The 70735-nt window shown below is 37.1% G+C and overlaps 1 protein-coding gene across 1 annotated transcript; it reads left to right on the top strand.

Moving 5' to 3' along the window:
* Positions 1–30179: 30179 nt before the first annotated feature.
* Positions 30180–56898, top strand: Mios (meiosis regulator for oocyte development). The gene is made up of 11 exons (XM_042695957.1): positions 30180–30348; positions 36404–37737; positions 38013–38111; positions 42228–42482; positions 44589–44758; positions 47423–47488; positions 48560–48718; positions 51037–51189; positions 52844–53048; positions 55311–55440; positions 56407–56898. Exons 2-11 carry the CDS (start codon positions 36444–36446, stop codon positions 56501–56503), a joined length of 2628 nt encoding a protein of 875 aa, XP_042551891.1. The 5' UTR covers positions 30180–30348; positions 36404–36443; the 3' UTR covers positions 56504–56898.
* The last annotated feature ends 13837 nt before the right edge of the window (positions 56899–70735 follow it).

Below are 70735 nucleotides of genomic sequence, written 5' to 3' on the forward strand. Positions count from 1 at the left end.
CATGTAATCCATAAACAGAGAGCTGAAGGAAGTCAGGGAGGCCACAAGGGGAATGCTGAATGGAACCCAACAGAAGGAATGGGAGTCCAAGGAAACCATAATCAATCAACTAAGTGATTTGAGAATAAACACTGAACACCAAATTAAGGAAGTAAAGAAGTTCATACAAGATCTAAAACAAAGCTCTAACAAATAATTGAAGCCATCAAAGCTGACCAACTAGGAGGAAAAGAAATACAAAACAAAGTAGAAAGTCTTGATAGTAGGTTAGACAATGCAGAAGATCAAATTTTGAGGATTGAAGACAGCCTAGATATTATAGAGAAAGAACATACAACCATCCAAGACAAATCCAAGAAATATGATAGATCTATTCAACACTTGGAAGACACCATCAGAAGCCCTAATCTGAGGATAATGGGTGTAGAGGAGCACCTAGAAACAGAAGTTAATGGTCTAGGAAATTTGTTTAACAGGATCATAGCAGAGAACTTCCCAAACATGCAAAAAGATAGGCCTATTCAGATACAAGAAGCTTTTAGAACCCCAAACAGACCAGACCAGAATAGGACATCCCACCATCACATTATAATCCACACAGGATCAATTCAGACCAAGGAAAAGATCCTTAAAGCTGTCAAGGAGAAAAGATCAATCACCTATAAAGGGAAACCAATTAGAATCACCTCAGATTTCTCAGCAGAGACAATCAAAGCAAGAAGAACCTGGAATGATGTATGCCATGCCCTAAAATCAAACAACTATCAACCAAGAATACTGTACCCAGCTAAACTCTCCTTCATAACTGAAGGCCAAATAAAAACCTTCCATAGCAAAGAAAAATTGAAACAATATATCTCAACCAAACCAGCCCTACAAAAGATTCTTAAAGATGTCCTACACATAGAAAACCAACAAGACCACAATAAAGACCAAGAAACTGCACCCAAACTGAGAATCCAAGAACCATAGGAAGAACCCAGTTGCCACAGCCCCCAAGAAGGTGGATAAAATGGCAGGAACTCCCAAATACCTCTCAGTCCTATCTCTCAACATTAACGGACTTAACTCTCCAATTAAGCTACATAGACTGTCTAGTTGGATTAAAAAGCAAGATCCTTCTATCTGCTGCCTTCAGGAGTCACATCTTGCCCAAAAAAACAAACACATTTTGAAAGTGAAAGGCTCAAACAAAATCTACCAAGCAAAAGGCCCCCATAAACAGGCAGGAGTTGCAATCCTAATATCAGATAAAATAGACTTCAAATTAAAATTCGTGAGAAGAGATAAAGAAGGTCACTACATACAATTAACGGATCTCTCCTTCAGGAGGATATTACAATTCTAAATATCTATTCACCAAACAACGGACCACCCAAATTTATCCAAGAAACACTACTTTCCCTCAAATCCCACATAGATCCAAAGACATTAATTGTTGGGGACTTTAACACACCACTCTCCCCACTAGATAGATCAACTCGGCAAAAACTCAACAGAGAAACCGCAGATCTAAACAACTGCATAGATCAACTAGATTTAACAGACATCTACCAAATATTTCACCCAGCAGCATCAGAATACACGTTTTTCTCAGCAGCACATGGAACATTTTCCAAAATAGACAAAGCAAACTTGTCTAAATTCAGAAACATTGAAGTTATACCTTGCATTCTCTCTGACCACAAGGGAATAAAATTAGAACTCAACACCAAAAGCCACCAAAGAAAATCCTGTAACACATGGAGCCTGAACAACACACTGCTGAATCACGAGTGGGTCATGGAAGAGATTAGAAAGGAAATTCAAATGTTCAGCTCCTCTGGGACACAGCAAAGGCAGTACTCAGGGGCAAGTTTATAGCTCTGAGTTCCTACATCAACAAATGGGAGAGATCTGAAACCAACAATTTAATAAGAACATCTGAGCCTCCTTGAAATAGAGCAGCAAGATAAACCCCAATCCAGTAGATGGAAAGAAATAATTAAAATTAAATAAGAATTAAATGAATTAGAATCCAAAAAAAAAAAAACCAAACATAGAAAGAATCAACAAAACAAAGAGTTTGGGCTGGAATGCAGCTCAGTGGCAAAGCGCTTGCCTAGCAAGTGCAACGTCCTGGGTTCAATCCCCAGTACCAAAAAAAAAAAAAAAACAAAGAGTTAGTTCTTCAAAAAAATTAACAAAATTGACAGACCCTTAGCAAATCTTATCAGAAAAAGAAGAGAACACACCCAAATAAATTAACTCAGAGATGAGAATGGAAACATCACCACGGAAACAACCAAGATTCAGAACATTATAATCTTTATGCTAATAAGTTTGAGACAAGGGCAGAAATGGACCTCTTCCTAGCAAATATTGACATGCCAAAACTAAACCAAGATGAGTTAAACAATCTTAACAGGCCCATATCAAGCATTGAAATAGAAACAGCAATAAGAGACCTCCCAGCTAAGAAAAGTCCAGGACCAGATGGCTTTACAGCAGAATTTTACAAGGCCTTCAAAGCAGAGCTCACACCAATTCTCCTCCAACTCTTCAATGAAATTGAAAGAGAAAGCTCACTACCGAACACATTCTATGAAGCCATCATAACCCTCATCCCAAAACCAGGCAGGGACTCATCAAAGAAAGAGAACTATAGACCCATTTCTTTGATGAACATTGATGATAAACTTCTCAACAAAATTCTGGCCAATCAACTTCAACAATTCATCCAAAAAATCATACATCACAATCAAGCAGGATTCATTTCAGGGATGCAAAGCTGGTTCAATATACACATATCAATTAACATAATTCATCACATCAACAAGAGCAAGGATAAGAACCACATGGTTATCTCAATAGATGCTGAAAAATAATTTGATAAGATCCAACACCCTTTATTATGAAGGTTCTGGAAAAATTAGGAATCCATGGAACATTCCTCAATACAATAAAGGCTGTATATGACAAACCTACAGCCAGCATTATACTTAATAGTGAAAAAATAAAGCCATTTTCTCTTAACCCAGGAACAAGACAAGGATGTCCACTCTCTCCACTTCTCTTCAATCTAGTATTAGAATGCCTAGCTACAGCAATAAGACAAGATGCCAACATAAAGGGGATCCATATAGGGAAAGAAGAAGTAAAACTCTCCCTCTTTGCAGATGACATGATCTTGTATTTAAAGAATTCCATAGACTCCACTCCCAAATTACTCAAGCTGATTCAAAACTTTGGCAAAGTAGCAGGGTATAAGATTAACCCTCAAAAATCAATGGCTTTTCTGTATGACAACAATGAGAAAAGTGTGGCTGAAATTAGGAAAGCAACTCCATTCGTAATAGCCCCACAAAGAATAAAATACCTAGAAATTAACTTAACCAAAGAAGTGAAGGACCTCTATGATGAAAACTTTAAAAACTTGCAAAAAGGAAATCAAAACAGAACTTAGAAAGTGGCAAAACCTCCCATGCTCCTGGATTGAAAAGATCAACATCGTGAAAATGTCAATATTTCCCAAGGATATCTACAAATTCAATGCCATACCTATCAATATTCCAACCTCATTCTTCAAGAAAATAGAAGAGGCAATCCAAAAATTCATATGGAACATAAAAGACCCCGAATAGCAAAAACGATCCTTAACAGAAAGAACAGTGATGGAGGAATATCAATACCAAATTTCAAACTCTACTATAAAGCCATAGTAATCAAAAAGGCTTGGTACTGGCACAAGAAGAGACCTCAGGACCAATGGAATAGAATTGAAAACCCAGAAAGGAACCCACAGTCCTGTAACCACCTAATCTTTGATAAGGGAGCTAAAAAAAATAGAATGGAAGAAAGACAGCCTCTTCAGTAAATGGTGCTGGCAAAATTGGTTAACTACTTGTAGAAAACTAAGGCTAGATCCTTATATATTACCCTGCACCAGAATCAACTCCAAACAGATCAAAGACCTTGGAGTCAAAGCAGACACCCTGAAAACATTACAGGATAGAATAGGAGAAACCCTAGGTCTCCTTGACACAGGCCGAAATTTTCTTTTCTTTTTTTTCTTTTCTTTTCTTTTTTTTTTTGGTCGGTTGTGGGGTTTGAACTCTGGGCCTGAGCACTGTCCCTGTGCTCTTCAGCTCAAGGCAGCATCTACCGCTTGAGCCACAGCACTACTTCCGGTTTTCTAGCGGTTTATTGGAGATAAGAGTCTCACGAACTTTCCTGCCCAGGCTGGCTTTAAACTGCAATCCTCAGATCTCAGCCTCCTGAGTAGCTAGGATTATAGGCGTGAGCCACCGGCGCCCAGCCCGAAATTTTCTTAATAGAGACCCAGAAACACAACAAATCAAAGAAAGGTTGGACAAATGGGATTGCATGAAATTGCAGAGCTTCTGCATGGCAAAGGACATAGCTAGCAAGATCAATTAGAAAGCCCACTAGCCATACAACAAACAAGGGTTTCATATCTAAAATATACCTGGAACTCAAAAAATAAAATCCCCCTACAACAAATCTTCAAGGAAACAACTGCCCAATAAATAAGTGGGCTAAAGACTTAAAGAGAAACTTCTCTGAAGAGGAAAGAAGGATAGCCAATAGACACATGAAGAAATGCTCAACCTCCCTAGCCATAAAAGAAATGCAAATCAAAACAACATTGAGATACCACCTCACCCCAGTTAGAATGGCTATAATCAAGAACTCTAATAACAACAGATGCTGGAGGGGATGTGGACAGAAGGGAACCTTACTACATTGTTGGTGAGAGTGTAAACTTGTTTAACCACTTTGGAAATAGTATAGAGTTTCCTCAAAAGACTCCACATAGAGCTTCCCTATGACCCTGCAATCCCACTTTTGGGCATTTACCCAAATGTTCACAAACAAGACTACACTAAAGCTACCAGTACGACTATGTTTATTGCAACCTTATTTACTATAGCTAAGATATGGAACCAACCCAGATGCCCCTCAGTAGATGAATGGATCAAGAAAATGTGGTATATATACACAATGGAATTCTATGCCTCCATCAGAAAGAATGACATTGCCCCATTTGTTAGGAAATGGAAAGACTTGGAAAAAATTATATTAAGTGAAGTAAGCCAGGCCCAAAGAAACATAGGTCCCATGGTTTCCCTTATTTGCAATATCTAGTATATATATGAGTCAAGCAGAAAAGGTCAGATAAGCTGATGTTAGGGAAATGAACCCTAAGATATGTATTCAATGTTTTTTTTTCTTTCATGCAATTGTTTCTAACATATTTATAAGATTATTTCTTTGTTGCTTTGTATGTCCCTCCCCCACTGTATAACCCCTATTTTCACTGTATCTGATGTTATAATTTGTGGAGGGGAAAGGAAAAAACAAATCGTTTAAATAGGGATACAGGTGTGGATCCATTGCAACAATGAGATTTACAAGTCGTTATGTGTAAAAACGAACTTTACAACTTTGGTAGGGGAGGGGAAGAGGGTTGGGGGGTGGGGGGAGGATGGGATGGGAAGGGGAAACAAAGGAGGAGGCTACAATGCTTGATAAGAAATGTACTCATTATCTTGCTCATGTAAATGTAACCCCTCTGTACAGTATTTTCACAATAATAAAAAAAAATTCGAAAAAAAAATGGCACAAGGTGCCTAACAGGATTTGGCCTACCCAGTATTCCAATGTGCTTATTTGTTCACAATTAGTTTTGGTAACTTGCTTTCTGTTATTTGAAAGGCCTACCAATCTCCACCACTCCTTATAGTTAGTAGAGGACCCTTTGCAATCTGATGTAATTGCACCCTAGGCCACCGCAGCACCCTATTATTGGAAACAGTGGATTCACAGGGCTCATCTCTCCTCAGAACACAGCCAGGGCTCTTCCTGCAGTTCCATTTTCAGTTTGGTACTAAGGATAGAGCTTCTTGGGCACTTGCATGCTTATGATGCTAATTATTTCATCAAGTATTAAAATGTTCTTAAGAGCCACTATATGGCCCTTCTGTGTGGGAGAGGCTGAGGTGGCCTCTGAGCCACTGCTTCATTCTGAGAACCATCTATGCTTTGTTGCTAAGGTAACAAGGGCATTCAGGGCAGAATAGGAGCTACTTTACATGTGGAAAGTATTAATGACAGAAATGATTTGTGAACACAGCCAGAGGCACATTTTTCCTTGATTTAACATATGCTATTTTCCTCCCTGTTTTGTTGTTTGGCCACCTTTTCTAAAAGTGGGGGAGCTTTTGATATAAGCTTAGAGAAAGACAGAAAATGATTGTAGGTCACGAGAGAGCTTTCATAATTCCAAAAACACACACAGACTCCATCCAGAAACTAGCACAAACCTTAGCAAATGTTACAAGCCTAAAGTTTCTGTTTTAAAGTCTCACAAGCAATATGCACAACTAGCATTACATTTTCTTCTGTTCAAGTGATGCCTTCTTTTTCTTCCTTTCATAAAGACATTGTAACTAAGTAGAAATGCATTTTTCAACAGATTGTTCATCCCAGCCAGAATATATCAGAAGGGAATACACATGCAACTTCATACTATCCAGAAGAAATGCAATTATATCAGGTCAAATATTCAGGAAATTCAGTAATTTTTTTTAAAAAACAAACAGCAAAAGGTGATTAAGAGCATATTTCTCAACGATGTGTTTACCTATAATCTCAGCTACTCCTGTGTACCTAGTGTGATAGGTGTGAGTCACTGGTGCTGACCTAAGTTGTAAATATTTTTATTAAAAAGTGTTGGAACAGGAGGCATGGCTCAGGTGGTCGAGTGCCAGCCAATGAGCAAAAGCATCAGATACCAAGTCCAAATCCTGGTCTTGGGCGAAAACAAAGTTTTTAAAAATATTCTTGGCAAACTAATGAAATTGCCAACTATGTTTGGACAAATGATTCCTTTTATGACTATTCTGTGAAAGTCACACATATGTCAGAAAAAAAAATTATAACTAAACATACTGTTCCCCGAAAAAGATACCTGGTTTGTGATTTATTAACAACTAATATACATTTTTGGAATTAAAAGCCAAATTTTATTGTATCAGATCGGTGGGGTTTTTTATTTGTTGCCAGTCCTGGGGCCTGTCCCTGAGATTCTTTTCCTCAAGGTTAGCACCTACCACTTGAGCCACAGGGCCACTTCTGGCTTTTTCTGTTTATGTGGTACTGAGGAATCACAGCCAGAGCTTCACGCATGCTAGGCAAGCACTCTACCACTAAGCCACATTCCCAGTCTTTGTTTTTTAAACCTAAGTCACAAATCCATCTTACACAAAGAAAAGTGCCCCCATGATGGCTGCTTTTTCCGAATCTGTCTTCCTCCAGCCATTACCCATGCCTACCACCACCACCAAAGCAGCCTCCACTACTCTGGCCAGCACCCCCACCCATTCCCACTGCCCTCTGAGCCCAGGGTTCTGCTTCGTCCTCAGCCTCTGCCTCATCCTGCCCCAGGCAGCATTTGACTTCACCCTTATTCCATCCTTACATTTGTGATCCTTCCCACCTTTAGGTCTCAAGCTTTCTGCAATTCACTAACTTCTGCAACTCACCATCCCTGGCCCCATGACCTCTGATTTTAAGCCACTGGTTCACAAACATGAACATTATTGTCTTCAGTGACTAACAAATTGCAGAAATATGCACATACTATCAAAATATATGGTATTTTCATTTCTTGCTGAAGGATTTTAACCTATAGCCAAAACAATTTCATGAAAACCTTTACTCGGTATTCAAGGTATTTAACAGGGCCATTACTTTCCCACCAGAGAGAATTAATCAAAGGCAAGGACTGGAAAAGACACTTTCCCCAGATGCAGTTTAAGTATACTCCCACTGAGAAGCCCATTCTATTTTAATTTGCCCATTAAAAGTGGCCTGGGAAATCTCAGATTGTCATTATCCCATTAAAAATACATACTTGTCACTCCCTTTTTTTCTCTCTGGAAAATTAACACTCAAGTAACCTAACTGCTGCCTACAAATTAAATTTAACATCACCTTTTAAAGATTAGCTTTATCTAAGGTCATCTTCTGCAGTTAATAATTGCTACAACTTCCACAGGACTCCATCAGTGGGTCAGGATCTTTTATGAGATATTTATCTTATCTGTGGAAATTGCTAAGCATTGAGAAGAGTTCAAAAGAGACTATAAGGAAGTTCCTTTTGGTAAGTCAGTGCCAATTTTCATCAGAAAAGGTATTCTTATAACCAGGTCTTCTGACCAGTTTATGGTATTGTTTGGTTCCTATTCCACCCTCCCAATCTATCTTACCTGATTATCTCTAGAATAGCATTATAAGCCCAGTACTGAAGATTGATATGTTCGATTTCTGTTGGGATAACATTGTATATTGCATTCCTAATAAACTATATATTGAGATGTCATTAAACATAAAAACAGAGTAATTTGAATTTGATTACCTGGCACTGCTTTTCAATTTCTAGTAAGCCATTAAATTACTTCCATTTTTTCAAAGGCATTTCCTCAAGGAACTCCTTGACTCCTGCCTCATGAAAACAAACATGATCATTTTGCATTAGGGCAATATACCTGGCTTGTCTTTGACCAAAGGGAAAGATTTAGCTCATCGCCTTGGAATCCCTTTAGGTCTAGATTATACAGGACTATATTAATCCAGTTCCACATAGGTGATACTGTCTTGGAAGTCTTAGATAAATTATAATCTTCAATAGGCATTTGAAATGATGAAATTAACTCTTCACACACATACATACCCACTGTAATGTTAGAAGAGAAAAGTCCATAGATAGAAAAATTGATTCAAAATACATTCTGAAATCCATTGAATATGTCTCTGTGGGTTATTTGTTTTTGAGATAAGGTCTTGTTAGGTCATCAAATCTGGCACTGAACTTATGATCCTCCTGTCTCATCCTCTACAGTGCTGGGATTACAGGCATGTATCACCATATGTGGGATATAGCTAACTTAAATAAATGAGTTAAAGAACCATTCCATATTATAAAGCATCAACAACTTGTAATGGTGGAAAAATGTAAATATTTTGTAATTTAGATAAAATGTACAACTTTTCCAATTATGATTTGGTGGCCAAGTAAAAATAGTTGTAGTCTGCTCTTAGATATTTTGACTTTCTCTACCAAAACTCAATTACTTTACCATACCCTTAGATACACATTAAATGCACTTGACTGTTGCAGCTACTTCAAAGAGACTGAATGCATTAATCAAAACATTAGGAAATCGTTTCCAAATTTTGTTGCACACTAGAATCATCTGAAGATCTTTCAAAATTTGATGCCTGCCTCTAAACTCTACACATTCTGATTTTATTGGGAGAGGATAATAAAAATAAGTGAGGGAAAAAAATAAGTGAAGAGAGGGATTTTTTTTTACAAGTTCCCTGGGTGATTCTAACCCACACTTAGACTTGGTTTGAGCTTCCTTACCTGAAGCTCTCTGGGTCCCTTTGGGCCATGTGACCTTAAGGATCTGTGTGGAATAAAATTAATGAAAAATCTCCCCAAGTATCCATCTCCTAAATGCAGTGCTTCAGTTGCAAAGAAATAAGATACGCTCTGAGTAATAGACAGTCCTCTGGTTATCCAAATATCAGCACCAATAAATTGAAATGATCTAATTAATATGATACCTCAGGATCAAACTTTAATAGACTGTAAAAATCCAATTTTACATGTCAGTCTTTGGCCTCTATGTTGACATTTGGCTTAGATTAAAGGAATTACTTCATAAAATTTCTTAGGCAGCAGAATACTTGGTGGAATATTATTTCCTTCCAACAGGTAATGTTATTAAATTAATTATGTAGTGAGTTTAAATAACACCTACATCACTCTTTTGCCCATCTTCAAAACAGGAAACTTGGCAAAACACTTTGCACACTTCTAATATAACATTTCAATATGGTCTATAACTTGAAAACCCTTTAAAATGTATTTTATATGAGTATGATACAGTCTGCTTTTATTTTCTTAAATTACCTTTATATTTTCTAGATAATAGTCAAGAATAGGGACCTTCTATAATTTCTTACTCATTTCCGAAGTTTAGATATTAAAATAGTTCCTGTCATAATAATAATATTATAGGAACAGCCTTGTGTATAAACTTTGTCCAATTCTACTTCATTCCAAGAAAAGCTTCCTACAAGAAGATAATCACAGCAGAGATCATAAACACACTGAAGTTTCTCTACCATGTCCCCTTTTTCTCTCCGTATACAAAAAGAGAGAAACTTCCTCAACAAATATCTGTTGTCCATTCCTATTGCCTGAGTATGATACAATGCATGTTCATCCTATGGAACATCCATTAAGTCTGAGAATGATATGTTACTTCAGTGTTTGCTATTGATAAGTGAAATAGTATTTTAACATCTTACCTGATTGCTAGTATGTTTGGATATTTTTCACACTCATTGGCCATTTGTAGTTCCTCCTTAACGTTCTACATAGTTTTCATGTAAATTTGGGAGAACTCTATGTCAAGGACACCATATTTCATTAACCATTAGACCTACATTTTTCACATTTTTTGTATCTCTGATATTAAAGTCTTACAAACAATCATGCATTGATTATTGGCAAAAATATTATTATTTTGACACAGAAAATAAGGTGGTATTTAATGATAAAATTAATGAACAGATTTTTTTTTTTGCCTGTCCTAGGCCTTGAACTCTTGGCCTAGGCACTGTCCCTGAGTTTCTTTTTGCTAAGACTAGTGCTCTACCACTTGAGCCACAATGCCACTTCCCAGCCTTTTCTGTTTATGTGGTACTGAGGAATCAAACTCAGGGCTTCATGTATGTTAGGCGAGCACTCTACCACTAAGCCACTTTCTCAGCCCTAATGATAAGATTTAATGATAAGATTTCACCTTAGTCAATGAAATAATGTTCAATTACTTGTAAGTCATTTTTACCTCACAGCATCTTCACAGATATTGTTTGGCAAAGTACTTAGTTCTATAAGTGAATGTCATTACCTTATCTTCTTTAAACCATCTGCCTCATCATTTTCTCTTCTTATCTTCCTCCCAGTTAAAATAGAAATATTTTTAAAGTTTCTATGTTAGGGTGACCCCCACCCTTCATTTTATATTTATATATATTACTTTCATTATTATTTTATATAACAGAGCTAAAAGTATACTTAGGAATGAGGGAATATGAGTTTATAAAAATAATAAAGGAAAATAAATTAAGTACTTAAATACATGATGTATCTAAAATTCTGGTCTATCTATTTATTGTTGGCAACTTAACCTTGTCCCCTATATACCCACAAATTCTCCAATTTAAAGAAAAAAGAATGAAAGAAAAATATGATATGATATAAACAGAGCTAGCATAAGTATTAAGGTTCATCTTTTTACTTACAAGGTATAACAAAAACACATTTATATGATCTTGGAAAACAAAATAATATTAATGTAAGCTACTTCACATCTTTTTGCACCTGGGGAATGTGCACTTACAAAAGAGAAGACAAGAACCTACATTTCCTTATTACATTCTACTTTCAGTTCCAATCATTTTCTTTAAATCCAGTTTCTTACTCTCTGGTCCCAATATGAAAGAGAAAATGTACACTGAAAGTTATTGCAGAAATGATGACCTATAATAGTCCTTTCAAAACTGTTGTATTGACTTTTAAACTATGAACTGTTGCTGCTGAGAATTTCTCACAGTAACTGTTAGAAAAATTGATTCTGGAAATGAGCTGAGATAATGGCCTGTAGAATATCCATAAATATCTCTGTCCATCATGTTCCTCCTTTCAAATTTGGTCTAGAATACATAGCATTAAGAAAATGAATGGCTCTTCCATCAACCTAATGAGGCAATGACCTTTAAGTTATTGTCTTTTATCTCATGCTAAATGAGGGGCCAACACCTCTGCTGTCCTCTGAGTCACTGTGGGAATCCTGCATGGTCCTCTTTGTTGTGTCAGTGCCCATTAGCCATTTAAGTAATACAATATTGAATGTTAATTGGACTGGGAAAATACCAGCTCCAGGCACAGCAAGTCTTTTCCAAATGAAATAACATATTTTTTCTGACAATTATATTTTTCAAGTATGAAAATGGAATTGCTGACATATTTAAAGCAAGTTGGTAAAATCAATGAGATAAACAAGTGAATGCTGCACTTATGTGTGAGCCAGATTACAAAATTTTGTCTTACATTTGACATTTTTACAAAGGATAACTTTATGAAACAAATAATACTTTCTCACAATGAGTGGTCCCTGAGGAATAGAAAATAAAAGTAGAGTTAGTGAAATATGGTAACACTACAATTTAATTCAGTTCAGAAATAGTCACATAAGGCATTTAATTTTTAGTAATATGCTTAAAATTGAAATCCACATTACAGTTGAGATTCTCTATTAAAACTACACATTTATAGTGCCTGGATTTCTAAAATCAGAACCTCTAGGATGCCCCCACCCATCACAATATAAACCGTATTTAAAATTCTGTCATCAGGGCTGAGAAGGTGGTTCAGTGATTAAAGCGCTTGCCTTGCATGCCTGAGGCCCTGGGTTCGATTCCTTAGCACCACATAAGCAAAAAGAAATAAGCCGGAAGTGGCACTGTGGCTCAAGTGGTAGAGCGCTAGCCTTGAGCTGAAGAGCTGAGGGACAGTGCTCAGGCCCAGAGTTCAGGCCCCATGACCGGACCCCCCAAAAAAAAAATTCTGCCATTATTTTATTTTAAAAGAGTTAAGATTTTATTTTGGAAAGAACCAATACAGCATTACAGACATACAGATATACAGAAGTATATTCTTTCTTTTCCCCTTGTTTCCTGAGATTCTGGTTAATTTGTTTGTTTGCTATATCATGGTTATTTTGTTGTTGTTGTTTTTGTTGCTGCCGTTTTTTGTTTTTGTTTTTGTCTTTTTTTGCATTCTCTTAACTTTTTCAGAGCATTTTGTGGTGGTGGTGGTGGTCCCTGAGCTTTTATGCTCAAGTTTAGCATTCTACCACTTTGAGCCACGGTGCCATTGCCAGTTTTCTAGTGGTTAATCGGAGATGAGTCTTATGGACTTTCCTTCCCCCTGCTTGCTTTGAACTTCAATCCTCAGATCTCAGCTTTCTGAGTAGCTAGAATTACAGGGGTGAGCCACCAGTGCCAGGCTTTGATGGTTTTTAATTATTCATATTTAAAATACTGAAAACTGCACTCATCAGTCTTCCAAAATTGTTTCTGACTCTATTTCTAGTAATGGAATCATACATGCCTTTCAAATCCCATAGTCAACATTTTCTAATCTTTTTCATTTCCTCTCTCCTTTATTTACCATTATATTCTTTTGAATCTGAACTGTTTCAAATTTTCCAACAGTTTTCTACTGTATTTGGTTTGAAATCTTCTTTTCTGATTCTGGCTTACAAGACCTTAGATCTCGTTTTTTCCAGTCTCTATTGTCTTGTCTCCCTCACTCTTCATTAATACCTAACATTCTTTCTACTTCTTACAACAATCAAATTGGTTTGCCTCCTGGTATATATTTCTGTCCTTCTGCCTAGAACACCTTTATTACTTTGTATTTATACTTTTATAATACTTCTTAGTTATCCAAATTATCTTTCTGTTTGTCTATTTCTTGTCCCCCTCACTGGACCACTTCCTGAGATAGAGACTGTCTGCCTTGCTCATTCCTATATTCCAGCACATAGCATGTGCTCAATAATGATTTATTGGTGTATAAGTTCATCATCATAGACCACTAATTCAGTGCCTTGATGGATTCTCACAATGTTTTCCCTTTTTCTATTTTGCCCCATCTGTAGCCCAATGTTGTTCAATATAATGTGAACTACATATAGAAAATTAAATGCTTTAACAACTATTTAAAACTTAGGTAAAATTAATTTAAATAATATATTTTGTTTATCCCAATAGATTAAAACCACTATCATTTAAATATATAATATCAAATTATCAATGGAATAACTTTTTGTAAGTTCTCAAAATCCAATGTGTATTTTACTCCTACAGTTCACCTCATTTTAGACTAGTTATGTGTCCTGTGCTCAATATGGCTGGTAATATCATACTGGGAAGAACAGATCTAACTAGTGACCTTGTTGCCTCCTATGTCAGAAAAAGACTTGCATCTAAGTACTCTTTCTTTCTCCTTGTACCCACTTGAAATTCTTTTTTTTTAGAGCCTTTTTCAATTAGTCTTCCTAATACACAGTTTTTTGGTCACATACCTCATCTAAAATTTCAGGGCTTCCCATCACTCAGCAAAACCTAGACCTTATAGCCAGCATTAGACACCCGGTCTGCCTCCAATCTATCCTTTAAATATCCTATTTTACCATCCCCATTCAGGACCTTCCAGGTTGTACCCCATGCCATCTTTCCATCTACAGTGCCTGTCTTTTCCTCTTTCTACTCCAGCCTGTCATCCTCAGTATGATTGGTCCAAGTAGTTGAGTGCCTGCCTTGCAAGTACAAGGCCTTGAATTAAATCCCTAATACAAAAGAAAAGAAAAGAAGGAAGGAAGGAAGGAAGGAAGGAAGGAAGGAAGGAAGGAAAGAAGGAAGGAAGGAAGGAAAGAAGGAAGGAAGGGAAGGGAGGGAGGGAGGGAGGGAAGGAAGGAAGGGAGGAAGGAAGGAAGGAAGGAAGAGAGAGAGAGAGAAAGAAAGAAAAAAAAGAAAGAAAGAAAAAGAAAGAAAGAAAGAAAGGAAGGAAGGAAGAAAGAAATTTATCTCAGTGACAAAAGTTACATAGCTCCTGGGTTTGACCCAAACAAAAGGGGAGGGGCAGGGGAAGAGAAAGGAAAAGAAAAGAAGTGTAAGGGGAAAACGAAGATACCCACCTGGTTCAGGACTCTTCAGTAAACCCATGATGATATTTTGTGGCAAGTCTATCTAACCAATTGTTACTGGCCTTTGCCATGGTTTTCTGGTTGTCATTACAGGGCATTCTTTCATAACAAGAATGAAAAAGAGTTTTAGGTCAACCCACAAGCATCAGGGAGCAATGCTGAGCTCTATCTTTTACTAGGCTAACTGGCCAGTACCAGCAAAGCCTCCCAAAACAGAGGAGCCTCATCAGTACCTGGTTTCAGATATATGCTTAAAATAAAGGAAGCCATGTCAAAGTAAGCAAACACTATACCATTTGGTTGCCACTGGATTTCAAAAATCACCTCTAAAATCATATGAAGTAGTTCCAAGTTTTCTCATTTTTTTCTAACCTACAGTAGATAAAGTGGCTTAAAAATCAGCTGGTTAGGGCTGGGAAGGTGGCTCAGTGGTAGAGTGCTTGCCTTGCATACCTGAGGCCCTAGGTTCAATTCTTCAGCACCACATAAGCAAAAAGAAAAAAAAAGCCAGAAGTGACACTGTGGCTCAAGTGGTAGAGCGCTAGCCTTGAGCTGAAGAGCTGAGGGACAGCGCGCAGGCCCAGAGTTCAGGCCCCACGACCAGACCCCCCCCCACAAAAAATCAGCTGGTTACTTCAAAACACAGCGGCTCATTTCTTAAAAAGAAAAAGAAATCTAAGTATGTTTACACATTATAACCTTATCTTCTAATGTAAAATATAATACTGATTTGATATTTTTAAAAAGCTTTTAAAGGAATTCATACTAATCAAAGCATGTGGTACTTACCTAATTCTCAAATAAGCTATCCTAGGTGGGAAAAAAGAATGAAACTAACTCAATTAATGGTTCTGCTTCCAGCTTCTTATTAGTCTTAATTATTCCCAATAGGATATGCAATTTCCAAGAACAGCAATTCAGCCTTTTTAACCTTGTAAAAGCAATAAAGCCTACCAGCCAACCACCCAAGGAGCGCTCTCAGGCATGTAATAATAGGAGACATGAAGGGCACTAACATTAAAAATTACTGTTTTCTAGGAACTTTATCCTATTGCAGTCCCATTTTGTATCTTTTTTCCTTGATCAGCTCTATATCACCATACTTTAGCTGCACTGCTACAGTCTTCATCAGCCATAAAAAGAAAGTTCTCACTTTTGCTTACAAAGACTGAAACAAATACAAAATTATACATTTTCTCTCTTTCTTTCTTCTTCTAGTTTCTTTTTTTTTTGTCAGTCATTGGGCTTGAACTAAAAGCCTGGGCATTGTCTCTGAGCTTTTTAGATTAAGGTTAGCACTCTACCACTTTGAACTACAGCTCCACTTCTGGTTTTCTGATGGTTAATTGGAGATAGGAGTCTCACAGGAGAACACTAGAAGAGGTTCTGTGTTTCAAAATGGTAGAGCGATAGCCTTGAGTAAAAAAGCTCAGGGACAGCACCCAGGCCCTGAGTGTAAGCCCCAAGACTGGAAAACAAACTCTGACTTTTTTTACTTTATGTTTTTGTTTATGTGGTATGGAGGGCCTCATGCATGCTAGGCCAGCATGGTAAGCACATTCACAGCCCTTCATCAATCATTGTCATCACATTTTATAATTCTTTGAGATTTTATGCACTTCACTATCTTTGGTGTTTGCTTCTGTGGAGTTGTTGAGTTTTGAAGGAGTCATGTAGCTTTGTTTATTCATATTTATTGAGTTTCTGCATTCGGATTTGCATATCTGAAACCAAATCATTGGTTGGAAATTTTGATCACCTGTAATATTTCAGCTGAACTTTTCTCAATGTTCAAACTGAGCAGTGGTGATGGAGGGGCTACTCTCACCACAGTTTTTGATGTAGGGTGGTTCAGTAGCTAAGTACCCTTATGCTTGAGTCACTTGGCTTGATCTACAGCCTGGTTCAGATGAAGGAAAACTAGCTGGAATCTCTCATACAAGTGTTAGTTGTCCACTTGCAGGCTTCTTTCACTCCCCTTCTTTGTGTACTGGGAATCGCCACAAGGGGCTTTACAGCCTAAAGCTAACTAGGATCCAACTTGCTCTACAAGTTCTCCTCAATTTGTGTTCGCAGGGAAAGGAAGCATTCAAATTTTAGAGCATCCTCCAAATGAAAATTACGTGTTTTGGAGGGCTTGAGAACTGGGTTCTCAGTCCAGTCTAGCAGCAACCACATGCCACGTGCTTTTACATAAGACACAGCAGTTCATCTCCCAGAGGTGACTAGGCTGTGGAAATCATATTGCTGTATAAGAACTCAATCACGAGAAAGGTCAAATTGGGAGTCTTTATTGGTGAGCCAGTGACTGCAAGTGGACTTTTGTCATAAAGACCTGCAGCCCCTCAAATACACCATGAGAGTAGGAGAGGAAAGAAAACCAATACCAACAAGCCAGATCTACTGAAGTGGAGACAGCTGAAGTGGGACAGCATGGTAACTGGAGGAGAGCCAGGAGACACAGACAGGAGTTAGTGCAGGCCTAACTAGGAATTCAGGAATGCCCATCACCTGGGGATGGAACTTCCCTGCTTCTACCAAGAAGACAAGATGGCACCACTTAAACACAATTCCCTATCATCAGCCAGGTGGCTAAGATGGTGCTGGTTAGACCCAGTATCCTTTTGGGTTTGTTTTTTTTTTTAACTCACCTGACAGCCAACATGTTGAGTAGGTAGGACCTAGAAGGCAGACACAGGCTCAGTGCTTCATTGACCCGCAGGTGAGGAGGCTTCCTCCTGCCCATCAAGAAAAGGGCTTTAACCACTAATGCCCAAAGCTCCCTAGGTTTAACGTTGTAGCGGGCACTACTCAGACTTTTTTTCTCTGCATGATCAGTTCTCATGACTGTCTCCCATCCAGACACTGTGGCAGGGTATCTCAAAATCTCCCTGAGTCTTGCTTGCTTCTTATTTTCAAGCCCCAGTGTAACAGTTTCAATAAGCCTCCTCTTAAACAGCTTGGTACTGGCACAATAACAGACCTCAGGACCAATAGAATAGAATTGAAAACCCAGAAATGAACCTACAGACCTATAGCCATCTAATCTTCAATAAGGAAGCTAAAAAAAAATAGAATGGAAGAAAGGCAGCCTCTTCAGTAAATGGTGCTGGCAAAATTGATTAATTACTTGTAGAAAACTAAAACTAGATCCTTATATATCTTATATATCACCCTGCAGCAGAATCAACTCCAAATGGATCAAAGACAATGGATTAAAGCAGACACTCTGAAAACATTACAGGATGGAATAGGAGAAACCCTAGGTCTCCTTGACACAGGCTGAAATTTTCTTTTTTTCTTTTTTCTTTTTTTTTTGCAGGTCATGGGGCCTGAACTCTGGGTCTGGGAGCTGTCCCTCAGCTCTTCAGCTCAAGGCTAGCGCTCTACCACTGGAGCCACAGCACCACTTCCAGCTTTTTCTGTTTATGTGGTGCTGAGGAATCGAACCCAGGGCCTCATGCTTGCAAGGCATGCACTCTACCGCTAAGCTACCTTCCCAGCCCCTGAAATTTTCTTTTCTTTTTTTTTATTTTTATTTTTTTTTGGGGGGTCCAGTTGTGGGGCCTGGGTGCTGTCCCTCAGCTCTTCAGCTCAAGGCTAGCGCTCTACCACTTCAGCCACAGCGCCACTTCCGGCTTTTTTCTTTTTGCTTATGTGGTGTTGGGGAATCGAACCCAGGGCCTCATGCATTGCAAGGCAAGCGCTTTACCACTGAGCCACCTTCCCAGCCCTGAAATTTTCTTAATAGAGACCCAGAAACACAACAAATCAAAGAAAGTTTGGACAAATGGGATTACATGAAATTGCAGAGCTTCTGATGGCAAAGGACATAGCTAGCAAGATCAATAGAAAGCCCACGGATTGGGAGAAGATCTTCACTAGCCATACAACTTTCTAGTTAATTGGAGATGGACTCCCAGGTTGGCTTTGAACCACAATCCTTAAAGTGTCAGCCTCCTAGGTAACTAGGATTATAGACAGGAGACAGTGGCACCTGCCTTATTTTTATTTCTGACACAGGGTCCTGCTAATGTTGCCTGGATTGGCCTCTAACTAATAATTCTCCTGCCTCTGCTTCCCAAGTAACTATAATTACAATAGTACATTACTACACCCAATTTGAAAAAACTTTTAATAATTTAAATTATACAAATAAAAAGTAGTTATTATAATCATCTTCATTTTGACATCCAGATCTATAAATTCTGAAGCTAATCATATACAATTGTATGTACTATTAGTAATTTTACCTATTTATATATTTTCCACCAAAATATATACTAATTGACTAAATTCAGAAATACAATTACTGATGTGGAAGAAATAGCTATATTGTCAATAGAATTCACAAACTTTATAGACCATGATAATGACAATTTGCCTCATGAAGGTTAGAATGTGTTTGTGACTTTAACTAAGTATCACCATCTCACAATTCTGTGAAATTAATGTAATCACTTAATCACAATAATATATATATAAAGAAATATCAATATTAACACAAATCAGTCAGAACTGATCATGAATCCTGAGAGATTGTTGTTTGTAAGAAGATATTTGGGCACCACCTTGTGGAACTTTGTAGAAAGACATGGTGTGAATCAGTTTAACTAATACCAGAAACATTAAATTTATTAATTACCTAGGATGTTGAAGAGGCTTAATATAAGTTACTTTCTACCAATGTTTCTGGATACTGAAATGAGGGGAGGAAAAATATTTTATATGTAAATAAAGAAAATATCTAAAATTAATACCTAATGAAATCTAAAACTCAGTTAATAACTTAGTTCCTATTATAGGTGAGGCCTTAATCAGGGAAAAATTTATATATATATATATATATATATATATATATATTTACTTCAATCCCATAATGGTAAACTTTACAAAAATAAGTTTGCAAACTGTAAATCACAGGTAGTTTGTAAAAATAGATAATTCATAAACTTAGTAAATAATAAATGATTATGTGAAAAATAAATAAATAAATAATAAATGAATCAAAGTATATGAACAAATACTAGTACCATCTAACCAATGCACTAGATATGACTAATCATAGAGAAAGTTCATCAAAGACATGACTTAAGCTCTAAATCTAAGTTTAAGTCCTGGACTCTAGCTAGGACTGTGTGTGTGTGTGTGTGTGTGTGTGTGTGTGTGCATGTATGTGCTGGTTCTGGGGCTTGAACCCTGGGCCTGTGCCTAGGTTCTGTTCCTGAGCTTTTATGTTCTAGGTTTGTGCTCTACCACTTGAGTCACAACTCCATTTCCAGCATTTCATGATTAATTGGAGGTAATATGGACTTTTCTAACTGGGCTGGCTTCAAACCATGGCCCTCAGATTTCAGCCTTCTGAGTAGGTAAGATTACAGGCATTAGCCACCAGCACCCAGCATCTTTATACTACTTTTTATCTTTTTCTCTTACACATTTATACATTTTTTATTGTAAAAATACTGTATAGAGGGGTTACAGTTACATGAGCAAGGTAATGAGTACATTTCCTATCAAGCATTGTTGCCTCCTCCTTAGTTTTTCCCCTACCATCCCTTCCCTCCCACCTCCACAACTACACTCCCCCAATTTTTTTGTATCCCTGTCTTTCCTTACCCTAAGCCCTCCATAATCCATCCTGGGTACCAACTACATCTGACAAAAGCACAACTTTAATCAACTACTTTCCAAACTTAGAGCTTTGAAGGAATTATTCTGTAGCCATTATACTGTATGCAGAAGACATTGTTCTTCCCATGTTAGTGACAGAGTCCATCTCCAACAGTCACAGAATCTTGTTAAAATTCATGTTTTAATGGTCTGAGATGCTGTATGCGGATCCCAGGAAAAACCAGATGTGTGAATTAACTATTAACCAAATTGGTCAGCACATTCTCCCTGCCCAGCTCTCAGTTCTGCTTTCTTGTGTTGTCTTAGTTAACAATAGATTTCCTCCAAATGGGAAGGCATTTATCCATTGATAGACCCACATACACATCACTCCAGTGGTCACCCTAATTGAGGTAAGACTATCTTCCTTGCTATCTATAGTAGTAAAGTCCCAAGTTCATGTGTTCCTCCATGACCCATATGAATGGCATCTTCTTATTGGCCAGGTGTGGATCACTGTCCATCATCTATATTAGCGGTAGAGCGGATAATCACTTCATTAGAACTATCCACAATAGGGCAAGTGTCCAGAAAAAAAAGAAGGGGTCTTTGCAGCCAAAAACATTATTGACATTACTATAGATATCTCCATTATCTATAAAAAATGCCAACAAATTGTTATGAGACAAATCTGCTTACTGGCTGTTTTGTAGATAAAGGTTTCTACGATTTACCTCGGCACACTTATTATTCGTGGTTGCATTCTAACCAAGTCAAGTAGCTGAAAATACAGACCAAATAGTCCCCAAAGTATAAAATATTTTTAATCTGTACTTTTACAAAAAAAAAGATTTCACAATTTCTAATCTGTGGGGACCCTAGAGTCACACGGAAACTTTGATTGCATGAAGTATTGAAATATGGATACTGAATGTAAGTGACTTGGATGCCATTTTGGCATCTTGCTATTAATTGTAGATGGGGACTTTCCAAACTCTAGAGGTTATAGAGGGCATTCTTTGGACTGTAAAAATTGTCATGGGCTCCAGGAAACTTCCGCTTCCTCTAGATAATTGGGGTCCTCATTTATCACTTTGTTAATCAAGTATCCCCACCTTGTCATTTTGTCTATGTATAATCATTTTATTAAGAATAAGTATATTCACTTTGCCTTTGTATAACCACTTTATTAGGAATAAGTACTCTCATTTAGCTTGTTTTATGTTTTATGACACTTTTGTTAAGATTGTTAAGATTTGGTCTCCACCTCAAGCACGTGTCCTTGTCTTTAAAAACTATGCTAGCTTTCTGTTCTGGCTGCTGGTCTTTGAGACAGGAGTCTACCATGTAGTTGCCGGCTTATTAATAAATACTTCAAATTCTACCTTTTGAATTGTGGCATCTCTGAATCCCGATAATTGAGAGTACCATACAACAGTATGAGTGGATGATATGTGTAAAGAATGCTTTTGCCAGCAAAAAAACAACTGGGTTTGTGTTTGGCTTATCCCTTCCTGATTTCCTTTTACTTGCCTCTTGAGATGTGCCTTTTGATATGTGACATGTATGGTCTGACCCATTAAATGGAGGATATTTGAGAGTTTAATGGAGTCTATTTTTTTACTCTTTTGTGCTTTCATGGAAATATGAATACACCTTGGCATAATGAATATTGTTGCATAAGTAATTCTTTTTCTACAGTCTGTCCACTGGACAGAACTGACAAATGGTGCCCCTTGTGAGGAAACCAGGGAATTACAGGGGCAGAATTGGCTTGTGGAATTGTGAGAGTCCAGACTACAACTAATCATTGCTAGGTAAGGGACAGCAGTACCTGCTTGAGATCACTGCTGATGTGCTTAGCTTCAGTGAAGAATTTCTTTCTTCAAAAATTGAAAAAGGGCCTTCCCATGAACAAAAAAGTCTATTCAAGAACAGTAAAGTGAATTTAAAGACTGCAGAATTATAAGGTTTAAAAAACACAGGTAATTTCTCTGCTTTGATGCATCCAAGAGTCTCTTGGGACTCTTCTCAATACACTTGTTTTGGGTATATTTACAAAGAAGTAAATAAAATATTCCCTTAATTGGCATGTTAAAAATATTGATTAGAATTTTAACTATTAACCATTAAATAAAATGTTTCAGTATTCTTTTGTTTTGATTTGGTTTTTTGTCGGTCATGGGACTTGAACTCTGGGCCCGAACGCCTGCCCTCAGCTCTTCAGCTCAAGGCAAGCGCTCTACCACTTGAGCTACAGCACCCCTTCCGGTTTTCTGAGTGGTTTATTGGAGATAAGAGTCTCATGGACTTTCCTTCCTGGGCTGGCTTTGAACCACGATCCTCAGATCTCAGCCTCCTTACTAGCTAGGATTACAAGCATGAGCCACCGGCTCAGTATTCTTTTTTTGACATTTATTTAAAAAGAATCTAAGCAGCTTTCTGTAGAAATTATTTTTTAAATCCATTGTACGAATGTCTTTCATATAATAATATTGTTAATAGGTTGAGCATTTTGTTCAATATCTGTGAATGTTCCTCATAAGATCCAGCATTAATTCCTGTACCACCACATGTTAGAAAAGTTCCTCTTTCCTACAGGCATCGAGGGCTCACACCTATAATCCTCAGGAGGCTGAGATCTGAGAATCAAGATTCGAAGCAAACCAGGGTAGGAAAATCTGTGAAACTTTTATCTCAAATCAACCACCAAGAGCCATAAATGAAGCCTTGACTCACGTAGTAGAGCTCAAGTCTTGAACAAAAAATCTCAGAGAGCTGGGTGCTGGTAGCTCATGCCTGTAATTCTAGCTACTCAGGAGGCTGAGATCTGGGGATTGTGGTTCAAAGCCAGCCTGGACAGGAAAATCTGTGATACTCTTTATCTCCAATTAACCACTGGAAACCTAGAAGTGGTGCTGTACCTCAAAGTGGTAGAGTGATAGTCTTGAGCAAAAGAGTTCAGGGACAGCACCCAGGCCCCAAGTTCAAGCAAGACTGAAAAACAAAAACAAAAAACTTAGAGACAGTGCACAGGTCCTGGGTTCAAGCCCCAGGACTCACACACACAAAAATAACTTTTAAGAGCCAAAGTGGTAGAGCATCAGCCATGAGCAAATCATGAAGTGACAGCATGAGGTCCTGAGTTCAAACCCCACCATTACTGTCCCCCCTCAAATCAAAACATCATTTAAGCACAGTAGAATTAGCCCAAATTGCTATTCCTTTTTATAGTACCTGAACCAGTGGTTACAAAGCACAGTGCTGGAGCCAAATTGTGTAGGTGAATATCCTCATTACACTATTTAAGGGATGGGTCATCAATGTCTATCAATGTGTAACTCAATGAACCTGCATAACTAGCACAACTCAAATAATTCTGTGCCTCTTCTTTCATGTGTAAAGTGGGAAAAGAGTGTCATCCACATAGCCTTAATGAAGATGTGATGGCTTTGTGATGCAACTCGTGATCATCTCTCAGCAAACAGTTCTCTCAGCAAAATGTTCCTTCCATTTCTGGTAGTTCTGGCAGCAAACAGCCCTCAGCGGCCAGCCTTGTGGGGATCTGCCTTGTTTGAAGAAACTGCCTCTCCCAAAAATCACTCCTCTTCCATAGTGTAGTTCACATCCAATGAAACATCTACACCAATGGAGTGCTTTAACAACCTCAGTTCTGACCTCAATGCAGAACTCTGAAGGCCCAGGTCCGTCCCAGTTTTCCTTGGATCCATTAGGCCTTTGTCAGTGTTGCATCACTGCTCAGTTCTCTCTGCCTAATCTAATTCCTCCTTTTTTTCATCCATCATCAATGAGCTCAGGAATATTCCCCAAGGGATATCCTCCATTCTAATTTCCTTCTTGAAATTCAGTTTCCAGGAAATCCAATTTAAGACAATATCTCAAATGAGTCTACATGGTAAATACCTGGCATGTGATAGAGCCATATAACTGTTTGCTAAATAAATAAACAATCCAATGGGGGAATAGAATAGAAATGCAAGCTGAAGAAAAAATAGAGTTTTCTCTAATTAAGTAATATTTCACTCACAAAAATGTTTTAATGATAATGCAAACCCCTAACTATGTTATCTTAATTTCTTGGGTGTATTTGAAGTATGAAGTTAACTTTTATTTATAATATAAATATTTAAAATGTATTAGATGGTAACTACATAATGCTATGTCATTACTCTATCACTGAGGCTCATTCTTACCAAGCCCAAGGTACTTTTTAAACTATAGTAATACAGCCGGGCACTGGTGGCTCATACCTGTAAATCCTAGCTACTAAGGAGGTTGAGATATGAGAATCACAGTTCATAGCCAGCTTGGGAAGGCAAGTCCATGAGACTCTTATCTCCAACTAGCTGCCACCAAAGAGACAAAAGTATAGCTGTGGTTCAAGCAGTAGAGGGCTAGCCTGGAGCAAAAAACCCTCAGGGACAGTGCCCAGGCCCCAAGTTCAAGTCCCAGGATCAGCGTGTATCTGTGCACACGCGAGCATGTGCACACACCCAATATATATATGCATATATATTCAAATATGTTTATACTTTATATTAAATATTTATTATATACTTTTATTATTTATTATGTATTTTATGTTATATATTACATATATATACTTTTTCAAATATTTTTCATCCTCAAACTTTATAATTTATCTGTGTCACATGTTTTCAGTCTCAATATCAGCTTAATAACTACTCAGCAGCCTCCATATTTAAGTAAATATTCTTGTCAGGTACAGACTGGTTTTATGCATGTGAGCATAAAGAGTGGAAGGAACCACAGGCTCCATTGACTATTCCAGTGTAACTAAATTGCTATTGGAAACAACAGTAAATAAGGAAAATAGTTACTCTTTTATTGCCAACCTTTTGCTTTGAAACAATAAAATCCCACCTTGGACCACAATAAAAATAAAATTTAAACACCTTGTTAAGAACACAAAAGTTGGTGGGGGGGAGATGGGATGGGACGGTAAGGGGAAACAAAGGAGGAGGTAACAATGCTTGATAAGAAATGCACTCATTACCTTGTCCATGTAATTGTAACCCCTCTGTACAGTATTTTCACAATTAAAAAAAAGAACACAAAAGTTTAAAATAAATGATAAAACTGAGCTACAGCAATTCATAAGATCCTTTATAGAATGCATCTTTAATAAAGTCACCTAGAGTAAACTCTGACCAGATTGGTAAATTCTCTAAGACAGCTTAATCTTTCCAACAAATACTAGCTACTCTCCTGTTCAGTAAGTATTTTTTTAATACATTAGCTACAAAAGTGAATCCAAAGTTGTATACTAAAATGTTGCTGTCCAAAAGGAATATAGTTGAGTTCATTTGCTAAAAAGGAGTCCGTTTCAAAGAACAAAACTGTCACATATTCAAAGTAGAAGGTGTGATGTGTAAGGAACCAGTAGAAACAGGAGATGAATACACTTGGATGGAGCTTGAGTAGAAAAAAGGGGAAAAGGTGACATAATCTTAAAACATACTGTTTTAAGAATTAGTCATTTTTGATTGAATATATACAATGTGCTTTGCACCATTTTGGGCTCCAGTAGATTAAACCGGAATAAAGCAGATTAACGCTCCTGGATATCGCAGGGCACTGGCGGCTCATGCCTGTAATCCTACCAACTCAGGGGGCTGAGATTTTAGAATCACAGTTCAAAGTCAGCCCAGACAGGGAAGCCCTTGAGACTTACCTCCCATTAACCACCAGAAAACTGGAAGTGGAACAGTAGACCAAAGTGATAGAGCATTAGCCTTGAGCAAAAGAGCTCAGAAACAGTGGCAAGCCCTGAGTTCAAGACCCATGATTGACCAAAACAATCCAAACAAACAAACAAAACCCAATAAAACATCTGTATGGGGAAGTCCAAACAATATTTTTTAAAGAACAAAATGAATTTCTTTGTGTGTAGTAGATGAAAAGTTGGCTTTGATTCACGGGAGATGGTGCCTCAGCCTCCTAAAATTATGGAATAGTTTTGCCTTCCCTAACACACAGCTCCCACTTTTAATCTGTATTTCTCTTTTTGCCATTTGCCAGATAACTGAAAGAGAAAAAAAAAAAAAAAAAACAAGTGGATAGCAAGAAGTTTCCCTTTCGGAAAGTCCTATCTGTAAAAACGACATCTCACTAATGATATGGGCTTGCAACTCAAAGGTCACGACAAATGCACATATGTGTTCTGTTCCAACCAATTGTGGCAGACTATTTTAAGGGAAGTCAGTGATAACAGAACAATAAAATGACCAAGAGTTGTGGGTGGTTTTTCAGGGAGACTCCTTTCCTTATGGCTCCCATCTCTACACTAACGATATAGAAGCAGGTGAAGAAAGTATTTTCAAGGAGAAGTTAGTCAAAAGTGTCAAGCTGCAAGGAAGAAGGCTGCTGCTTTACTCAGCAGCATGGAAGTCACAGATGGCTTTTTTGAGAAAAGTCTCTTTACTATCAAAGTAGTTTGCTTTCTTTCTTTTCTTTTCTTTTTTTCCTTTCTTTATCCTTTTTTTTTTTTTTTTTTGTCAGTCGTGGGCTTGAACTCTGGGTCTGCGCACTGTCCCTGCGCTCTTCAGCTAGAGGCAAGCGCTCTACTACAGGAACCACGGCGCCAGTTCTGGTTTTCTAGCGGTTAATTGGAGAGCCTGCCTGCTCTCTGTGCTTGCTTGCCAGATATTTGGCTGATGGTACACCCTTCTGCAGGAGTAAATTTTGCCTTGCCAAGTTCCTTGCCAGTTGATGTACTTATGCCTACGTGACACCCCCAACATCTCAAACCAGCTCTAACACCTTTGACAAATGGCACTGGCCATAAAAGACTGAGTAGAGTGAATTCCACACAGGAATAGGATCAGAGAGAGCAAGTATGTATGGTCTCTTGAGTAGAACGTGGAAGTGCCTTGAGCATGTAGGATAATGAGGCAGTAGAAATGGAAATGTTAAAATTACATGGGAGCCGGGCGCTGGTGGCTCACGCCTGTAATCCTAGCTACTCAGGAGGCTGAGATCTGAGGATCGCAGTTCAAAGCCAGCCCAGGCAGGAAAGTCTGTGAAACTCTTATTTCCAATAAACACTCAGAAAACCGGAAGTGGCATTGTGGCTCAAGCGGTAGAGTGCTCGCCTAGAGCTGAAGAGCTGAGAGACAGCGCCCAGGCTCAGAGTTCAAGCCCTACGACCTACAGACAAAAAACAAAAACAAACAAAAAATACATGGGAAAAGTCGGGGGCCAGTGGCTCCCTTCTGTAATCCTAGCTATGCAGGACGCTGAGATCTGAGGGTCATGGAAATAGGAAATAGTAGGAGTCTGTGGGCATTCCTTCCTAATAGTTTTAATTTCGTACTTAAGTATGCAAAATGACTTCCTAAGCTTCAAGAATGATTTCCTCAGCTACATATGGCAAAAATGAATAAGGCAACATAGGTGTTTTGTTGTAATGGGGAGTTAGGACCAAGGCCAAAACCACTGAGGAGATTGGCAAGATAGTGTTGAAGTGATGAATCCTGTGGTATCTCCCCTCAGTCATTCACTACTTGCTTAAGTCCTCAGTCTTCCAAAGACAGGAATGATGAGGCAGCACTTTCTCTACAACAGCACTTCTCACTCTTTTACCAAAACAATCTTCCTGAAAGATCATCAGGATTGACCTCAGTATGTTGTTTATATCCATTACCGCCACAAGCCAACAAAAATCCTGTTTGTCACTCATTTGTTCAATTACCATGCTCTGTTCCTATCATATTCTAAATTACTCTTTTCCTTTCATAGCATTGATAATTTGAGTTTCCATCATTTCTCATTCAAATATTATGTTTTTCCAACTTTCTGTGGAGTATCTTGTTGAGACTACTTTCTTGGTTAAAATTCTACAATGACTTGATCATTGATTTCAGGAACAAGTCCATCCTAATTCACTAGACTGTTTCCTCCTGCCTTTCTAATACAGCATGTTAATCTCTCCCCACTTCTGCTCATCCAGACAATAGGCCCCAATATACTAAAATCTGTAACTGTTTAAGTTCTTTATATAAAACAGTATGATATTTATTTACAAGATTATTCACAAATGAAAACATCTCTAGATTACTTAATACTTAATCAAGGCATATACTGTGTTAAGAAGCATTAGACTTTATTGTTTAGGGTAGATATAATGACAAAAATACATATACAGTTTTTAAATATATTTTGAATCTGTGGCTGGTTGGATTTATAGATGCAGAGCTAAAGAAAAAATGTCAGCCGTGATATAATAAAATGTATGTATATATGTGTGGTCTCTTTACATCTTTTATATCATTGAACTCACTCTTTTTGTTACTTGATGATAAAATGCCTACTGTGATAAGATTTTTCCACTTAATATTTTCCACTTAATATTTTCAGACATTGGTTGATGGAAGGGTGGAGAGTGAACCAAAAATGGAAAACGACATGTAAGTGCAGAAGCACTATTGTAGCTACTGGATGCGCATTGTTATACTCACCTTCTTGACCCAACACTGGCTTTTTCTTAACTATAGAAGTCCCTTCTCTCCCATCCTGCTGTCCTGTGCCCTTTCTCGCTAATTCCACATTCAAGGTTCTTGTTTCAGTGTAGTGGTTCTCAAAGAAGCCAGACTCTTGTGTAGTACTGGATTAACTTTAAAAAAACCACCACAGCCGGGTGCCGGTGGCTCACACCTGTAATTAGCTACTCAGGAGGTTAAGATCTGAGGATTGTGGCTCAAAGTCAGTCTGGGCAGAAAAGTCTGTGAGACTCTTTTCTCCAGTAAACTACTCAGAAAAAGCCCAAAGTGGTGCTGTGGCTCAAGTAGTAGAGGCTAACCTGAGCACAGAGACTCAGGGACAGCACCCAGGTCTGAGTTCAAGCCCCAGTACCAGCAAAAAAAAACAAAACAAAACAACAAACCACCACAACAACAACAGCCATCGTCACTCCATGGGTTTCCCAGAGGGACCATGTCTCTTTTCCTTACTCCTCCTTGCCTTTCTCCAACATGGTGCTGGGGACAGTGTTAGCCGAGTAAGAACAGCACCACGCATGTGGTATTCAGGTAAGGGGTAGGTTTATTCAGTAGACCTGCTGGAACCAGGACAGGTTGGCCCTCCACGACGCTGAGAAAGGCCTGGGGGAGAGCAGGGAAAAAGAGCTGGGTAAGAGAGAGAGCTGGGAAAGAGGGAGAAAAGAGCTAGAAAAGAGAGCGTCTGGGCCTGGGCTAGAGTATGGGCGGAGAAAGGTGTGGCCACATCAAATTCAGATGTGACCTCTTCCAGGTGTGCCAGTTGCCTAGGTAATACAGGTACTGGGTGGAGACTTTGCTGTGAGGAGGGTGGAGTCTGCTGACTATCCAGGAGCGGACCTTACATTAAGTATTCCAGTCTTGTTTGTAGAATGATTGCAAATCCCAGATTTTCAACCACATCGGCCACAAGTTTCAATACAAATTAAAAACAATCATCTACACTAGAGTGTGTGCGTTAAGATCTTGAAGACCAAATGCAGGCACTTAGAGGCAACCCAAGACCCCAGGTTCCCAAATAGCCAATCCAGTGGGCAGGCTCGATGGGCGTGGCTTGGAAGGCGGCGGGACAGAGGGCGTGACCTGAGACGTGTACGGGAGGCGGGGCTTACGGCGCAGCGGCCCCGCCCAGGAGCGGGCGGCTCCGGGGTGAGGGCCGGGCGGAGCTCTGGGCCTCCCCAGGCGGGCCCAGGCGCTGTGCTGTGGTCTCGGCCTCGGCCGGTGGCCCTGGTCACGGACCACGCCGCCGCGGCCGCCATCTTGCCCGCGTCCCAGCTCCGCGGCGGGAGGGGCATTGCTTCCTGGCCGGAAGCGGCTGCGCGGCGGCCGCGCCGCCACCTCAGGTCAGTGACCATGACTCGGCCACGTCTCGGTGGAAACAGTGGTGGCGCCTCCGTGAGGGGATCCGGGAGATCGCGGGGAGAGAGGCGCGCGCGGCGGCGGCGGGCCCGGGGCGTCCTCCCAGCCTCGCGTGCTCCGCGCCGAGGGATGAGGAACTCAGGGCGGCGGCCCGGCCTGGCCGGGAAGAAGCCTGCGGGCTGCCGGCGCCGCGCGGGGACCTCCTCCCGGGGATCTCCTCCCGGACGCCCCAGGCCGGGCCGGGCCTGGCAGGACTGCAGCCTCGCCGCGTCCCTGCCCCGGACGGGAGGCGCAGCCAGGCGCCGCGCGCGTGGTTCCCGGCGTTCCCGGTTCTGCTCGTCCTACTCGATGCTCCTTCAGGGCCTGTCACCGGGAGAGCTCGGTTGTTAGGGGTAATGAACGTTCCATAAGAGGACGAATGAAGCTTCTTCGCTTTGCCGAAACTGCTTGGCAAAAGAGTGCTTGTGTGGGGCTGGTGAGTTTACTGTAAGGAGAACTTGGCTGTGTACAGGGCGTCTTGAAGGTGGTGACATTTCTGGAGGCAGGTGACTCTCTGTGCTTTTTTATTATAGTGTTTTGGGCTGTCCAGTAACCACGTGGGGTGAAGGTGGGCGGTAAGTGAAATGTACACACCGGATTTCCCAGACCGCGCGTGCGCGCGCGCGCACACACACACACACACACACACACACACACACGTAAAATTTCTTAGTAATTTTGAATGGATTATATATTAATATTTTGATAGGTTGAGGGAAATGTATGTTTAATTCCATTTACTTCTACAATTTCAACATGACAGCAAGAGAATTTTAAATCAGATAGCTCACACTATAGTTCTGTCCGTGCTGTTACACATGCAGGGGTGACAGGGTTCACTTGGCTTGCTTTTGCTGATAAGCCATTAAAGGTTGTGAGCAGTTGTTAAACTTGAAGGTGAGAATCCAAATATAAACTGTAATTATTGCACTTCCTCCACAACCGACTTTTTAGTGTCTAAAGCATTTGGAACCAGGAAAAAGGGGTAGTGATACTAATGTCTGTGTGAAGAAAAGAGTTAATTTCATTTTATTGTCAAAACTTTGAGCAGGAAATGAGATAGATTCTTACTTGTATGGTCTTGGTGTGTGAAGGGACTTACTCTAGGGATCTAAGCTTGTGAGTGAGTGATTTCAGAGTTCTGTTCTCTCTTCACTAGATTTCTGTATCTAGTTAGTTGTGTGTGTTCATGGACAAAAACCCATCTATATTGTGTATTACATTTCCTTAGAAAATACATATAGACGCAGACTAACTTTGTAATGTGCATCATATGCAGAGGCATGAGACCCACTACCTTGAAATTTATAATAGTAAAAAATATGCATTTTCAGCTTGTACTGGGCTTGCATAGTAGCTAATCTAGGATTAGAAGTTGACAGACCTTTCATAAGAACCAAAATATCTGGTCTTTGCTGTAGTCCCATTTTTTTTTTTTTTTTAAGAAAAATCGTTGTTGTTGTTGTTGTTGTTGGTTCTGGGGCCTGAACTCTGGGCCTGGGTGCTGCCCGTCAGCTCTTCAGTTCAAGGGCTAGCACTCTACCACTTGAACCACAGTGCCATTTCTGGCTTTTTCTATTTATGTGGTGCTGAAGAATCGGACCCAGGGCCTCATGCATGCAAGACAAGCACTCCACCACTGAGCCACCTTCCCAGCCCTTTAGTCCCATAGTGAATGCAGATTTGTTCCTTTCTAATTTTCAAGTTCAGTGATACTGTGTGAGTTTCTGTAATATGATTTTTATGCATAGTAACAAATATTTTAAGGGCATTGGTAGCATCAGAGAAATACTGATGATTCTTTGTTGAAAGTCAGGTAATCAAATGATTTGCAAAGCTATATTAATTTTGAGCTGGGCTTTTTGTGTGTGAGTGGAATCTATAGTTTTCTTACTGTAGACCATTTGTATAAAGGGTGGAGTTGAGAGATGGAAGCCTAGACTCAAAAATGTTTATTTTAGCCAGGTGCTGGAGGCTCACACTTGTAATCCCAGCTACTCAGGAGGCTGAGATCTGAGGATCATGATTTGAAGCTAGCCTGGGCAGGAAAGTCTGTGAAACTCTTTATCTCCAATGAACTACTCAAAGCCAGAAGTGCTATTGTGGCTCAAGTAGTTGAGCACTTGCCCAACCAAGCAAAAGAATCTCAGGGACAGTGCCCAGGCCCAGAGTTCAAGCCTCAGGACCAGCAAATAAAAATAATTATTATTATTATAATAATAACTGAAGTGGGGCTGGGAAGGTGGCTCAGTATGCAGAGCGCTTGCCTTGCATGCATGAGGCCCTGGGTTCCATTCCTCAGCACCACATAAGCAAAAAGAAAAAAGCCGGAAGTGGCACTGTGGCTCAAGTGGTAGAGCACTAGCCTTGAGCTGAAGAGCTGAGGGACAGCGTCCAGGCCCAGAGTTCAGTCCTCACGACCGGACCCACCCACCCCCCACCCCCCAAAAAAAAAAAAAATAACTGTAGTGTTTATTTCAGCATTTATCTCTTAGTGAGATAAATGGGCATATCATGGGATTATCTCCAAATAAGAGGTTTTCTATTATGTGTATCTCTTTTACATTCCTAAATTTTCAAGCATTCTTAAATTTTGACTGTACATCATTACTTTAATGCAAGGATTACCAGATCAGGGACTTCACCTGCTCCTGTGTACTGCTGTGTTCCAGCATGTAGAGCAGTGATTAGAACACAGAAGGTGATCAATAAACAGATACAGAATAAACAAAGGGCAATGTTTTAGAGAAGTCCTCTTTGTGGCTCTTTTCCATCATTGGCACCAGTTATTTTGGTTCTAATAATTAAATCAGTGGAAGGATGAGGGAATTTGTAATACTTGGAAAGGGAGTTATGAGAAGCATTAGAGGAACCACTTAAGGCTGGTGTTGTATCATTTGATTTGCACCACAACTTTGATTTGAACCAAAACTTTGTTTTGGTTTGTTGGAGTCTCTTGGATTTGTTTGCCTGGGCTGGCTTTGAACCTCGATCCTCAATCTCAGTCCCCTAAGTAGTTAAGATTACAGACGTGAGCCAGTGGCGCCCAACTGTTTGTTCATTTTGAATCTAAGTTACCACCGCTTGCTAGACATTAGAAACAGAAGTTTAAATATTTGTAGCTAGCCTTTAATTTTAAAACATGAGAATAAGGCATATGACTCAAGTAGTAGAACCCTTGCCCGGCATGTACAATGAATGCCCTGGTGTAGTCCCAGTGCCATGAAAAGAAAGGAAGAAAGGGAGAAAAGCATTTTCAATTATACCAGTTTTAGTTTATTCTTAAAGTGCTAGAATATTTAGCTTTTCAAAATCCCATGTCAACACTTATTCAAAATTTATAGAATTGAAAACCAAGAGTCTCTAATGTTCAGTGAATTCATTTTTCCAAAAGGGTATTATGTGTGTACTGCTGGTCATACTAGGATGATTTTAGATAAAACACAATTCAGCATTTTTTGATAATTATATATTTGTTTTCTTAAATGTTAGAAAAGATATAAGTACACAATACCCATGATTTATGGACATCATAATTAAAGTTAATTTTCAGATTTAAAGAATGTATCCCTTTAAAGAAAGACATAAAAATTCAAGTGGTACCTGAATGACTGAGATTATTTAGGAAATACTAATTCAGTCCAGCTCATTTATTCTATAGATGAGAAGACCTTGCATAACCAGTAGCAGAGTGAGGAATTCAGATTTACTCAGTACATTACACTATTTATGCAATTATTCAAGATATTTTTGTTAACATTGAAGAAGAGGGCTGGGAATGTGGCTTAGTGGTAGAGTGCTTGCCTGGCATGCGTGAAGCCATGGGTTTGATTCCTCAGTACCACATAAAAAGAAAAAGCTGAAAGTGGCAATGTGGCTCAAGTATTAGAGCTCAGGGACAGATCTTGGGCCCTGAGTTCATGCCCTAGGAACAGTTCACCTCCAAAAAAAAAAAAATGGAAGAAACCTGTGTTAATTTCTTTTTGTACTCTAAATTTGTATTGTCCATATACTGGCTACATGTGGCTATTTATATTAAGATGAGTTAGAAGTAAATAAAGTTTAAAATTTGAGCCAGTCATACTTATAATGTTCAGTAGCCACATGTGGCTGAGAATTCCCATATTAACACAGATATGTGTTATTCTGTCATAGAAGAAAGTTCTGTTGGGCAATGCTGCTCTGACTATTGCTTGGGAACCTGATTCATAATGTTTTTTTTTCTCTTCTTCAAAGGAATGGTAATTATAAATTTACTTACGTCATTGATGTTATTATAATCCACGAGGTTAAGTTGAAGGTATTAATAATGGTACAATTAAGATAATTGATCATGGGAAATAAAACCAGGATGGGGTTCTCAGATTCATATTAGTTCATTTTGTTAGAGGAAGTAGTTGCTCTCTTTTCTCCTTTTTTTTATTTATTATTTTATTTTATTTTTTTGTGAACACACTGTACAGAGGGGTTACAATTACATGGGCAGGATAATGCATACATTTCTTATCAAGCATTGCAGCCTCCTCCTTTGTTTAACCTTCACATCCCTTCCCAGCCTCCACCCCCACCCAATCCTCCCCGCCTCCCTCCTCTCCCCCACCAACATTGTAGAGCTCGTTTTCGACATGACAACTTGCACTTCTCATTGTTGCAACAGGTCCACCTGTATCCTTAAACGACTTGTTTTTCCCCATCTCCTCTACAAGTTATACTGACATCAAATATAGTGAAAGCGGGGGTTATACTGTGGGGGAGGGACATACAAAGCAACAAATGAATAATCTTATAAATGCGTTAGAAACAAATGCATGAAAGAAAAAAACATTAAAATACATATCTAAGGGTTCCTTTTCCTAACATCACATTATCTGACCTTTTCCGCTTGACTCATACATATACTAGATATTGCAAATAAGGGAAACCATGGGACCTATGTTTCTTTGGGCCTGGCTTACTTCACTTACTATAATTTTTTCCAAGTTTTTCCATTTCCTAACAAATGGGGCAATGTCATTCTTTCTGATGGGAGGCATAGAATTCCATTGTGTATATATACCACATTTTCTTGTTGCATTCATCTACTGAGGGGCATCTGGGCTGGTTCCATATCTTAGCTATGGTAAATAATGCTGCAATAAACATAGTTGTGCTGGTAGCTTTAGTGTGGTCTTGTTTGTAAACATTAGGGTAAATGCCCAAAAGTGGGATTGCTGGGTCATAGGGGAGCTCTATGTGGAGTCTTTTGAGGAACCTCCATACTGCTTTCCAAAGTGGTTGAACAAGTTTACATTCCCACCAACAATGAAGTAAGGTTCCCTTCTGTCCACATCCCCTCCAGCATCTGTTGTTGTTAGAGTTCTTGATTTTTGCCATTCCAACTGGAGTGAGGTGGTATCTCAATGTTGTTTTGATTTGCATTTCTTTTATGGCTAGGGATGTTGAGCATTTCTTCATGTGTCTATTGGCCATCCTTCTTTCTTCTTCAGAGAAGTTTCTCTTTAAGTCTTTAGCCCACTTATTTATTGGGCAGTTGTTTCTTTGAGGATTTGTTGTTATTATAATCCCCGAGGTTAAGTTGAAGGTATTAATAATGGTACAATTAAGATAATTGATCATGGGAAATAAAACCAGGATGGGGTTCTCAGATTCATATTAGTTCGTTTTGTTAGAGGAAGTAGTTGCTCTCTTTTCTCCTTTTTTTTTTAATCAGTAAATATCATCTTGAATTCATGCGTGATGGAGAGAAGAAATTCAAACATACTTTATTTTTTAAAATAAGTTTTTTATTGTGAAAATACCATACAGAGGGATTACAGTTACATGAGCAAGGGGATGAGTACAGTTCTTATCCAGCATTGTTGCCTCCTCCTTTGTTTTTCCCCTTTCAAACATACTTTAAAAACAGTGTTTGTACAGAGCATTTCTTGATTTCTAAGTATTTTATTCAATGTAATCATGTTTTATTAAATTTTAAACTTTTCTGTTTTTAAACACTTGCAGTGAATGGACCAGACTGGACTCTCTGAGCACATTAATAAACATGAGTGGTACCAAACCTGACATTTTGTGGGCACCGCACCAGGTTGATAGATTTGTTGTATGTGACTCAGAATTGAGCCTTTATCATGTGGAATCTACTGTGAATTCAGAACTCAAAGCTGGATCTTTGCGTTTATCTGAAGACTCTGCAGCTACATTATTATCAATAAATTCAGATACACCTTATATGAAATGCGTTGCATGGTATCTCAATTATGATCCGGAATGTCTCTTAGCAGTTGGACAAGCAAATGGTCGAGTTGTACTTACAAGTCTTGGTCAAGATCATAATTCAAAGTTCAAAGATTTAATAGGAAAAGAATTTGTTCCAAAACATGCACGGCAATGCAATACCCTTGCATGGAATCCACTGGACAGTAACTGGCTTGCTGCAGGTCTAGATAAACACAGAGCTGACTTTTCAGTGCTAATATGGGATATTTGCAGCAAATACACTCCTGATATTGTTCCCATGGAGAAAGTGAGGCTTTCAGCAGGTGAGACTGAAACATCATTATTAGTAACAAAACCTCTTTATGAATTAGGACAGAATGATGCTTGTCTTTCTCTCTGTTGGCTTCCACGAGACCAGAAACTTCTGCTTGCTGGTATGCATCGTAACCTAGCCATATTTGATCTTCGGAATACTAGCCAAAAGATGTTTGTAAATACAAAAGCTGTTCAGGGGGTGACAGTAGACCCATACTTTCATGATCGTGTTGCTTCCTTCTATGAAGGCCAGGTTGCAATATGGGATCTTAGAAAATTTGAGAAGCCAGTTTTGACTTTGACTGAGCAACCAAAGCCCTTAACCAAAGTAGCATGGTGTCCAACTAGGACTGGTCTGCTTGCCACTTTAACAAGGGATAGCAATATTATTCGGTTATATGATATGCAGCATACACCCACTCCCATTGGGGATGAAACTGAGCCTACAATAATTGAAAGAAGTGTGCAACCTTGTGACAATTACATTGCTTCCTTTGCATGGCACCCAACGAGTCAAAATCGAATGATAGTTGTAACTCCTAACCGAACAATGTCTGACTTCACTGTTTTTGAAAGGATATCTCTTGCCTGGAGCCCAATTACATCATTAATGTGGGCTTGTGGTCGTCATTTGTATGAATGTGCAGAAGAAGAAAATGACAATTCTTTAGAAAAAGATATAGCAACAAAAATGCGCCTCCGGGCTTTATCAAGGTATGGACTTGATACAGAGCAGGTGTGGAGAAACTACATTTTGGCTGGAAATGAAGATCCACAGCTCAAGTCACTCTGGTATACTCTGCACTATATCCTTTGTGGCTTGAATATTCTGAGATAAACTAGATAGAAATATCCTTGTGTTTGCTGAAAGGCCAGATTTTACATATACTGAATATAGGTTACATAATACTAAAATTATGACGTAAAATTGTTCAGAACTTGAAAAACTGCTTTGTAGATTGTATAGGAGGAAAAATGTGTACCTTATTGGATACCTGTTATCAATAAGCTCCTAGTCAGAGTAAATTTAACTTTGTAAGATTTTATTATGCATCAGTGTATTTCCTATACACTTAAATACTTATGAAACAGTATACAGAAGACATGGATCAAAAATCTCCAGGAAACAAAGGATCATTGGTTTACGCAGGAATTAAATCAATAGTAAAGTCATCTTTGGGTAAGAAAATCCATTCTATTTTTTCAAGTATGTTTGTAATTTTCATACTAATATTGTGTCCTTCATTTGGTTGAAATTATGACAGTTATTTCAGAATTATGAATATAAAAACCCTTTGTCTTTTTTTGGTTTCTGGTCAGATATTTTAGGGAATTGTCCATTTATATGCTTAATTTCCTTTTTGGAAAGGTCTTATGCAAGATGATTTGTATGCTGCTGATTGTTACTTTGGATTTTATCATTGCATTTTTGCTCTCATAAATTATGTCAGGCATGGTGGTATGCCTATAATCCCAGCTACTTGGAAGGTAGAGAGTTCCAGTTGTGGTTTGAAGCCATGCTAGGCCAAAAGTCTGTGAGAACCTATCTCAGCAAACAAGCTGGGCATAGTGGTGCGTATCTGTAATTCTAGCTTAACTGGAGGCATAGGTAAGAGGATTGAGGTCTGAGGCTGACCTGAGCAAACACACAGGACCCTATCTAAAGATTTCCTGAGAACAAAAAGGGATGGGAGTATAACTCAAATGGTAAAATAGCTTGCCTAGGAAGTTCAAGCCCTCATGCCATCCAAACAAAATACCAAAAAACCTATAGAAACCTAAATTACAGAGCCAGGAATAAGGGTGTATTCCTGTAACCCCAGCTAGTTGGGAGATAGAGATTGTATTGCATTTCAAGGCCAGTCAAGCAAAAGTTAAACCCTATCTTTTATTTTTTAAATTGATATTTAGTTGAATTTTTCTTTTTTTCCTATTTTTTATTGTGAAGGTGATATACAGAGGTGATATACAGTTATATAAGTAAAGTAATAAGCACATTTCTTGTCAAATTTGTTACCCCTTCCCTCATTTTTCTCCTACTTTCCCTTCCATCCAACGCTCCTCCCCAAGTTGTACAGATCATTCCAACATACTGTCTTGTGTATATTGTTGTTGCATTGGTTCCCCCTTGTCCTTTGTCTCACCATTCTGTTGTTCCTCTTCCCTTCCCTAATTCAAATAAATGTATATACAATACCAGGGTATCAAAATCAAATACAGTGACAACAGGGGATATACCATAGGGAGAAGAACATACAAAAAAAAAAACAAAAAAATCATAGTATATTAAAAACAACAACAACCAAGAAAAACCCCTTGTGTCCATGTCTTGGAGTTCATGTTACTTAGCATCATTTTATATGGTCATATGTACATAGCTATTGAGCTATTCTACTCATTTGCTAAGATTATCCTAGACACACACTAATTATTGCAAATAAGGGAAACCATGGGACCTATGTTTCTTTGGGTCTGCCTTACTTCGCTTAATAAGATATTTATTCCAAGTCTTTCCATTTCCTTACAAGTGGGGTGGTTGGTGTCATTCTTTCTGATGGAAGCATGGAATTCCATTATATATATATATATATATATATATGTATATATATATATATATATACATTATATATATATCACATTTTCTTGATCTATTCATCTACTGAGGGACATCTGGGTTTGTTCCATATCTTAGCTATGTAAACCCTATCTTAAAAAGTTCGCATATGATTAAAAGTCATACTTTAATGATATATTTAAAACCACAGTAACATTGTGTTTCTTCATTTATAGCCATAGCATAGTCATTGAACTATGAAATGATCTCTGAGCAACCAAAATAAAATTCTTTAAAGTGATAATAGTTTAAAAATAAGTGATTGCGTATTTAGTTTAAAAGTAAGTGATTGTATATTTAGGATACACAGGATTGTGGGTTCAATTCATAACTCTAAAAATTGGGTTGTAAATGTAGTTCAGTATAGAGAGCATACCCTGGGTTCAATTACACACACACACAGAGGTAATTTCAATTTCCAGAATTTTATAAATAACTCATATTGAAACTTTTCCAGAAAGCAATCAGATACAATTTAAAATATGTATTAATATGAAGCCAGGCACTGGTGGCTTATGCCTATTATCCTAGCTACTCAGGAGGCTGAGACCTGGGGATTGTAGTTTGAAGCTAGATGGGGCAGGAAAGTTTTTGAAACTTATCTCCAGTTAACCACCTGGAAGTAGAGATGTGGCTCAAGTAATAGAATACTAGCCTTGAATGAAAAAGCTCAGAGATAGCACCTGGGCCCTAAGTTCAAAAGCCAGGACTGGCACAAAAAAAATTTAAAAAAAAACACTAACATGAATAATTTTAGGTTTATGACAACCTGTCATCAACATAATCAAAAAATATTTGTAAGTATGATTTAGATACAGTGAGAGTTTAGGCTTAAGCCATGAACTATATTCTTTTCAAGTATATAGACTAAGTAAATTTTTTAAAATGTATGTTTGTGTAGTCTTATGTGAAATTCTTAGTTTTGTTTATGTATAACCCTGTGTTACCTTCTGCAGCCTGTCTGAAGCTAGTCAATTTTGGACATTGTATTAGATTACAGTAGCATCATTTGCATGGGTGAGAAATCTGGTCACAGCCCAGTTGGGCCCTATGCTCAGAGTCTAACAAGACTAATAAAGATGTTTTCTAAGCTGTATTTCTTTTCAGACCTGAGTATGTTTTCATATGAATTTGGTTGATGGCAGAATTCAACAACCATAGATAGATAAAGTTTGTAGGAATGAGATCTTGAACACAAATTTGGCTTAAAATAATGTAGTGCACATCTCTATATTAACCATAGGGAAAGAGGAGAAAGGACATGATACTTAGGATGAATGAGTTGGGTGACCAGAGGCTAAATGGCTGAAGATTTCTTGCAGTTTCAGGAGTAAGACAGCCATTTTTGTTTGTTTGTTCTATGGCCAGGTGATATCCTAATCTCCTTCGTGGCTGTTCCAAGTTTCTTGTCAAAGGGCCTTCTCAGAGACTGTGTCACCAACATGGTAGCTTCTACTTCTTCAGGTCTCCTTCACAGAGATCTCCTGTTACTTCTCTTACTTTTAGATCCTCTTAAAGTCAAGCCTATTCACAATAATCTCCCACTAATTCAAAGTTAGATAAGTACTCTGAGTTACATCTGCAAAATTATTTCACTCGTGCTGTATTTTATGGTGTAGAAGTAAGTCACAGGTTTTCCCTGGTATAAAGAGACAAGGTTTATACAGAGGTACAGTTACCAAGAAGTATAAATCATGGAGACTTACTTGCATTTCTGCCTGTAACTATCAAATTGAGTTAAGAATGATACAAACCTATTTAGGGCTTAGGTTGTGGCTCAAGTGGTAGAGCACCTGGCTAGCAAACATGAGGCTCTGAGTTTAAATCCCAATACTGACCAAAAAAACCTTACTTACAAAGTTTGCAAAGAACATAGTTAACTTATTATCTTTTCACTTTAGTAATTACCTTAAACTTTCAAAGTACATTGAGGCCTGTGATCCCATTTTTTCATGTGTTTGTACTGTCTTGTAGCATTTAACAATATGGTCAACAGAGATGGTCCATCTTTCTCCTATTGTATGACTGCACAGATATAGAAGAGAAGATAGAGAAAGGTGAAAGAAGTCAAGACCATTTCTGGATCTTGGGCAGTAAAGATTCATTGTAAACACAACAGTCATAAGAAGCCAGGCATGGTAATGCACATGTATAATCCCAACACTCAGGGGAAAGCAACAGGGAAGATTGGGTTTAGTGAGTTGCAAAGTACATCATCATGCAGGGCACCTTGTCTGTTTTGTTTGCAAGGAATCTCTTCAGCTTAATATTCAGTAGAAGTTCCCTTGACCTCTTCCTTCTCTTGTTTCAGTGAGCAAAGAGATTACTGAAAGTAAATTAATGAATAAAATATGGGACTGTAAGTTAAAAGCAATATGTAGGAAATAGAGGAAATGAGTTGTGAGTTAGGTAAGGTAGTAGATACATGTATTTATATTAGAATGTCAGGGAAGCTTCTCTGAAGCAGGGATTCAGTCCATCTGAGCATTCACTCTGATTCTCTTAGCTGTTTGCTAACCCAGTTATTTTATGTAGAAACACGTAAAATTTTATTTGTGGCATATGCCATTTTTATGCTATCATAAAATTGTGGTCATGAAGTTTAATATTTTAAATATATTGGTGAAATATGTCCATGTAAAACTGAAAATAAATGAAACAGAAAATGTTTTCTCTTTTTAGGAATGGTGGAAAGCAGCAGACATAATTGGAGTGGGTTGGATAAGCAAGCTGATATTCAGAATTTAAATGAAGAGAGAATCTTAGCTTTGCAGCTTTGTGGGTGGATAAAGAAAGGAACGGATGTAGATGTGGGGCCATTTTTGAACTCTCTTGTACAAGAAGGGGAATGGGAGAGAGCCGCTGCTGTGGCATTGTTCAACTTGGATATCCGACGAGCAATCCAAATCCTGAATGAAGGGGCATCTTCAGAAAAAGGTATTAGGTTATGTTCTAAGAATTGGCAATATGTAGAATCCTTTAAAGACACTGATCATTTTCACATATCTGTTTCATCAGTTAATATTTTTATATGTTTTTGTTAAAACCAGAATAGTACTATATCACAGCAAATGTTAGCCTATTGCTTTTATTCATATACAAATTTAGGTCTATAAAACTAAAGATGTAAATGTCATTTTAATAATATGAGAAGTTTTCTAATTTTGTAATGTTTTTCTTTTTTAGGCAGTTAATATATGCTAAAAAATACTTAAAGATTTAGGATTACCTTAGTTTGTAAGTGCTTTTTTGACACACATTTAGATGTTTTCAGTGTTTTCTTTCTCTATTTCGTGGTTGTTGACTGACTCTTAGAAAACTAAGTGACACTTCTAAATTTAGATCAATAAATTAAAGGTATGTAAAAACATACTTTGGTCTGCAGAGATGCTATTGCTTGAATCTAGTAATAGAAACATATTCCATGTAATATTTTTCTTAAAATAAATGTGATTTTTTTTCCTTTCCTTTTTTTTTTTGCTTTAGCATTTTTACCAGAGGATCTCTAAAAATCAAATCTTAATCTAAAGCTTCAGGATATTTTCTTATCAGAACCATTTTCAAATAAAAACATACATACTTGCACTTTAAGAATTGAAAACGATAATGTTTTACCCAGATTGGCATCTTTTCCTTTTCATTTGCTCTAACAAAAGCCTTTTCTCTTTGAGAATGTAGCAGATGACATGTGCCAATGGGAAAAAAGAATTAATGTTTAATTTCTAGGATTCCATTTCTAGACAGACACTGTAGCTCAGTCGTAAGTAGAGTGCTCTGTATCTGGAAAATTTGGCAGTAGATTTAAACACCCATATTACAGTAAAAAGAGTCATTCTAGTGACTTTAAAAACTTGATTAAGGACTGAAGAAAAGACTTGAGTTAAACATTCCACTTAGAAATGAATTATTCTACATGGAGCCCAAAGAGATTTCTTCCCTAATTTTTATGTTTTATTTTTAAAGACAATGGAGAAGGTAAAGGAGGTAATAAACACAAAGTAACTTGTGGAAAATATTTGTAAAAATGATAGTGAGTCTGTTAAAAACATAAATCGAGAGATGCCAGTTTATTTAGAAAAGAATTATTATAATCAAGTAACAGAGTAAAGAACCCATGGGGTGGTAGATGCCTGTAAAAACCCCACCTAGTTAGGAAACAGAGGTAGGTGTTTTGCAGTTCCAGACCTATCTAAGAAAACTAAAGCAAATATGACTAATGGACAGACATAGCACAATATGTAGTATATTTGGGTTCAAAACTGCAGTACCAAAAAAGAAGAGGTAGAGGAGAAAAACAGTAAGAACACTGTAATGAATATAAAAAATACTTAGAAAAAGTTTAACTTACCTTTTCTCTTTTGAAGCTAAACTTCCATTAGCAGCTAGAGAGCTTACGGCCATATTAGAATCTCCCTAGCAGCCTTATAAACTATGAATTTTTAAAACACTATCATTAATAGTTAATAAATGCCTTGATGCAAATACATGTAAATCCAATTCTGTGAAAATTCTGATAGTTCATTTTGTCCTAAAAATTACAAATATGCAATAATTGAAATACTGAAATATTTTTGTACTCTGTGGTTGACACTGATATACCTAAGTGAGTATGTTATATATAGGAAAATAATTTCTAAAATAACAGTCCTGAGATGCAATAGTACTTACTATCAGTGCTTTGAAATAGCTCAGCATAAATGAGCTTATTGGTATAGTTGGCAGTGATCCTGATAGGTAGATTACTTTTCTTCATTTAGCTACCAAATAATAACATATTGTATAAGAAACTGCCTGTGAAACTGCTTGAAAATTAAAAGACATATTGCTTCACAGGATTTGCAAATATGCGAACGAGCTATTTGCAAGAGTGGAAAGTTTTTCATTACAGTCATCAACTTTCCAGTTAAAATCAAAACCCTTATTCTAGTAAGCTCATTTTTCCAGAGGTAAAATTCACCTCCTAATTTCTGTGCTTTTAAAGAATATTGGAAGCAGGTGGTAAGTTTTGATCACTTTGATTAGCTGGCTATTTTTAATATGCAGGAGATCTGAATCTCAATGTGGTAGCAATGGCTTTATCAGGTTATACGGATGAGAAGAACTCCCTTTGGAGAGAAATGTGCAGTACTCTACGATTACAACTAAACAACCCATATCTATGTGTCATGTTTGCATTTCTGACAAGTGAAACAGGATCTTATGATGGAGTTTTGGTAAGCTAATTTGTTTCCCAAGATCATCCTTACAATTAAGGTTGGAGTTTTTAATTGTTAAAATTTTCAAATGCTAAAATATTCAAATGTTTTTATAGTTTGATATATTTCAGTATATTATAATTTTACATAATATAGATGTGAAACTATGGTTTAAAATATAATGTTAAGCCAGGTGGCCAGTGGCCCATACCTGTAATCCTAGCTACTCAGGAGGCTGAGACCTGAGAATCATGATTCAAAGCCAGCCCAGGCAGGAAAGTCCATGAGACTCTTATCTACAATTAACCACCAGGAAACTGGAAGTGGTGCTGTGGCTCAAATGGTAGAGTGCTTGCCTTAAGCTGAAGAGCTGAGGGACAGCGCCCAGACTTGTTCAAGACCCATGACCAACCAAAAAAATTAAAAAAAAAAAAAATATATATATATATATATATAATTTTAAACTATAACTTTAAATATCCAACTTTGAAATTTTTTGAGCCTTTCTGTTGAGTGTTATTATCAAGCTAGAGACTAATGGATATCAAACTGGGTTTACTTTTATATAATTTTGTTAATATAGTTTACAGGTATGGAAAGAATATGTTATTCTTTAGCTTAGGAACTGACCTCCAAAAATCAACTATATAAACAATATATTTGCTGTTAAAATATGCAGTGTGTGTGTGTGCATGTGTGTGTGTGCATGCGCATATGTGTTCATGCATGTATATGTTTGGACTATGTACTTTGGGCTAAGTAAACAAGTTGTGATTGATGGGTCACTTTTGCTTTTTGGTCAGTATGGCCACATCAACTTTTCTGAGTGCACATTTGTCATTTTCAGACATGTTCCTGTTTGGAAAATAAATTATATGATTGTAGTACCTGTATTGGCTTGTTTAATTATTTGATAGTTTTATTATTTTTTTTCCTCTTCTGCTTTAGCCACCTATGGCCACATTACACATAGCTTTATTACAAAGTGAGGAATGAAATGAGATTTGCTTAGTGGGTTTCATTTGTTGGGTTTTAGGCCACACATTAGTGATGTACATTTGTACCACTGGACTTTTTTTTCTAGTAATAAGGACTTTCTATATTGTTCTATATTATTTCATGTTTGCTAAAAAATTATTAAGTATTTCTTGTAAAATATACACTGTTGATTAATTGATAAAATGTCAATCCCTAAGAATTTGTAAAACATTTTATTGGGGTATCTTGTTGAAATTTTTTAACTCACTACTTCTTTTGTTAACAGAAGACAAATGTATCTTGAAGAGATAAAATGATACTTTCAGAAGGTGGTAGAGAATGATGGAGACTAGAAAAAGCAGTGAGGTGATAGAGAAGTAAATTGGTTTAATATTAAATTTCTGTATTTTAAGTTAAATGACCTGTAAAAAACATTTTTCCTTTCTTATACCCAAAAGTGATAGCTAAGAAGGAAAGTCATATAGCCAGGCTATTTCAAGAATATATTTAAATATATTTAATGTGTGTATAACTACTGTTATTAGCTTGCTAATGTTAAATTGCAAAGATAGTGAAAAGTACTAAATTGGGAAGTCAGATAAAAGACCTGAGTCCCTGCTCTACTACAGTTACCTTAGCCATCCATTTTTTTATTGTATTTTTGATATCTAGGTTTTTCACTTACGAAATGTGAGATACTATTTGTATCCCTTTCCAAATTGTAGTACATGTAATTGAACTTAAGAGTTTATTCCTGTTTGGTGGTAGAATCATATTTTATAATTGAGTTGTAGGGCTTGAACTCAGGGCCTAGGTGCTGTCACTGAGCCTCTTTGTGCTCAGAGCTAGCACTCCTCCACTTGAGCCACAGTGCCACTTCCAGTTTTTGAGCAGTTATAGGAGATAAGAGTCTCCCAGGGACTTTTCTGCCCTGGCTGGCTTTGAATCTCAATCATCAGATCTCAGCCTTCTTGAGTACCTAGGATTACAAGCGTGAGCCACTGGCACCCAGCTTAAGGATCTTTTAAAGAAGAAAACTAGAAAACTATCTCATAAAATGGTGTCATTGGAAATTATATCCATTTGCCATGTTTTCATTATTTTTTTACTAATCATAAAATTAATTGGACCACCCCAAATTTATAGCAAACGTTTTTCAAGCTAATGTTTTACAGTATTGACAAATATGTACAAATTGATCACAGTGCTGCTGAAAATTTTACAATGGACCATGTATGTAACACCATTTTATTTTACACCCTAATGTATTTAGAGTTATGAATTTTAAAACCTGGTTAATTACTTTATATTTATAAAGATGTGTTGCCATTCTTTCTAACTTCTGTACTGGTATACCCAGTTCACAAAATTTCTAGACTTGTGTTTAACTTAGCCAGTTTCCTAGTTTTCCTGAAATTAACTTTTATGATAGAATTATTGTATGAATCTTAGTTGATATGATATACATCAGCTACATAATTGAACAGGCTTTTTTCTAAACTAAATTTGGTCCATGTTTGGAAAGTAAATCTTTACTTTCAAGGACAATACCCTAGTGTGAGTTTCCTGACAGTTACAGCAGAAAAGGCAATCAATGACTCTTCCAACTTAGATACAATAATTTTTTAATACATTTGAAAATATCTACAAAAATTTAAAACTTGCAACATGTAAATTTTAACTCCTGGCCTTTTCTATTTCTAGTATGAAAACAGAGTTGCAGTACGGGACAGAGTGGCATTTGCTTGTAAATTCCTCAGTGATGCTCAGGTAAGAACTGCTTTAATTCCATGTGTTAGGCAAATAATATTATCAATTAGTTTGAGAATTTTAATTTTTATGCACCTCTGAAGTTTGCATATAAACTAAGAAGTAAGGTAATTTATTTGATATATTCTGTAAACATCTATCATAACTAAATATTCTGCTTAGAATGTTGATTTAATACTGTTTTTGCTGTTAGTAAAATGCTTAGTTAGCAGATAAAAATGTTAAACTCACTTATTTTCAGTATAGAAAACAGTAACTGCTGTTAGTGGAGTGTGAGCAATGCACATAACAGCACTACTACTACTTTAATAATGATGAAAGTCAGGGGGAGTACTGAGGAATCTTGACTGGAATTTGAGATGGGATATAGTCAGGAAGAACATAAAGGAAATATTTGTAGTGGTGATTTTGAAGTTTTCTTACAGCACAGATTTTCTGGTTTTATATACCACTATGATAGATAATATGAACTTTACAGAAAAATGAAAACATTTCTCTCTCTCTCTCTCTCTCTCCCTCTCTCTCTTCCTCTCCCTCTCTCTCTTCTTCTCCCTCTCTCTCTCCCTCTCTTTCTTTCTCTTTTTAATTGGTTGTAGGGATTGAGCTTGGGTGCTGGGTACTGTTCCTGAGCTTTTTTACCCAAGGCAAGTGCCCTAACACTTTGAGCTACAGTGCCAGTGCCACTTCTGCTTTTCTTCTGGTTAATTGGAGTTAAGAGTCTCATGGACTTTCCAGCCTGGGCTGGATTTGAACCACAATTATCAGATCTCAGCCTCCTGAATAGTTAGCATTACAGGCTTGAGGCAGCAGCACCTGGCTACATTTCTCTTTAAGATAGTAAACCATTTGCGGTATTTTTGTTGAATAATTGTCAACATAGAAAATGTCTTACTTTAAAAAATTATTTTAAATGATGTGGATCTGACATTGAAATGTGTAATAGATGGCGTTAAGAGAGTTTGGTCATGGGCTTTTGTTTCAAAATGTTTCCATTAGGAATGAAATTGTCCCAAATGTAGTAGTTTTCAAGTGAAAATATTACTTTAGAGAAATCATTTTGAATTTTTCCAGTTAAATAGATACATTGAAAAGTTGACCAATGAAATGAAAGAGGCTGGAAATTTGGAAGGCATTTTGCTTACAGGCCTTACTAAAGATGGAGTGGACTTAATGGAGAGTTATGTGGACAGAACTGGGGATGTTCAGACAGCAAGTTACTGCATGTTGCAGGTTAGTGAATTTTCAAAACTGGTTAAAAAAAATCTTAAACCACATTCTTCCTGCTGTATTCCTTGAGGGAAAAGTGAGCCTACACTTGTGTTTATTTAGGACCTTTTAAAGGTATTTAATTTTGACATAGTCAGTTGATCTACTTGTCTTACATTACTGTTTTGTCCTTAAGTTGCCTCATTGAGTTGTCCAAGTTTTGCCTTTTACTCTGAGAGGTACCAGTTTTCACTGAACCTGAACTTTTTCATACCATGCTCAAATAGAACCAAGAAATATATTCATGTTTTCCAATTGTTGACAGACATCTATCCTTTCTCTGATCTGAATTAGTCTTATGTTAACTTAACTCAGTTTCCCATTACTTTCATGAGGATGATTTTCTCCTATTTTTTTTCCCTTAGTTTTTGCTGCCCAGTAGAACTAGAGTGACTAAAACCAGAGTTCTGACAAAAGTTGACTTTTTGTTGGAAACATGATAGTAATTCAAAGTATTTCCCTTAGATTTCCTAACCCCTACAGCTAATCTTATCCTTTTATCTATCAGTGCTTCCTCTTTCCTGCCTTGTTTTTGTGGCAGCTGAAAGCCTGAGGTGTACTTAGGTAAGCTTAACAAAATGGCCAAAATACTTCCTTCCTGGTCCTTATATTTTGTTACTGTAAAACTGTGGAAGGCCAAGTCCTTCTAATTTGGTCATACTCTAAAATGTTTCCTCTGAAAATCATGTTAGAACTTGTTTTAGGTTTTATTGGGGTAGGTCTGAGAAAGACTTTCAACTATGAATAACCAAATTCTTCCATAATTTATCCTTATGGTCATGGAAAGATAGGGAAGAGATTGAAGATATCTGGTTTTTCTTTGTTTTTTTTAAAAAAATTATTCTAAGGGCCAGGAATGTGGCTTAGTGATAGAATGCTTGCTTAGCATATACGAAGTCTTGGGTATGATTCCTTAGTACCACATAAACAGAGAAAGCCAGAAGTAGTAGTATGGCCCAAGTGATAGATCCTTGAGCAAATAAAGCTCAGGGACAGTGCCCAGGTTCTGAGTTCAAGCCCCAGGACTGCAAAAAAAAAAAAAAAATGCTGGAATTGTGTGCTACTTTAGTACTTCTGCCTAGTGGCCATATTTAAGACTGAAGTAGATACCTACTTTTTTTTTTTTTTTTTTTAAGAAATAAGATTGTTGACTTGAGTTTTTCACATGTCCTTTTACCCAAATTTAAACTCTGGTAATTGGAATGAATAATTAGTTTAATAGATGAAAGACATACTCTTTTGAAGTAAACCTCTAATGATAGATTATCTTTATTAGCTGTTAAAAGTTTCCTTTTCTCTAGGCAAAATATTTAACCAAGTTTCCTTTGATAGTTTTTTTTTGTCTTTCCTTCAAGTAGTATTATGAAAACTGGGATTCAAACCAAAGTCCTAATTGTAACGGGAGGTAGACTTCCTCTGCTTTCCTCCACCTTGTAAAGTATAGGAGGATATCCAGATGAGCTATAAGCCATCTGTAAAACCCAAAACAAGCATAGATGAAATGTGGGACGTCAGTGCTTAAGAAAAACAAACTTGCTTTTCAGTATGGGTTCTATGCAGAAGAACTAAGAAAATTTTTGATTTGGTTTAGGCTTTCTTTTTTTTTTTTTTTTTTTTGGTCGGCCGTGGGGCTTGAACTCTGGGCCTGGGCACTGACCTTCAGCTCAAGGCGAGCGCTCTACCACTTGAGCTACAGTGCCACTTCCGGTTTTCTGGTGGTTTATTGGAGATAGGAGTCTCACAGTCTCTCCTGCCTGGGCTGGCTTTGAACCGCAATCCTCAGATCTCAGCCTCCTGAGTAGCTAGGATTACAGGCGTGAGCCACCAGCACCCGGCTTAGACTTTCTTATTTTTTAAGACAACAACTATATGTTTTAATTAAAGGCAAAAGAAAGAATGAATAGATTTAACTTACAGATAATAGGTGTTCAGATAGATAAAACAGTTAACAAAGTTTGTGAACCTGGAGGTTTATGGAAGTGAAACAAAAGAATTTATATCATTTATACCATTGTTTATTGCCTTCAACCAGGAAGGTGAATTGTTTTCTCTTGGCTCCTAAATTAACAAGTATGATATGTATAACACATGTTTATATCGTTAATGAAAATCAGTTTAAGGTAAAGTTAATGGAGTTTCATTACTTTATCTGGAGTGTTATTAGAAGCCAACTTTGGGAAGAAAGGAGGACTGTTTTTTTGTGACTCATACATCATGCAAAATACTCTTGTTTTAAGCCAAGATACTTTAAACAATTGAAATAATTCTTGGTTTATTTTTAGGGTTCACCTCTAGATGTTCTTAAAGATGAAAGGGTTCAATACTGGATTGAGAATTACAGAAATTTATTAGATGCCTGGAGGTTTTGGCACAAACGAGCTGAATTTGATATTCACAGGAGTAAATTGGACCCTAGTTCTAAGCCTTTAGCACAAGTAAGTACATGATTTTAGATCAGATTAAATAAAATGGTTACCTTTAATTTAGTGAACTATTATTACTTGTGCTATTACTTTTGTTAATTGGCTAGTCTTGATTGAACATTGCTCTTCCATTTTTGATCTTCCATTATTTTTTATTCCACCTTTCCTAAGACTTATAGGTAGCTTGAGTCTCATATATAAACCAGAGATGGCTCAGAGGATCTTATGAAAGTATAAATCCTAAGTCTCGTTGAAGTTATACAGTATTTGCAAAGTCCTTTCAGAATTTAAACTAGTACATAATCTTAGAACCTCCATCTGTTTATTGTTTTTATGTATGATTTTGGGCAGTAGAGTAGGATTTGGGATTTTTTTAAAAAAAATTAACAGCATACACATATTTATGTGTTTATTTGCACATGGAATTTTTTTCTTTTAGGATTAGATGTAAAAAGATTATGAATTATCACATAAGATCACTGTATTAGTTAAGACATTAAAATGTAGGTTATCCTCAACTTGAGCACTGGATGGTGCTATTTTCTTATTTTAGGAAATTGAAATTTTAGTATGCTCATATTGAAACAACCAGGTATTGGTAAAACAGTATTATGTTAAAATGTATGTAACTATCTATATAAGTGATTAAGAGCTGATGAGTTGACAAATGATCAGCTTTATTTGCTATTACTTTCAAATTTTAACAAACAGTACAAAATTCTTGTTTTCTTTTTATCTTTGAAACAAAACATTCTCTTTGTAGGGAAATTTTGTTCAAATTATATCACTGAACTTTAGCTGGTATGTTTTGTGATAGCCAGTGTGATTCTAATGTTCTTGATAGTTCAGATATGTGTTTTCACTGTATTTGATGTTGGTATAATTTGGGGAGGGGAAGGGAAAAAAACAAACTTTAAATAGTGATACAAGTGACCCCATTGCAACAATGAGATGTACAAGACGTTACGTCAATAAAACGAACTTTAGGATGGGAAGGGGAAACAAAGGAGGAGGCTACAATGCTTGATAAGAAATGTACTCATTATCTTGACCATTTAATTGTAATTCCTCTGTACAGTATTTTCACAATAAAAAAAAAAACGAATTTTACCACTTTGGCTGGGGGTGGGTAGGGGAGTGATGGGAGGGCAGGGACGGTAAGGGGAAATGAAGGAGGAGGCAACAATGCTTGATAAGAAATGTACTCATTACCTTGCTCATGTAATTGTAACCCCTCTGTATGGTATTTTCACAATAAAAAAAACTTATTAATTAAAAAATAAAGAAATGTTAGGTTCAAAATTTCCTGATTTTTCTGCCAACATAAGAGTATTAGGAAGATTGTGACTAAGTAAAGGTAGCAGAAAGGAAGTACCCAAGTAGTTTAATTGTTAAGTGAAGATTTTAAATGAGAGCTTGTTATACTTCAAATGAATCATTTGCAATACAAAAAAGTTTGCAAACTTATCTAGACAGTCATGATGGTGCATACATGTAATCCAGCACCTGAGAGATTGAGGCAGGAATATCATGAGGTCAAGACCAGTGGGGACTACATAAGGAGATCCTATCTCAAAAAAACATTTAAAAATTGATTTTGTAGTATCAAACTTGCATATGATTACAGTTTGCATTTCATTCATTTCTCTTTTCGTATATTTTATAGGTGTTTGTGAGTTGTAATTTCTGTGGCAAGTCCATCTCCTACAGCTGTTCATCTGTTCCTCATCAGGGCAGAGGTTTTAGTCAGTATGGTGTGAGTGGTTCGCCAACAAAATCTAAAGTCACAAGCTGCCCAGGATGCCGAAAACCTCTTCCTCGATGTGCACTTTGCCTCATTAATATGGGAACACCTGTTTCTAGCTGTCCTGGTATGACAAAGGCACAAAATGTTTTTTTGAGTTCAGCCTGTTCATACATAATTGATTTAGTAGTGTAGGTCAATAATTTCTAAGAAAAAGGCATTTTATGGACTTATTTTTGTAATCCTTCTAACTTACAAAATCTATACATTGAAAGTAAAATTTATATCCATGATATCTTAGATAATTTCATCAATGCTGACCAATTTAAATTTTTTAAGAAAAGCTAAAAACTAATCTTAGGATTTTACCATTTACTCGTCACTTTTGTGCTAGTATTAATTGAAAATTTGTCTTTCCTATGTCTGTTAACAAATCATGCATTACAAAACAGCTTTGGATAGTCTCAAAACACTTTGATATTTCCTCTTATTTCATCTACAGATCCTAACTGAAATAAATAGAAGAAAGTATTAGCCTAGGAATGTGGTCCTTTAGGTTTTGGTGTTGCTTCTAGTAGATAGATGTCTTTTTAATGGCTGGAAATACTGATTACTTTTTACTCATTTGTGATAAACATGGAAAAATTTTGAAAATAGTATATAATAAATACAGTGTACCTATGACCAGGAATATTCTACCTATTTACCTAACTTAAAATTGATATCTTAGCAAAAATGTAAATCAAAATATTTTGGATATTCAACACACCAGTATACAAAATGGGTTTAATAGTGTCAGAGTATCTGTTTTAGTTCCATGATATTTACTCTGTGACATTGAGTTACTTTAGCTATGTTAATATAAGGTGTTAGACTGTCAATCTAATAGTACTTAATTAGACCTAACAATTTTATTTTTATATCTTTATGAAATTTTAAAATCTTTTATTTCATCAGTGTTTTTATGAACAAACCACATTGAAGTGGCCAAAATTAATAGAATCAGTATTTTCAAAGCACAGGTTACATAAACATGCATAATGTAGTGTTATATATATGTAATCATATGATACAGCTCACGACATAGATTAAAATTATATTGTTAAAGTTTTTAACAATTTGCATCATATAACTTTAAATTTATATACATATATATGTATACATATCATATATACATATCATATACAGTGATAACCAAAGAAGAATGAGGCTCCTTATCTTATTCTAGTCCATACCAGTACTTTTGGTCATTTTTCCTTGCCTAGTGACACCTTTTTCATCCTCTCTAAAGGTAACCACCATCCATGTTAATCATCTCTTGCTTCTATGTATAATTTTTTCCACATATTTAGTTTTGCTTTTGATTTGAATTTTATATAAATGATAGAAAGTAGTCCTGGGTATTAAATTCAGAGTCTCATGTTTGGTATGCAAGTGCTCTGTCACTTGAGCCATGCTCTCAAATCCTTTTACATTTCTTTTTTGTCAGTCATGGGATTTGAACTCTGGTCACTGCCCTCAGCACTTCAGCTCAAGGCTAGCACCACTTGAGCCATAGCGCCACTGTCAGTTTTCTGGTATTTTATTGGAGATAAAAAGTCTCATGGACTTTCCTGCCCGGGCTAGACAGATCCTCAGATCTCAACCCCTGGAGTAGCTAGTATTACAGGCATGAGCCGCCGGCACCTGGCTGCTTTTCATTTTTCAGATATCTCTCACTTTTGCCTCAGGTACCTTTTGAGAGAGTATCACTAAGTTTTGGCTGGGCTGGTGATGAGCTTCACTTCTGTTTTTACCTCCCAAGTACCTAGGACTATGGAAATTACTGACTTACCTGTTTTAGTCAACATTATACTTGGGGTAGGAGGGGTTGTTGGCTTGTTTCAGTTATACTTGAACACAGCTATTCTACTTAGGATTTTTATGTCTGTTCAGGAGGGAGATTGGTCTGTAATCTTTCTTACTTTATCTTTGTTTTAGCAAAGGTTTATGAATGTGAAGGTTTTTTTCTTTTTGTTCTTTAAAAGAATATATAGTTAGAATTATTTGTACCTTCAGTATTTGGTAAAATTCACCTGTAAACTGGGCCTGGTATTTTCTTTCAGAAACATTAAACTACTACAAAGTTTTGGATTCAATTTTTTTTTAGTGGTAATTTATATTTTTTTACTTTTATATTTTTTTACTTTTTATTTTTTGTTGGCTATATACAAACATAGGCAAAATCCTATGATTTAATATTTATTCAACTTAAACTGTATCTTAACATTAGAATTATAATACCAATGTGATGTATAATTTATGTTTTGAACATAGTCATAGAAATATTATTATGAACTTAAAATATTGTGACATGGCTGCTAATAATGAACATCTTCTTTTCCTGTAGGTGGATCTAAATCAGACGAAAAAGTGGATTTGAGCAAGGACAAGAAATTAGCTCAATTTAACAACTGGTTTACATGGTGTCACAACTGTCGGCATGGTGGGCATGCTGGGCATATGCTTAGTTGGTTTAGGTAATGAGTATATTCCTTCTTCAATAAGCTTAGAGTTACAAGACATAAAAAGGTGGCCTATTAAATAGTTCAAGTTATTATTGTAAGCTATTAATGTCTAGTCAAAGGATGAATTTTATTAACAAATTTTAGAGTATATGTTTCTGTACTATATAATCTTAAACTAAAAATGAATACTTATATAATAGAAGTACTTATGGATTAAATGTTTGAATCGCTTCATTTGGGGAGATGATGTGTTCATAGCTCTTTACAAATGACTGAATATTCTGTAGTTTATCATGTAATCGAGTACATGTCAGATTATTAGATTATCTTTTGTGAATGAGCTTGGTGTGTAGGTATAAACAAATAGAATGGGGACTCTCAAAATGAAACTTTTTTTTTTTGTTTTCTGGTACTGGGGCTTGAACTCAAGGCTGTGTACTCACTTCGCCTGTTTGCTAGAGCTCTACCACTTGAGCCACACCTCCAGTTCTGGCTTGTTGCTGAGTAATTAGAGATAAGAGTCTTTCAGATTTGCCTGCTGGGCTAGCTTCAAACCTCCATCTTCAGATTCTTGAGTAGCTAGGACTGTAGTGTGAACCACTGACACCCTGTGTAAGACTGTACTTTTATTTTGAACAGTGCCAGTCATGCTGTGCTCTTTATTATTGTAGCATTCACCCGCAACTTATTAAACTTCATTCACATCCCTATCACTTTCCCAACTGTAAGTAAGCTATATACACAGAAAGAAGAGTCATTCATATTTAAGTCATGTTCTTCCCTAAGTTCAGCTAAGTAATCATTGAAGATCTGAGGTTTCTAAGATGTCTTTCCTCTAGGATTAATACTTTTCCAAATGCCATTTTGGAAACTTGAATTATAGATACATACCAAGAGATAAACAAATGTATGTGTGAATGTGTAGTTTGGATTTTTAACTGTTACTTGATTTTATTTTTATTTTTTTATTTTTTTTAGGGATCATGCAGAGTGCCCTGTGTCTGCATGTACATGTAAATGTATGCAGTTGGATACAACAGGGAATCTGGTACCTGCAGAGACTGTCCAGCCATAAAATGTTTCACCTAAAGAGAAACCTTCAAGTGGGAAATTTTCTAATGGAAGTCCTTCATAGCTCAGAAATATACCTCAGAACAAGTCACTTATGACTTCCCAATATTGGGAAAATAAATCATTCTATCAGATCAGCAATTTGATGTTTGAGTGCTTTTGATGTGCTTCAGAGACAAATGCTACTAGAATGAATATCAGAGTATGTGAGCATGTGTTCTATATGAGCATGTGTTCTATTCAGTAGGTAAAAAGTTCATTTTAGAACTTTTTTGGGTTTTATCAAAATTACAAATGCTGTATAAGAGCCCTGGTGATAAAAAGAACAGACCTTATGCCTGTATCTCTGAAACTGAAATTAGATATCTTTCAATAAAATCTTTACACTTTTAAAATAAAGTGAGACTAATTCATTTATTCAGATACTAGTTCAAACTATCTATGTCTAGATTCCTTTCAGATGAAATTTAGATTGTGCATTTTACTTTTAGAAGTAGTCCTTGACTCACACTTGAAAATAAACATTGTCAATATACATTTGGTGTATGTATGTTATGTATATATGTGTGTGTGTGTGTGTGTGTGTATATATATATATATATATATGCATGGACAGTCACATAAATATGTTTCTTTTTGTGGTACTGAGTTTTGAGCTCAGGGCCTTGCATTTTGGCAAATGCTTAACTACTTGGGCCATGCCTCTAACCCTTTTTTGCTTTTTATTTCTCAGGCAGGGTGTTGATAACTTTCTGCCTAGGCTAGCCTTAACTGTGATCTTGATTCCTGCCTTCTTAGTACCTAGAATTACAGACATGAGACATTGTGTTCAGATATCTGTAAGTGTATTTTAAGTAGTCTTTTCTCTCATATACTTTCAGTATAAGAAATTTTTTTATTCTTTTTTTTTTTTTTTTGGTCCAGTCGTGGAGCTGAACTCTGGGCTGGGTGCTGTCCCTCAGCTCTTCAGCTCAAGGCTAACGCTCTACCTCTTGAGCCACAGTGCCACTTCCAGCTTTTTTCGTTTTGCTTATGTGGTGCTGAGAAATTGAACCCAGGGCCTCAGGCATGCAAGGCAAGTGCTCTACCACTGAGCCACCTTCCCAGCCCAATTTTTGAAATAGATGTTTCTTCAGAAAGCCCAAATTAAGAATGTATTTTGTAACTTTTTTTTTTTTTGCTGGTCCTGGAGCTTGAATTTGGGGCCTGGACATAGTACCTGAGCTTCATTTTGCTCCAGACTGGTGCTATACTACTTGAGCTACTGCTCTACTTTTTGTCTTTTTTCACGATTGATTAGAGATAAGAGGTCTTTACTGCCTGGATTGTCTTTGAACCAGATCCTCAGATCTCAGCCTCCTGAGTAAATAGGATTATAGGCATCAGCCACTGGTGTTCACTTTTTATTTTTTGGGGGGGCGGTCCGGTCATGGGGCCTGAACTCTGAGCCTCGGCGCTGTCTCTCAGCTCTTCAGCTCAAGGTCAGTGCTCTACCACTTGAGCCACAACACCACTTCCGGCTTTATTTTTTTCTTTTTGCTTATGTGGTGCTGAGGAATTGAACCCAGGGCCTCGTGCATGCAAGGCAAGTGCTCTACCACTGAGCCACCTTCCCAGCCCCCACCTTTTATTTTTAAAAAGAAAAATACATGCCATTTCAGGAAAATATAGTACAAAATTTTCAATTTTTTGCTTTCCAGTTTTCTTGTTTGTAGAGATTTCTCTCCATGTTAATATATCACCTTATTCTTATCATGTGGTAACATTTTATTGAACACAAAAGTTTATTCATGGCTGGGTGCAAACAGCTGAAGTTGTAATCATAGATAAAACATCTTACAGATTTTGAAAAAAGTAATACCTTAAACTGAAGAATTTAAGAGATTTTATGTTAGCAGTTTTACCCTGTAAAAACTAAGATCTGTCTGGTTGGGTAGAGACGTGACCTAAATATTGATGAAAAGTGGGTTAGAGACGTTTAAATCTTTTTTAAAAATTTTATTTTTATTGTAAACATGCTATACAGAGGGGTTAGAGTTACATGAGTAAGGTAATGAGTACATTTCTTTTTGAGCACTGCTATCTCTCCTTTGTTTTTCTCCTATCCCCTCCCCCAAGTTGTAAAGTTCATTTCCAACATGCTGTCTTGTGAGTATCATTGTTGCAATGTGTCCTTGTTTCAGCATTTTGTTATCCCTCTTCCACTCCCCAAATTAGATAAATATACATACAAGATGTAGGGTACCAAAATCAAAAACAACAAAGACAGACCTCTTGTGTCCATATCTTAGGGTTCATTTCACTTAGCATCATCTTACATGGGCATATGTACATAGCTTTTGAGCTTTTCTGCTCATCTGATAAAATTTTTAGACATATACTAATTATTGCAAATGAGGGAAACCATGGGGCCTATATTTCCTTTTTTTTTCTTTCTTTTTTTTTTTGGGGGGGGGGGTCCTGTCGTGGGGCCTGAACTCTCGGCCTGGGCGCTGTCCCTCAGCTCTTCAGCTCAAGGCTAGCACTGTACCACTTGAGCCACAGCGCCACTTCCGGGTTTTTTCTTTTTGCGTATGTGTTGCTGAGGAATCGAACCCAGGGCCTCAGGCATGCAAGGCAAGCGCTCTACCACTGAGCCACTTTCCCAGCCCATGGGCCTATATTTCTTTGGTTACTTCACTTAATAGGATTTTTTTTCCAAGTCTTTCCATTTTCAGTCTTATACAATAGGCCATTTTTTAGGAAAATCTTATTGGAAGTGATATTTAGATGCTTCAAATGTCTCACCTATGTTATATTTCTTTTAAGACCAAAATGCTAGGAATGGTCACAATTTTTTTAAAACAAAAATTGCTGATAAGGGATTTTCCTAGTCATAAGTAAATCTTAACTGGTTTCATTTTATTAAAATGAATTCTTTAATAAGGCTTCAGTTGGAGAGCTCATTTCAATTTTAGTATAAGTATGAGAAGTTAGCTTTTAAGAAATTCTTCCCATACACATTTTCTTATTTCCTTAAAATGTAATGTAAGGCTAATGAATATCTGTAGTGTTTATGATTTGGAAAATATAGAATAAAATGGAATATATTATGCTTAGTAATCATAATGCATTAAGTGACATTTAATGCTATTTATTCCTGTATTTAAACTTCCTGACAACTGCTTGGAAGCTAAACAATAGTTTATATGTTGCTTTGCATTTTGTGTGTATGGGATTAAATTACATTCAAATTACTTTCCTATTTTGATTTCTAAATTACTAATATTTGGGTTAGAAAGATATTTTACTTAAAATGTTTAATTAGAATGTTATTTTTTAATATTGAATAAACCTGAGTAAAGTCAACATACCTAATCTAGAATTTATGACTACTATGAATAATACACATAGAGTAATATCAGCAGTTTGATAGCACTTTTCATACTTAATCCTATGTAGAAATAACATAGGTTCTGTATTTTTTATTTCAGTGCCTTTCCCAGAGTAGTTACTACTCTTCAAAATGTACCTCTTAGAAGTAGTTTTCCATTTTTCAGTACTGTACATATTTAGTATAAGAAGTAAAATAATTCTGCATTTAATTGGGTGGCTAAATTTAATTTCAGTCATTAATTTGACTGGAAAAATGTAGCTTTAAAATATTAAATTATAATAGTAGGGCCAGTATTGTGAAAATAATGGTATTTTTTAACTTCATTTACTTCATATACTAAAAGTAAAGAAATACCTGCCTTGTAGAGTGATTGGGAATATTAAAGCAGTAAATATGAAATATATTCTAGTCACATAGTATTCTGTAAGTAATAGTGCTTAGCAAGTATTGTTGCCTTAGTCTTTATTGGTTACTCATGTGTCAGTACTTTAAAAATGAATGTGGCATGTTTTCTTTCATGCAGAAGCTAGATTTAAAGTACACTGATATATAATAAATTATATAGGATTCACACAGACCAAGGAGGAGGAGGATACTTAAGGAAAGAACTCAAAGGTATAATGTGCCTCTGATCCTATAAAATAATATTTATTGAAGTGAACTCCCAGGAAATAGAGATTCATTTTTTTCTTTGTTAAAATAAAAGTGTGACTTGAGTGAAGAATCTACATTTGTCTCAGGATTAAGAAAAAAGTTCAGTATGATCTCAAAAGAAAAATAACAGCTTGGATAAAATTGGTATATTACTCAGTGATATACAGAATTCCTTCAAATGACCATCTGTGTTAAATATGATAGAAGAACATGCTCATATATGAAAAGAAATTAACAGTGGACTTAAACAATTGACTAGAAACTTGTAAATTTGAGGTTTTCTGTTTTTCTTATTTTGCGGGGGATGGGGCCTAGGTGCTGTCCCTGAGCTGCTTTTAGCTCAAGGCTAGGGCTCTACCACCTGAGCGGCAGCTCCATTCCTGGCTTTTTGGGTAGTTTAATAGAAATAAGAGTCTCACAGATTTTCTTGCCTGGGCTGGCTTTGGATGTGGTGATTCTTGAATCTCAGTCTCAGTCTCCTAAGTAGCTAGGATTATAGGCATGAGTCAGCAGCGCCAGGGCTTTGAAGTTTTCTTTTTTCTTTTCTTTCTTTCTCTCTTTCTCCTTCCCTTCCTTCCCCCCTCCCTCCCTCTTCTTCCCCCTCCCTCCCCTCTCTCTCTCTCACTTTATTTCTTTTGCCTGTTCTGGGGCTTGAACTCAGGGCCTGGGCACTGTGCTGTCCCTGAGCCTCTTTGTGCTCAAGGGTACTACTTGAGCCACAGTGTCACTTCTGATTTTCGGATGGTTTATTGGAGATAGGAGTGTCATGGACTTTACTCCCTGGGCTGGCTTTGAACCATGATCCTCAGATCTCAGCCTCCTGAGTAGTTAGGATTACAGGCAAGAGCCACCAGTGCCCAGCTTAATTTTGGCCTCTTCAGTAGCTAAGATTACAGGTGTGAACCACTAGCTCCCAGCCTTGAAGTTTTCATTTTTAATGTTAAACTTTTAATGTAACTATGTAGAACTTTATGATCCTTTAACTCTCAAGTGTTCATAAGAATTTATATATTACTTATATGTAATTCTTCCTTTTCTACCATCCTGTTACACGTGATCATTTCAGTTAGCATGTTGGGTGGTAGTGATAATAAAGGAAATACACTGTGATGTGAGATTGTTCTCCTTAGAAATAGCAATAATTAAAACAAATGGACACTAGTCATTCATCAGCTGCTAATATCTGCTCTGATGGAGCCATCAGTGGTGGGCAAGAAATTGTTTAGAATCCTTATATGAAGTCTAGCCCCAATGCAATGGCAGAAACAAGAGTTAGCTGGATACACTTCCCTATCATCTGCCTTTTTCCCCTCTCTGATTGTTTTGTAGTTCCTTCACTAATTATGAAACAGCAATATTTTTTAAGACTGATTGTTATAATCTTTTTCATATAGACAAGGAAAGCTTCCCAAGTTTTTTTAAAAGCTGACAACCCAAATATCATTAAAGGTAGAGGGTATAACTTGTTAGAGTATGTGGCTGGCATAAATGAGTCCCTGGGTTCAATCTTCAGTACTTCTGGGTAAAGAATTAAAAGATTACCAAAATAAGCCAGGTACCGGTGGCTCATGCCTGCTACTCAGGAGGCTGAGATCTGAGGATTGCGGTTCAAAGCCAGCCCAGGCAAGAAATTCCATGAGACTCATCTCCAATCAACCACCAGAAAATCAGAAGTGGTGCTGTGGCTCAAGTAGTAGAGCGCTCGCCTTGAGCTGAAGAACTTGGACAGTGCTGAGGTCCAGCGTTCAAGACCCACCACTGACAAGAAAAAAAATTACCAAAACAACTAATTTTGCTTGTGAATTAAACACTATCTAATAAAGTCACAAGTAAAACCGATGTCAAAGTATATTAAAAAAGTTATTAGTGCTTATGTACCAGGTAGCATGCACTTTATCCTATTTAATTTTGCATGTGTAATACTATTCTCATAACATGTTCACACTACATATATGAGGTAACTTTAAAGATATTAGGTCACTTGTCCTAACCAGAATTACAGCAGCTGACAAATACAAGAGTTATGTCAGAGCATGCTGACTAAAAAGACAGAGCTGGACCCATAGCTCTGGAGTAGAATGTATGCGTGGTTTGCATGAGAGCCTGGGTTTGGTGATTTCCCAATTCTGTACATGTGCATTCACAGATAATAGTATTCTATTCATTTGTCTGCATAGACCAAAAGGGATAATATGTATTTTCATGAGTATGGAAGGGAATTCTGAGAAAAGTTTGTGAGAGTCAGTTAATACAAGTGTTCTTTGAGTGAATGATACTTACAAAAAGCCTTCAAAAGATTCATGCTCTTTTACAGTGTACTACAAACTTTTTTCTGAGAATTAACCGGATAAATTTTTTAAATACATATAACAAAAAAGTTCATTTTATGGCTGGGAAGGTGTCTCAGTGGTAGAGCGCTTGCCTTGTATGCATGAGGCCCTGGGTTCAATTCCTCAGCACCACATAAGCAGAAGGAAAAAAAAAAGCCGGCATTGTGGCTCAAGTGGTAAAGTGCTACCCTTGAGCTGAAGAGCTGAGGAACAGCGCCCAGGCCCAGAGTTCAAGCCCCACAATCGGACCCCCCCCCCAACCCCCCAAAAAAGGAAGGAAGGCAAGTTGTAAGATGATACATATAGAGTAGTAAAACATTTGGACAGGAAACTTGAAGATAGAAATGATAATAGTTAAAGAATGGATTTTGAGTACCATTTTTATTATCTTCATTTTGATAAGGAATGTATCAATAAGTGTGTGGGCCTGTCACACTCACATGTCCCACTTGCTTTTATTGAAGTTATCCATGACCAGGCATCTTGTAACTATCATGAAAAAACTAAACTTTGGAAGGTAAACATGCTACACAGTATTATGAAAATTAGTTCTGAGGCAAAATTACTCAATTTTCTAGGTTTTATAGTTGTATTATCCCCACCTTTGGTCCTCAGCTCCACCCATACCTGAGCTCCTCTCTGCCCTGGAGTTCCTGCCATACAGCTGGCCACTCCATCTCTCTGACCAGGCCCATCTGAGCACACACCTACCTCACTTCCTGTTCTAAGACCCTCTTGCTACCTGGATAGGGACAAGTGCCATGTGCTCCCTCTCCTGAGAAATATGGTCCGTCTAATAAATCTTATAATAATCCTTCTCCTGTGCCTGCTTGCCTCTGCCTGGTCCCTTAGGATGGACATGAAGAATTCCTTTCAATAGTGACATGGAAAAACAAGGATGCCAACTATTTTTGATGACCTTATTTATTAATCTTATTTGGAAATAGTACATTTTGTTCTCTATTTAGCCCATTGAGAAACAGATGGTTAAAGAGACTGTTTTCCCTGAGGTTAGTGGCACCTAATAACCATATCTCAATATTTTTTCTCCTAGATCTTCCTGAGAGTTCCTGATAATTCTGTTTTGACTGGGCCTGTGCAGGAAACCTGTCCTCTATTAATACAATTTATTTCATTTTATCTAATCTGGAGTGTCTTTTACTCAGTTCATGTCTAGTAATAAGTTATGGTAAAGTAGTAAATTCTGAACAAGCCTATATCCTATGCAAGCCTTTGCATGTCATTCATGGTGTGCTATACACTGAAAGAGCCTATAGTTGCTTTGGGGAAGTTGTATGGCTAATGGAAGATACAGACATAAGCATTGTCTTCAACAGACTCATCCATTCAAATTAATATTTATAACTGTTAGAGTAAATTAGACTTTGCCAGAAAACCATGTAGACATCCAGGTACAAAGAACAAAGAAAAGGTTTATTGCCAGTAAAGGGTCTGGCAAGACCCCTTCCCAAAAGAGAGAAGCACCTGCTACTGTCTCAGGTGCTGCCTTATATGATTGATTATAGCTGTCCCAAAGGAGTGCCCTCTCAGGTGGACCTATTTGACCTGTGAGGTTTAGGGGATCTTGCTGCCTTCTATGGTTATAGCTTCCCAAAGGAGTTCCCTCTCAAGGTATAGAGGACTGGAGGCTAATTATTTACTACCTCTACTAGATGGTCCTAATGTTACCTAGGGAAAAAGCATGCTGAGCTATGAGAGAGGAGGCTATTGGGCTAACAATAATTGTATGTCACTGTACACAATGACTATCAAATTTAGCATGTGTGTCTTTTGCAAGCCAAAAAGGTCAATTTCTTTAATTTTCTAATTTTGAATATTTTTTTGAGATAGGATACTACTATATAGCTCTAAGCTAGCCTTGAACTTACTATCCTCCTGCCTCAACCTCTTGAGTATGTACCTTCACATCCAGCCTCTAAATTTAAGCCTTTAAAATTTACTTTCTAACTAGAAATAATTTCAGAAAATATAAGCTGTCCATAACATTTTCAAAAATTAATTTTCTTCCTGACCTACTAATAGTTGGATGTATTGAAAGTTGCTAAAATGGCAACTTTAGGATTACAGGATAAATTGTTTAATGCTAGAAATAGTAGCCATAATAATCATTTAGCCCATAGTTTTTCATCATTCAACTTATGAAGAGCACATTACCTTAACAATTTCCTAAGACAAAATTCAAATACAGAAAGCTAATTAGTTTGGTTCTTAAAAGAAAGTCACAAAGAGTAGTTTGGAAGAGCATTTGAAGGGATTATATCCCATAAACTTGAAACACATTTACATAAGAATTTAAGCAAATCACTGGCCATGCTGCTTTTTTATTTAAAGAATATTAGCCTTACTTACAAAAATCATACACACAAACCAGTGTGAAAGAAAACCTGACATTTGAATTAGCAAATGTCAAAATTCCTGTACATCCAGATTTACGTGACATTGCATCCACATATTTTACTGGTGACAAATTAGAAGTTGCCTCTGCTAAGTACGATAATATTTTTTAAAGCAGGCAGTATTATAACATTATTTCTCAGTAAAAATTTGAACTGTACTAAAGTCCTATGTTACTGTGTTTGTTTTTCTTAGTTGGTCATGGGGCTTGAACTCAGGGCCAGGGCACTGTCCTATGCTTTTTGAGCTTAAGGCCTGTGCTCCACTTCCAATTTTCTGGTGGCTAACTGGAGATTAAAGTCTTTGCAGACTTTCCTGCCCGGTCTGACCTTGAACTGAGATTCTCAGATCTCAGTCTCCTGAGTAGGTAGGATTACAGGCAGAAACCAGCCATGAGCACCCAGCTCCTGTGTTACTGTTTTAAAGAAATATTTCTCCATCTATTTTGAAATTAATTTTGTGTATCAAGCAGGCATACTTAATTTGGTATATAAATATTTCCAGAATAGTGAACATGTATAATTTATGCAGTATAAATATTCAGCAGCTCAGTAAATATGGGAGAAGTGTCTCTTGCAAAAATAATACATTTTGTCATCTTCAATCTGACCTTTCCTTCCATTCTGCAAAAATGAAATGTAGAAAAAAAGAGAATGGAATGTCAGTTGTGACTCATACAACTTTTAAAATGAATGCTGAAAAAGTAGCTTCCAAAAAAATACTCCAGGCAGGGAACATGATTTTCCACTGCAAGAACAGACATAAATTAGAAATGAGTAAGCTAGGGGAGATTCTCAAGGTTAATTGAGACAACTACTGTGAGAATCATTGTTCACCTAGTTTGTAACTAATAATTTTTAAGTATACTACATTGAATGCTCTTAGTTCTGTCTTCAGAAATTTATGAAGCATAGAGCATATCTGTTACTTCTGGGGACCTGAAAATTTTTGTGTGTATTATCCTTACTTGTAAAACATATCCTCTGCCAAAAAAAGTAATTTATCTTCACTTTGCCTCTTTTGCCACTTTCTTTCATTTATACACTGCTGCTAATATGTGGAACTCCAAGATTTTAAAATAATTTTTCAGGTATCTTATGTGAGACTGAGCCATGCATGCTTTCTCAAGTAGAGACATCTGAGCAGCATGAAAAGGAATTCTCATAGAGCAAAACTGCCAAGCATATGTGATAGAAATGTAAGGGAAAAGAGCATAACTTTAATCTTCAAAAAAGCTTAAAAATAGCTCCACCATTATTATTCATGAGGCTTGACAACTGACATTTCTCAATTTGGCAGTATTCACCTACAGCCCCCTGTCAGCACCAGAGCACATTTATCTCTTAGATAAATGATTAATGAGCTGCCTATCATTTCCACTGCTTTTGTACCAAGTGGTAGAGGCATGGGTTGATCATATTGTGGCTATCAGCTTTGTTACTAAAATTGGTTCTGCCACTTGTGGGTTGTACTAAAACAACTGGTTAGCATTTATATAAGAATTAAGCTATAGTATTTAAAAAAATCCCTCTGAGGCACTTTCATACCTAGCAAGGTGGTTTCATTTTGTTTTGCTTTTCAGCTACCACCACAAAACCTTTCATTGAAAACAAAAGGATTGTTTGTGTTTCAAGACCACCCCCTGGGATTCCAAGACTTTCTTAAGTCACTATTATATATGAAATATGAATTTATGAAATGTAACTTGCCTGTCATAGGAGCGGCTATCAATTTTTTTGTTAGCGAAAACATAAAAGGACAGAGTTAGACATTTTGGAAAGACCAGAACTGATCCATAACTAGATTGACAAGTTATACCCAGATACAGTGAAATGAAACTCTTACATTTAATCAAGCAGATGTGAAAAGGGAAGGACAAGAACATCATTAGCTATTTGGGTGATGTGGGCTGCATTTATAAAACAGATGGCAGATAATGTGGGTCGACATAAGCCTATGAAAAAGTAACAGATTGTTGTTTCAGTAAAGTGATATATCCATGGAAAAGGAATAGGACTTCTATTTTAGCATTTCTGCTCTGGGAACTCCTGTCCTCAAGTTCTTGGTATTACTGAATTTCAATTTGCTATTTACTTTCAGCACTCAGCATAGCTCTCTTTAGTATATTGTCCTTACATTGCCTTGTTTCCTCTTTATCTCTCTGATTTCCTAAAACATTAATCTATCACTGAATTAATATAACCACCAGAAATACATTATATAACTTGCCCAAATAAAATGCATATAAATCTTCAGAGCTGAGATTGGTTTAGCAGTGAAGTGAAACCAACATAGGTTTTTCTCAGTGTAACTGCTTTGCCCTATAATTGATTAATATCAACAGAAAGTAGTCATAGTGATATGAATTTCTTCAGCCATTTAAGGTGATCCTGATCAGGCCCTGCAGCAGGATTGTGTCTCTGTAGCAGACAATTCATGCCAGTGTTGAAGCTCCACTGCCCACAGCTGCTGTAGCCTTCTTAGGTTCTTCTTACAAAGGAGGGTAAGTGTGAAATAAAGAAGAATCAAAGGCTGTGGCTATTCTCTTTGTCCTGGTGGTTCTGAGTCCAGGGATAAGTCCTGGGATAAACTCTAATTGGTTACCTCTTTGCAAATGAGGAATGGGACTACAGATCCATCAGGGATTGACTAAGTCACTGTGGGCCGGTAGACCTGAAAATAGCTCTCCATTAGCCTTGTCTCCTGCAATCCAACTTGCTCTCACAATTAAGATATTGAGAAGAAGCTAGGAAGGACCTTCTATTTTCTGCAGTTGGGATTTTTGAAACTATATTACATTTTCCTTAGTCTGGTTTCTGTTCTCTAAGCCAGCAATGCCTTCAGCTGCAAGTTCTCTAGGACTTTGGACCCTAATTAATCTACAGAACTTATGTAGTAAATTTATTTTAATTAAAAAAACCTGGATGATCAGAGAATGACATGTGGACAAAATTTTAACAGTTCCTTAATATAGAAAGTTTAAGTATAAAACTTTGTTAGGATTATTATGAAAAATTTATCTTTTCTGTTATCATGATATGAACAGGTTAGGCACAGCTGTGTGTGAATGTGAGTGAATGAGTACACCCTTCTCTAACATGGATACAAGTACCTTCTCATTGGCCTACTTGCTTCCAGAACCCTTTCAGCATAGTATTCCAGGCCTCGACTATCAACTGCTCAGCATTCACCTGTAGGCTACTTTTCAACTTAGCCACTGATTTAGAAATTACTAAAACATCTAAAATTAAAAATTAAATCAAAAAGAGCTATAGGAGCTAGGCACTGGTGGCTCACGCCTGTATTCCTAGCTACTCAGGAGGCTGAGATCTAAGAATCATGGTTCAAATCAGGACCTGGGTGCTATCCCTGAGCACTCTTTGCTCAAGGTTAGTGCCCTACCACTTTGACCCACAGTTCCACTTCTGGTTTTCTGATGGTTAATTGGAGAAATAAGAGTCTCATGGACTTTGCTGACCAGGCTGGCTTTGAACCATGATCCTCTGATCTCAGCTTCCTTCTAAGAAGCTAGGATTACAGGCATGACCCCACACTGAGCTTTGCTATGTTTTTAAAGGTAGGTTTTTGTTTTTTTTTTTAACTTCAATATAAACTCATGGTTACAGCTACTGTGAAAAACGGCATAGCAGTTCTTTAAAAGTAAAAATTACATTTACCGTATGGGCCAGCAATTCTACTTCTGGGTATAGATTTATAACTAAAAGCAAGATCTCAAGATCTTTGTATGTATAAAATAACAGTATCACTATTCTCAACAGCTAAAATATAGAAGCAACTTAAGTTTCTATGGACAGATGAGTGGCCAAGTAAAATATATAGACAATGAAATATTATTCAGCCTTAAAAAGGAAAAAAATGTTTGATAAACACATTAATAAATTTTGGAGACATTATGCTAAATGAAATAAATATCTGTCTGTCTGTCTGTCTGTCTGTCTGTCTGTCTACCTGTCTATTTTGTACAGGGACAAAAATAGTGCTGGTGCACTATTCCTGAATGCTCATGCTCAAGGATAGCGCTTTACCACAGTTCTACTTCTGGCTTTTTTGGTGCTTAATGGGAGGTAAGAGTCTCACAGACTTTCTTGTCCAGGCTGGCTTCGAACCACAGTTCTCATATCTCAGCTTCAGGTATGTACCTCAATATGAGGTATCATTTAATAGATAGTTTTTCAGTTTTACAAGAGGGATGGTGATGTTAAAGATGGATGATAGTGATGATTGCATCCATTTTGGACTGCATACTTACATGTGATTGGGAGAATAAATTTTATGGTATGTGTATTTTTCTACAATGAAAAAAGTGGGAAAAATAATACAGTTTCATGTTTTAAAAAATGCAGCAAGTTTACAATTAAAAAAAAAAATGCAGCAAGTGCCAGGTGGCGGTGGCACTTAATTAGTCACCCCAAAAAGCTGAAAGTAGAACTGATTCAAGTGGTGGAGCCCTAGCCTTGAGCAAAAGAAGCCAAATGATAACACCTAGGTCTTGTGTTCAAGTCCCAAAACCAGCCAAAAGAAAAAAAAAAAAACAAGTACAAAGTGGATACAAATGTCATAGTCCCTTGCTCTATTACCCTCAAGCTTTATAGCACTACAGATTCCAATTCTCACTTCTCTATGAAGCCCTTTAAAATTTGTATGCATTGATGGAAACCTATATGTAAACCATACCTATTTGCGTCCCTGTGCATCAGCCTTTCCCATTTCTGAATGGGTAAAATCAGTGCATAAACTTTCCTCTACTTGCTTTTTCTACAGCTTTCTTCATTATTAGGGTTTTCTTCATTATTCTCTAAATATATACTTTAGAAAACGGTGTGTGATTTTATAAATATAGTTACTCCCATTGATAAAAATTTAGAATATTTCCCTCAAAAGGTAGTGTACTTTACACCTCCAAAGGAGGAAACTATTTTCCTATATACTACACAGCATAGAAAGGTGATTATTCCCCCAATATTTTTATTCCTGGATATTATAAAATTTGTTTGTAGTTATCTTGTAGATGAGAACCTTGAAACTAGATTATTTTCATTTCTGAGGGAGTTAGGCATATATTTTTTTATGACTGCCCACTGTATTTGTAGTGAACTCTTTGTTCATTTCTATGCTTAGTGTGTTTGGTTTTTCTTTTCTTTTTGTTTTCAACGCTAGGGTTTGAACTCAAGATCCCATGCTTACTAGGCAGGTACTGTAAAGTGGTGTTTGCTATGAAGAAACAAAGAATAATGAAATTCTCTATCTAGCTTTTCTCATGAAATTTGAAAATTATGTCAATCCCTTACTTTGTTACCTCTTGGAGGGATGGGAGTGGTATTGGGGCATACCCCCATGTGGGAACCGTAGAGCTCTATGCAGACTGTGACTAGCTGCAGATTTGACGAGTGTGTTTGGAGCGTGAATGAAAGAAGTGGGAAACCCTGGTTGTACGGTTGTT

This window comes from Dipodomys spectabilis, unplaced genomic scaffold (assembly GCF_019054845.1).
Source record: "Dipodomys spectabilis isolate Male_0828 unplaced genomic scaffold, ASM1905484v1 ptg000197l, whole genome shotgun sequence".
Taxonomy (NCBI): Eukaryota; Metazoa; Chordata; class Mammalia; order Rodentia; family Heteromyidae; genus Dipodomys; species Dipodomys spectabilis.

Excerpts from the sequence above, each read along its gene's own strand:
- Mios (XM_042695957.1), top strand. The coding sequence starts at position 36,444 with ATGAGTGGTACCAAACCTGACATTTTGTGGGCACCGCACCAGGTTGAT. Across the intron at positions 51,190-52,843 it reads GTTCTAAGCCTTTAGCACAA|GTGTTTGTGAGTTGTAATTT; the intron begins GTAAGTACATGA and ends TATATTTTATAG. Across the intron at positions 53,049-55,310 it reads ACCTGTTTCTAGCTGTCCTG|GTGGATCTAAATCAGACGAA; the intron begins GTATGACAAAGG and ends CTTTTCCTGTAG.